General features: G+C 46.3%; 1 protein-coding gene across 1 annotated transcript; it reads right to left on the reverse strand.

Moving 5' to 3' along the window:
* Window positions 1–5,088: 5,088 nt before the first annotated feature.
* On the reverse strand, window positions 5,089–31,699 carry PSMD11 (proteasome 26S subunit, non-ATPase 11). The gene is made up of 14 exons (XM_073582314.1): window positions 31,494–31,699; window positions 26,948–27,049; window positions 24,260–24,384; window positions 23,757–23,828; window positions 23,511–23,568; window positions 22,468–22,662; window positions 22,157–22,301; window positions 21,833–21,893; window positions 20,273–20,335; window positions 20,023–20,148; window positions 19,081–19,116; window positions 17,575–17,626; window positions 16,543–16,685; window positions 5,089–5,792 (listed from the first exon to the last, which is right to left on the reverse strand). The coding sequence occupies exons 1-13, from the start codon at window positions 31,582–31,584 to the stop codon at window positions 16,543–16,545; spliced, it is 1,269 nt and encodes a 422-aa protein (XP_073438415.1). The 5' UTR covers window positions 31,585–31,699; the 3' UTR covers window positions 5,089–5,792.
* Between the last annotated feature and the right edge of the window lie 40,390 nt (window positions 31,700–72,089).

The raw sequence follows: 72,089 nt of genomic DNA on the forward strand, positions 1-72,089 counted from the left end.
CCCGTCATGTCTACAGGATTTCCTTAGAATTGCAGTATTATCAAGGCATCAGAACCTGCCACATTCTCACCTGTGCAACACTAAGAAAATCCCGAAACCATGATGTGCTGGGGGCAGCGAGGACGGGGTCAGGGAAACACATGTAAGCAGAGAAGTGTCAATCCACGGTAGCAGGCGGGTAGCCTGTCCCCGACCACTCTTAGGCCGGGATCTCACTAGCTAATGTCACTCGGTTCCTGTTCTGCTGTGAGCGTGATCCGAGTGTCCGTGCGCTGTGCTCCGATCCTTTGGCATGAGAGGATCACAGCACAGTTAATTAATTTCTCCATCTCCTCTGTCGCAGGGAATCGCACTGCACTTGGGTGACATCCAAGTGCAGCGCGATATTTCAAATGCCTTATATGGGTGCGTGCGATCTGAATTAACATGTAATCACAGCACGCTGCGCTTTTTTCCCTGTCGGATCGCAATCCAGTCGGAGCAGGGAAAAAAAATGCCATTGAGAACAGAAGCATTAACTTAGTACAAATGAAACCCGATTCTTAATCAGATTGCATTCCTCCGATTTAATCACAAGCGGGAGCGAGCCCTTAAAGTAGGTTTTTCTCAAATGCCTCAGCATTTCAGGCTCAAGCACACCTGGCCAAGATGATGCAGACAGTGCCCAATCCGTGGGCAGCATGTATCAGCTGTCTGGTTTAATATATATCTATACAGTCATGGCCAAAAGTTTTGAGAATGACACAAATATTATATTTTCACATGATCTGCTGGCCTCTGGTTTTTATGTGTTTGTCAGATTTTTTATCACATACAGAAATATAATTGCAATCATGAGTAACAAAAGGTTATATTGACAGTTAGAATGAGTTAATGCAGCAAGTCAATATTTGCAGTGTTGACCCTTTTTCTTCAGAGCCTCTGCAATTCTCCCTGGCATGCTCTCAATCAACTTCTGGATCAAATCCTGACTGATAGCAGTCCATTCTTGCAAAATCAATGCTTTTATTTTGTCTGAATTTGAAGGTTTTTGTTTGTCCACCCGTCTCTTGATGATTGACCACAAGTTCTCAATGGGATTAAGATCTGGGGAGTTTCCAGGCCATGGTCCCAAAATCTCTATGTTTTGTTCCCTGAGCCATTTAGTTATCACCTTTGCTTTATGGCAAGGTGCTCCATCATGTTGAAAAAGGCTTTGTTGCTCGTCAAACTGCTCTTGGACGGTTGGGAGAAGTTGCTCTTGGAGGACATTCTGGTACAATTCTTTATTCATGGCTGTTTTTAGGCAAGACTGAGAGAGAGCCCATTCCCTTGGCTGAGAAGCAACCCCACACATGAATGGTTTCAGGATGCTTGACAGTTGGCATGAGACAAGACTGGTGGTAGCGCTCACCTGGTCTTCTCCGAATAAGCAGTTTTCCAGATGTCCCAATCGAAAAGGGGATTCATCAGAGAAAATTACTTTACCCCAGTCCTCAGCAGTCCACTCCCTGTACCTCTTGCAGAATATCAGTCTGTCCATGATGTTTTTCCTGGAGAGAAGTGGCTTCTTTGCTGCCCTCTTTGAGACCAGGCCTTGCTCCAAGAGTCTCCGTCTCACAGTGCGTGCAGATGCACTCACACCTGCCTGCTGCCATTCCTGAGCAAGCTCTGCACTGCTGGTGGCTGATCCCGCAGCTGAAACACTTTTAAGAGACGGTCCTGGCGCTTGCTGGTCTTTTTGGGCGCCCTGGAGCCTTTTTGGCAACAAGGAAACCTCTCTCCTTGAAGTTCTTGATGATGCGATAGATTGTTGACTGAGGTGCAATCTTTCTAGCTGTGATACTCTTCCCTGTTAGGCCATTTTTGTGCAGTACAATGATGACTGCACGTGTTTCTTTAGAGATAACCATGGTTAACAGAAGAGAAACAATGATGCCAAGCACCAGCCTCCTTTTAAAGTGTCCAGTGGTGTCATTCTTACTTAATCATGACAGATTGATCTCCAGCCCTGTCCTCATCAACACCCACACCTGTGTTAATGGAGCAATCACTGAAACGATGTTAGCTGGTCCTTTTAAGGCAGGGCTGCAATGATGTTGAAATGTGTTTTGGGGGATAAAGTTCATTTTCTAGGCAAATATTGACTTTGCAAGTAATTGCTGTTAAGCTGATCACTCTTTATAACATTCTGGAGTATATGCAAATTGCCATTAGAAAAAAATGAAGCAGTAGACTTTGTAAAAATTAATATTTGTGTCATTCTCTAAACTTTTGGCCATGACTGTAGACCAAAAAAACTATTTAAAGCCATATAGCGAATAAGACACAAATACTAAAGTCACAAAAAAGGAGTAAATGAATCCAGAAACAGCATAGATGAATGGGGAGCAGTAGCATCTAATGCTATTTTGTGCCCGTCTCTTTTTTTTTCAATTTGGACAGTGAAAACATTTGAGTTTTTCCCACAGCAAAAACATGGCTGCAACATGTGAACACAGCCTAAAGCCAGCCATATGAAGTAAGGAGCATAGTGGCTTTCAGATAATTTGCCATCAAAGATGTCCGATGGGAGCTTCATATGCCCCTTTTCTAAGGCCGAGTATCTTCTTAAGAGCGCCTAATCACTGGGCCACATTTTTCACAGATAGATTATAATAGGTATGTGTTCTATGTGGCAGTTCACATGTCCGTGTTTGATCAGAGAGTAAAATCATCCATACAATCCTAATGGATTCTTGAATATCACACATAGCACACGAGTGACATCTTTGTGAAATCAATGTTTTTTTTTTTGAGAGGGGGGATATTAGAAAATCACTGATTGTAAAAAAAAAAAAAAAAAAAAATACTCTTACTCAAATAGGTTCATTGTCCCCCCTAGGTATGAGAAAAATACAAGATACATCTGAAGCCAAAAAAATGTCAGCAATCACATTTTCATTGGCCAAAAACATCATATACACAGGAAAAAGAAATAAAAGTATACAGCTGGCACTTGTGTTGTGTGCGGCTACCTTTTGTTACATCTGTTCCTAGCAAAGCTAAAGGGGAACTGCACCAAAGCCTTTCACATCGATTACCTACCAAACATCAATACATCGCCCTATGGCAAATACTAGGAGATATCATCAAACTGGTTGTCACTCAGCTGTCCCAAAGAGAGAATACATTCCCTAAGGACGTGACGTGGCCGGATAGCTTTTGGAGATGTTCTTCACCCTTCTCTTCAGCATCAGCCCATGTACGAGGTTTCCTATAGTCAGTCAGCGCGTCTTCCCACAACAGATTAGATCACAACATTAGAATATGCTAGGGCAACGCTGATGACTAGTGAGGAGTGATAAGGTGTTATCTGAGCATGCTCATGTGCTAGACGGGTGTCTTCGGTGTGCTCGAATAATATGTTCCCGTCCCCACACATCTTGCGGCTGTTTGACAGCCGTAACACATGCAGGGATTACCTAATAGGCACACAAGCTTGCTCTAATATCACCTCATCCGAGCATGTTCGCTCATCACTACTGAAGACGGCATGTGAAACGCAGATACAAAAATTCCCTATTTTATTATGCAGGATCTACCTGACAAACGGGGAGACTCTGACGTGTGCGCACCTGCCACCTGCACAGACTTGTGTGCACCTGTGTAAAGAAGGAGAATTTGCATATACATCTCCTGCCGTCTGAAGCTTTATCATCAGACATAATGGTCAGTAAGAGGAAGAGTTTACAACTCACAGGTAGATAAGGAGCATGAATAAAGACTGGAATAGCTCATTATTAGTGACTGGAGTTCTCCGCTGGGTGTACTGCCAACGGTGTGGAAGAGGCGGAACTTCGGCCCATGAAGGAACGCCGCCTCCATAAAGTGTTCAATGGAAGATACACAATTGTGGAAACATTGGTAAGAGGCATATAGCTGAGCTGGACTAGAAATGACCAATGCAAGTTGTATTACCCTTTTCTGGTGGCCAGTCCGGTCGGTCTGCCATAGCAGCGGATCACCACTTTTGTAGCCACCGCCTCTGCCACTCATTAGGCGTCACATGACGTATATTAAGGAGCCTAGAAAGTGCCAGCGGTGCCAGGATGCTGGCCAGAAACGTGAAGACCGGCTGCCATAGCGGAACAGATCGGGGCAGATCGAGCTGCTTATTTATATCCTGTAGTGTTACAGCTTTCTGGAGTCACACTACATGAAGTGCCTATGGGACGGTAGCACCATACAGTGCAATACTATGGAATCAGGTGAAAAAAAAGGTTTCAAATCAGAATCAAGCAGAATACACCCCTGTGGACGTGTGCTGAATTATTGAGTTGGCACGTCTTCTATCATTTCTCATAATATGTCTACTTCACTATAACAACTCTGGAGCATGGTATAATTCTGGGTTGAGCGGTTCCTCTGCTCCAGGTGCTGTGTGTCCCTCCATAGTGTTGTACTACCCAGTGCATATAGTTCAGACTTTAGAGGAACTCCCTTCTGGAGAGTGAAATGGTGACACCTAGTTGTCAATTCAGTTTTCCAGGAGGGCTAACAGAGGAATGTCACAATAGAGAGTTTGAAGATGCCAGGAAAGTAGTGATGAGCGAACAAGCTCGGATGAAGTCTTATCTGAGCAAGCTCGGCTGTTATCAGAGTATCTCGGGTGTGCTCGATTAATATGTTCGAGTCGCCGCGCCTGCATGTCTTGGAAGTCGTTTGACCGCCACAACACATGCAGGGATTACCTAACAGCCAAGAGACATGCGGCCACGGAGACTCAGACGTTTTACTCGAGCACCCCCAAGATACTCGGACAGCACCCTAACATGCTCAGATAACACGTTTGCTCATCACTACAGAAAAATGCTATATAAAAGTTTACTAAAACAGACATATTAGTAGGGCTGATGGGTCCTTTAAGATGACCAAACAGAGTAAAATAATGAAATAAGATTAAAAAAAACAAAGCAGCATCCATGTTGCATAAAGCCAACTAAACTTTACAGACGTCCTTAGGATGAATACAAAGTTCTCCAGCTTATTCACCTGGGGAGCATCTGTCTCCTCAACTCTGCAGAACGCTTTAAACACACCAAAGACCAGAAAAAGAAGAAAAAGAAAAAAAAAAAAAAAAAGATCTTTATTGGAACACATCTGAACATCAGATATACTCTGGTTTCAGCTGGGTGGAAATTGTGCACCTCTTATGGGATATCGAAACCCAAAAGGACATCAGAAGGGACGAGGGGGCATGTCTTAAAGGACTGGTAACAGGAGCGGCAATGGCAATTTTTTGTTTCGTTAAATCCCTGCAAGCAGCAAACCTGTTTAATTTATGAAAAGTGAGGGTTCCCCGCCAGAGCTAAACCGTGAGCCCAAATGAGTCTTTTCCCTAGCAAGCCTCTGTGGCACATACAGTATATGTCATGTGTGCGCTCACGGAACAAAGGCTCTGGGGACCATGGGTAAGCTCAAAGAGACCCCACCCAACAAGCACTGCTTCAGGTAAGTACACAGAAAAACCTATAAAACAAGCAAGTGTTCTGACCCCAGCCCCCCGGACGTGGGATGGAAGAGTGGAAATAGTCAGAGCATGGATTTAACCCAGAACCTAAGAGGCCTGTGCCAAGGATGCGCCCATTAATTGAGATTTTAAAGAAAATCATTCAAAATAAAAGATGTTCCTGGGAGAAAAATGGAAAAAAAAAAGAAGAAAGAATTCCCTTCAGCACCCCCCTGCCCCTTTTCCACCATCCCACACGAGGACGACAGGTGTCCGCTGCTCCTGCCGCTCTGATTTCTCCATGGCTGATGATTTCAATGGTCTGAAAGAGAACATGAAACACATTAGGATCAGTGTGACATTGAGTTAAACACATTAGAAATTGCAAATGTGTGTACATGGCCTTAAAAAGGGGTTGTTCAGGATTTAAAAACAAATAAAAATACTACTAAATTGATTGACATAAAAATTTATGCTATTAGTATGTTAAAATTAGAAATAATGCAGGGAGAGCCCTAAAATAAAAAAAATCCGTTGCTGTCTCTCTGTGGTCCCTCCCAGTCTTTATGACAAAATACAGTGCATAAACATGTGCTCACTGCAACCAATCACAGGCCTCGGGTGATGGCGGCATGTACGGCACGTGACATTAGAGGCCAGTGATTGGCTGCCGGGGGCAAATGTACAGCACTTCATCACTACAGGACAACTGAAGGACTGCAGGGACAACCTGAGCAGCAAGGGAAGAAATGGTTAATTTTTTTTCAATTTATAGGATTCCAAGATTTTTTTCTCTTTTAAACCTTGAACAACCCATTTGACGTGAGATTATTAAAAGATATATTCCAAAATATGTTATACCTGTACTATTGATTTATGGAAAGTTTTTAGTTTTTTTTTTTTTTTTAGACGACAACAACTGCTAAAGTCCTTTTATAAAATAAAGTTCCAGGTGTTCTTAAAGTTAACATGTCAGCAGTTTTTTGCTACCTCATCTGACAGCAGGCAAAGAGAAGCTGAATCCAACGTTGTATCATTTAGATTACTGGGTGCAACCGTTCTCACACAAGAGTTTTCAGATTTAGCAATGAAGCAGAGCTGAGAAAGCTAAACCCGCCCACACCAGACTCTGTATGTACAATGTCCATAGACAGTGAGCTGCTCATCAAAGGAGGGGGTGGAGTCGGACTACCAGGCACGTGCTGCTCTAGTCCAGCAATGATTAAAGGGGATGTCCGGGCTTTTCACATAATCTCAGTACATATCTGGGCTGCAGAATTATAACAATAATGAGACAGCTCTGTGTCACTGATGTCTTCACACAGCAGCAGATTTGGTGCAGTGTATGTGTGAGCACTGTTTCTCTAATGACACAAATACTGATGGGAGCAGCCTGTCCAATCAGCAGCTGTAATAGTGTGAAGTGTTGGGGGGTGTATGTATGTACTGTGCTGCTTTCACAAATACAGGATCACTGCTGTGTTCTTTCCAAAGCTGGAATGATGATAAAGATGAATGCTGGTGCAGTTTACTGCCAGCCAATGAGTGGGCAGTGGGTGGTGCTGGTCACTGGAGCTTGCTGGGAGTTTGGTGGAGCTTCGCACATACACTGCACCAAATCTGCTTCTGTGTGAAGATATCAGTGACACAGAGCTGTCTCATTCACACAGGCTTTGTCACACAACAGATTACATCAGTGACTGCCATCCCCTGTGCAGATTAGAAGCTGCAGACCCCCATCACTGGCCATCACACAGTCTGTTCTCACTGCTGCCAGCAGCCTGGGACATTGAGGGAAGAAATTACTGATAATGAGTTATGTATTGTAATCATGGAGTGGCCCAGAATGCAGGACGATTTTCCCTCCTCCTCACTACTTTCACTTTCCATAGATAACTGTTCAGTATGTGCCTGGGGGAGGAGCAGCTCTCTGCACTGAGGCTGCTGGAGGGGAAGAATTCCTTACTGTGTGATGAGGGCTGCTTCATGTGGACGGGGAGGGCCTCTATCTATGGAGGGTGGGGTTGTTGCTATAGAGGGCATGTTTGGAGTAGAGTAGGAGGTTACAACTAGTTCTCACTTCAATGCCATAACACCCTTGGACATTCTGTTCAGAATATCTAGAAAACCGTGCAAACTAGTGACAGAAAGTAAATTACTTATTGTCATAATTCTGCAGCCCAGATAAGTACTGAGATTATGTGAAAAGCCCGGACAACCCCTTTAAGATCCTGCTGCTAAAATAGGGATTTTTGCGTACTCACCGTAAAATCCTTTTCTCCGAGCCATTCATTGGGGGACACAGAGACAGTGGGTGTTATGCTGCTTGCCACTAGGAGGACAGTAAGTAAACCAGAAAAAAAGTTAACTCCTCCCCTGCAGTATACACCCTTTCGCTGGATGAGATTTCTCCAGTTCGGTGAAAAAGGCAGTAGGAGCTTAAACAGTCAACAATAACCATAACTATGCCACAACCTAAGAATGCTACAATGAGCCAGTAGGCTAAACAGGGTGGATGCTGTGTCCCCCAATGAATGGCTCGGAGAAAAGGATTTTACGGTGAGTACACAAAAATCCCTATTTCTCATACGCCTCACAGGGGGACACAGACAGTGGGACGTCCTGAAGCAGTCCATGGGTGGGGAGCATACATCTGCTAATACCCCATGTACCACTGAGTCAACACTGAGGTACTGCCGATTGCATGATGCGTCTGCCGAGAGCTGCATCCGCAGAGGCCTGAGAATGAATTTGGTAATGTTTTGTAAAAGTATGCAGACTTGACCAAGTCGCAGCCTTGCAGACCTGTTCTGCTGAGGCCTGGAGCCGAATGGCCCAAGAGGCGCCCACTGACCGGGTAGAGTGCGCCTTAATCCCCGCTGGGACAGGCACGTTCCTGACACGGTAGGATTCCTGAATCGCTAAGTGAATCCACCTGGCTAGCGTTGCTTTTGACGCGGCTAGACCCTTCCTATGCCCCTCTGGAAGTATGAACAGGGCATCTGACTTGCAGAAGGGAGCCGTCCGCGAGATGTACCGTCTCAGCGCCCTAACCACATCCACGGTGTGGAGGGCCTTCTCAATGCGATGGACCGGCGTCGGACAAAAGGAAGACAAAACAATTTCCTCGTTGAGATGGAAAGAGGAGACGACCTTGGGCAGGAAGGACGGGGACGTCCTGAGAACTACCTTGTCCTGATGAAAATTCAGGAATGGAGTACAGCAGGACAGGGCTGCCAATTCCGAAACTCGTCTGACTGACGTAATTGCCACTAGAAAGACCACCTTCCAAGAGAGGACAGTCAGTGACACGTCCTGCAGCGGTTCGAAAGGAGCCTCCTGTAAGGCCCTATGATTCCAATGGCCTTCTAGAAGGAGGCGCCACATGGGAAACTCCCTGAATGAACGTCTTGACCTGAAGTTTGGTGGCAATTTTGCGTAGGAAAAGCACTGACAAGGCCGAAATTTGGCCCTTGAGCGAGCTAAGCGCAAGGCCTGATATTAATCTGGATTGAAGGAACTCCAATATGGCCAGAATGGAAAACACCAGAGGGGATCGACCATGATCCTTGCACCACGAAAAAAAGGTTTTCCAGGTGCAGTGATAGATGCGCATGGACACAGGCTTCCTAGCACTAATCATGGTGGAAATCACGTCATGAGAGAACCCAGCCTGTGCTAAAATCCAGGATTCAACGGCCACGCCGTCAAAGACAGGGCCCCGGAGTTCTGGTGGTAAATCGGGCCCTGTGATAGTAGATCCAAGCGATCTGGAAGTCGCCAGGGGACGTCAGCGACTAGTATTAGTTCTGTATACCATGCTCGGCGCGGCCAATCTGGCGCGACTAGGATCACTGGTACTCCCTCCGCTCTGATCTTCTTGATGACCCTCGGAAGCAAGGGAAGAGGGGGAAAGATGTATGGGAGCCGGAACCGGTGCCATGGCAGAACTAGGGCGTCCGCTCCGATGGCACATGGCTCGGGCAATGAACCGAGGAACCTTGTTGTCTAGTCTTGAGGCCATGAGATCCACATCCGGAGTCCCTCAACGATGACAAATCTGCTGAAAGACTTCCGGATGAACAGACCACTCTCCCGAGGAAATGCCTTGGCGACTGAGAAAATCTGCCGCCCAATTTTCTACGCCCGGGATGTGGATTGCTGAGATGGGCAAATGGTTGGTCTCGGCCTAATGGAGGATGTGACTCACTTCGTGCATGGCCATCCTGCTCCGGGTACCTCCCCGGCGGTTGATATACGCTACAGCCGTGGCGTTGTCGGATTGGATCCTGATGGGGTGACCTGCGAGATGGTGAAAACGCCGTAGAGCTAATCTGATCGCTCGTATCTCGAAATGTTGATGGGGAGATGTGACTCTCGGATTGACCAACGACCCTGTGCCGTGTGGTGACGAAAGACCGCACCCCAGCCGAGAAGACTTAAGTCGGTGGTTACTACCAACCATCTTACTGGGAGAAAAGACCTCCCTTGATTCAAGGAGTACCTCAGTGTCCACAACCTGAGGGCTTGTCTGACCCGCAGGGACAGAAGGATCCGACGGTCCAGGGAGAACGGGTTCTTGTCCCAAGCTAACAGCAACACATGTTGTAAGGGACAGAGATGGAACTGTGCAAATGGAACTGCTTCCATCGCAGCCACCATCTTTCCGAGAACTCTCATGCTGAAACGAATGGAGTGAGAAACTGGTCGGGAAAGAGTCCGCGCTGCCTGTTGTAAGGCTTGGGTCTTTTCTGGAGGGAGAATGACCAACCCGCGTGAAGTGTCCAAGATCATTCCTAAAAAGGAAATCTGCTGAGCCGGTTTTGGGACTTTTCGAAATGTATCTTCCACCCCAGGCGAGAAAGTGTATTTACTGTTATATCCAAGGATTCCTCGCAGGCTGGAAGAGACGGACCCTTGATGAGCAGGTCGTCCAGATACGGTAACACCACTACTCCCCGAGAATGGAGAATGGCCATGACAGCCTCCATGACCTTGGTAAAGACCCTGGAGGCGGTGGGCAAGGCAACAAACTGGAAATGTTCCTTGTGAATTGCAAAACGCAGGAACTGCTGGTGGGACGGGCAGATCGGAATGTGAAGGTAAGCGTCCTTGATGTCGATGGATGCTAGGAACTCTCCTTTTTCCATGGAAGCGACAACTGATCGGAGAGATTCCATTCGGAATCGCCGTACCTTGACAAACTGATTTAACAGTTTGAGATCCAGAATGGGTCGCATCGTCCCGTCCTCCTTTGGAACCATAAAAAGGTTTGAATAAAATCCTCTGAACCTTTCGTGATGAGGGACCGGAATGATGACTCCATCCCTTAGCAGAGCCTGAACAGCCCGAAGGAAGGCTCTTGTCTTTTTCTTGGGGGGAGAGGAAGGGAAAAACCGAGTTGGAGGGGGAGAAGAAAATTCTATCTTGTATCCGGATGACACCAGCTCCCTGACCCACTTGTCGTGGACGACTGCGAGCCAGGTGTGGCTGAAGGAAATTAGGCGACCGCCTACTTTGTTGGTGTCCACCGGATACCGCAACAAGTCATTGGGTAGATCTATGAGATCTGGCTCCCCTAGATCCAGAAGCCCTAGGCCTGGGTTTCCAAGAGCGGTTAGGTCTGTATGAGACCTGGGAGCCTCTGTCTCCGCGCGGGGCCCGACCTGATCCAGAAGAGAAGGTAGAGGAGGACCAACCGGAATTGTTGCGAAAAGATTGAAAACACGTTGGCTGTTGGTTGCGAAACGGCCGAACAGCCTTTTGTTGAGGAAGGAATTTACTTTTTCCCCCGGTAGTATCAGAAATGAGCTGGTCCAGTTTCTCTCCAAAAAGACGACCCATTTGAAAGGGGAGAGAAGTCAATGATCTTTTAGATGTGGCATCCGCCCGCCAGTCGCGGAGCCATAGAGCTCTTCTAATGGAGATGGCATTAGTGGCAGTTTGAGCAGCGCAATTGGCAGCATCAAAAGAAGAGTCCACTACAAAGTCCGCTGCATGAATTGTCTGCCTGGCAACAGTGGTTGCCTCCGGAGGAAGATTGGTGCCCTGGAAGGAAGTAATCAAGACTTCTGCCCAAGCGGCCATTGCCTTAGTGACCCAAATTGCCACGAAAGATGGAAAAAGCGCTGCTCCTGAAGCTTCAAAACCTGAAAGGGCAAGGTAGTCAATTTGACGATCGGAGGGGTTTCTGACTGAGGAACCCTCAAAAACGGATAGGAGCGTTTTAGAAGCAAGATGCAATACAGGAGGGTCCACCGGTCGGGACTGTAACCAATCCTTCATTAGGTCTGGATCAAAAGAGTATTTCGCCTGAGTAGACTTTTGCCCTGTGAACCGCTTATGTGGCCGATCCCTATGTTTCTGGATAATTTCCTTAAACTCCGGAAGGCTGGTAAATAACCTGCACACACGCTTGGTTCTCTTAAATGAGACAGCGTGTGCTGGAGCGGGAATATTTTCCTCATCCAACTTCAGAATCCAGTTGACTGATTCTATAAGAGAATCAAGCGACTCTTGATCAGTTGGGGGATTCTGAGGGGCTGACGTGTCAGATTCGAATTCAGAGTCGTGTTCGCTGTGAACCTCAGGAGAGGGAAAGCGAGAAACAGGAGTCGCCGAGGAACGAACGGGCCTAGGGGACGCGTCATGGGTCCGCTTTCTAGAGACCTGAACGAGTACGGCCCCTGCTGGTGGATGGTTCCCGGCCGATGCCAGAGCCCTCCTCGGGAGGTTAGGACGCTTTCTGACTTAAAGAGTCCTCCCGTAGGGAGAATATAGCCTGGGTCAGAGACTCCACCGACCGTGACAGGGACGCAGCCCACTCAGGGGTACTAAACGCAGGAGGCCCGTCACCAGCGGCGGCGAGGGGCGTATGAGCACAGGCCGGGTCACAGTCCATGCATAATGGATTAGCCTGTGCACTGTGTAAGGCAGACTTGCAAGTGGTACACACGGTAAAAAATGCACTGTGCTTCTTAGCAGCCCATTTAGCCTTAGATTGAGACATAGCGCTCCTGAAAGGGTTAACGGCAGAGTCTGTCTGCAGCTGCAGGGAATGTGCCGGGAAGGGGTTAAGCTTAAATCTGAGGGCAGATGCAGCTTACCCACAGTCCTGTACTGTGTCCCTCGGGAGGAATAGCGGTGGCCCTGTGGTATCCGGCAGAGTGCGCGCCTCACAGCTCGTGTCCAGAGCAGGCAGAGGTAAAAGACATGGCCCCCGAGATTAGGATTGCGCGTCTCGTAAGGAAACAGGCGCCAAGAAGAGGGGGCAGCGCTAGCGTGGGCGGCGCTATTCAAATTGCGGCCTAGCAGGCCGGAAAAGCCGGGGACTAAATTTTTGGCATACCCTGCTGACAGATTTCATTCAAGTTTTGTTAATCATAAAATAAAAGCATACATACATGTCGAACCCCATTGTAATAAACTTAGGTCACATTTTATAGGAGTCTAAGGCTCTATTTACATGTCCGTGTTTCATGATCTGTACCGGCCACAGGTCTCCTACCCTGCACAATATGAGGCTGTGTTTGTGCGGCGGTCCATCATAGTCTCTACTAGGTCTGTGAAAACATAGATGTGTGAATCTGCTCTTTTCACACATCAGATATTCAAGGCCTGAGTATGATGGGTGGTGAGTTAGGGTCAAGAAACCTTTAGCTAGTCAGGAGATCGGTTCTTACCCGGACCATTAATATGGGAAGTGTGAAACGAGCTCCATCGCCATAGTCAATGTCAGAATCGATATGACTTTTCTAATTGAATTAACAAAATATAAAAAAAAAATGCTAAATACTAGAAATGATCAAAAAGACTCACAGGACCCAGGTCCAATGGCCATGATGATAGTCTGTGCATGTGAACCTCCACTTACCTGCTGGAATCCCTGACCCTTCTCTTCAGTAGGCCCAGAGTAATTTCATAAGTGCTCCGGGCATACAAATAAGAAGAGATTGCCAGGGATCCCAGCAGGCTCTGATCTGGTGGCCACTGGACCAGAATCCCGTGAATCTTTTTGATCACCTCCAATGAGTAGTATAAAGAGAGGGCTGCTTACTTCTAGAATCAATGTCATAAGGCTGAGCTTCAACACCACATTCATAGGTAAGAATGGAGTCATTTTAGGAAGAAAGCAGCCATAGTACTGTAATCTTAACTCCCCCATTAAAATCTCTGAAGTCAGACAGCCTAAATAAAATGTATGAATAGAAGATATTCTGAAGATATGTATGAATAGAAATATTTCCTACATGTGGCGGTACACAGAGCTCTGAGAATAGCGACCTTATCCAGGCTGCAGCCCAAGAAGAACAAACAGCAGTTGTGTAAACCCCGTAGTAATGAAATAACTGAGCACATCCTGTCTGCATGGTGTGGAAAGCAGAAGCAGCTGGCTACATTGTTCCACAGATGGCACGGAGGCTGTTCCTGCCCATTGTAATGTGTCATTATCAGTAGGAGCCGTCATCACCACAGCTCATATTGTGCAATGCCCAATTACCAAAGATCTTTGTGTCCTAGACATCGATGTGGTTCTAACCTCAGAATACGGATCTTGTTCTAAACATCTGCTGGGCAATGAACGCTGGTAAAGCTGATGCATGTATGATAAGAGGGAGGAAGGAACGGATGCAATAGGACTGAAGCCGATTCAGCCTCTAAATAGCAGCAGAGGCCGGCCGCGGCCCGTCCTGTGCGCTGCCATCGCCTACACCACTTGTCTTCTAGTCTGTGATCCAGCAATGAATGGCGACTTCCCATAGCAGTGTTTTCCAAGATTATTAGCACTGGTGAAAAACAAGTCTCGATGAACCCTTAAAGAACAATTTTTTTTTTTTTTTTTTAATTGTGCATGGCTGACTTGCAAAAATGTACCATACACCGAAAAAAATTAACTTGAGTACGAATAGTGCATATAAATAACATGGAGTACGTAGTAAACGGTTTTTGATTTAAAAAAAAAAAAAAAAAAAAAAAAAAAAAAAAAAAAAAAAAAGCATGAAAGTTATCCCACCAGCATCAAAGTGCACCCAAATCGGGATGGTCCTAGGGGGCATCATGATTTGGATACACCTTGTCGCTGGTGGGATGGCTTTTATATATATTTTTTTTAATCAAAAACGGTGTTTTTCATGTTATTTTTATGTACTATTGCTTTTACTTATTTACTTATAGCAGGGTATATGTTCATTATGATTATGTAGAAAAGTGACAGCGCTTTACTGAGCTTCAAGGGTTAATGCCTTCAGTATCTCCTTTTTGGTACTTATTTTGCACTCGTCTATCACAAAAGGGCACTAAAGAGACAACTGGGCAGAACTTATGCCATAAGGACAATAATAGAATAAATGGCAAATAGACAGCATTAAGAGCCTCCTTAGTGCCCATTGGCCATTCAATGCCACTTTAGAGCTTTTTTGTTCAGGGCATACTGCAAGCCAATTTCCCATTCATTGCTTCTTTAGCACCTTCTATCCCAGGAGGCACAAATACAGGCAAGAACCTGATAGCGGACACCTGTGGCCTAATCCACAGCCACTGTATGATTTCAGCCATAAATGTTTGACCCTGATTCACTGTGGTGTTTCAGAAGAAAATATACTTTTAGGCTATGTGCCCACGTAGCGTTTTTAAAACGCTCAGGAAACGGGTTCTCCTTCCCAGAAAACGCGCGTATTTTTCCCCGCACAGTTTTGCCGCGATTTTTGTGCATAAAACGCGCGTTTTTGATGCGTTTTTTTCTGCGCGTCTTTTGGACTATAGGAAATAGCCAAAATCGCGGACCTAAGCGGAAGTTAATGAACATGCTGCGTTTTTTACCGCTAAGCGTTTCCTTAGCGGTAAAAACGCATCCATTGGCACAAAAAGGCCAAAATGCATTTAAATGAATGGGATGCTTCTTTTAAGCATTTTTGATGCGGTTTGACCACGAAAAACGCATCAAACGCATAAAAAAACGCTACGTGGGCACACAGCCTAAAATTGGACTATTAGAAGAGGTGGGTCCCTGGCCAGCTTACCCCACTCACTGCCAGTGACTGACAGATCTCCACCTATACATGCACACAAGACCCGCCACCCAAGTGGAGTGGGCTGGGAGAAGCCGCTGGGGATCCACCTGTTCGACTTGTCTCCCGTGTGGCTTGTTACCTGGTGGCTTTTAAGGCATATCTTCCTCTGAAACATCCCAGTGTTTTCGAGTCAAACATACATTGCTGAGATCAAACAGACAGTGCCTGATGCATGTCTACAGAGTCAGGTCCCCTATCATGGGGATTGAGAACTAGTGAAGGACTGGACAGAATGGCATTGAAAGGACGATAAAGGGCAAATGATCACAAGACATTGACTTCTGTGCGCATTTGTCCATTATTGTCCAATTTAGCTTTGCTTAGTGCTAAAGTGACCTTAGTAAGTTTTAGAAAGGGGTAGGACCAAGATCCATGGGTGCTTTACCAGGAAACATAGGCGTAGTGTGGTACTATACCGCAGAGGCTGGGGTCACTGTGCAATACTCCAGCTAGATTAGAAACCCTCTGAGAGGTTCACCGTGAGGTGTCTGGGGGCTCACACATTCTGATGAAAATGTCAAGTAAAAACCTCATCTTCAGTTTTGATCATTTTGCTCAGCCGCTGTAGATCAATGTATAATATTGGCATGTGCGGTTCAGGTCTTTTTTCTACAGTTATGGCCCATTTAGTCCACAATGAACATCTGACCTTCTGGGCAGTGATTACTCCCGACACAGAATGGTACCACTGGGCCAATCTGGATCACAGTTTAAGAGACGAGGAGCTCTTCTCTAGGGGTAAGCGTGGCCTTCCTATAAATGTCTACCATTTGATCATCTCTCTCTTCGGTTTGATCAATAGAGAAACCCAGTTGAGAGACACTGTCCTGCAGTTCTAGCTTTCATAGTGGGTCACAATATGGTGAGGTTAGAGCTGCCGATAGACATCTCCGATCTTAGTATGTCCCTGCTCTGCTGATCATACAGTTTTCTCCATCCTTTGTCATCTCTCCCACCTTATGGTCAAACCTGAGATAGCCATCACTTGCCCCTACTACTCACCTATGTGAGCTTCTTGGCCTTGTTATACAGAGAATCCACCACTTTGCTCATATTCTGAATGGTTTCCAGAGCAGCTTCGTACGTCTTATCTACAGGCGGTTCATCGAATATGATCAAGACTCCCTCTCCCTGATCTAGGATCCCTGTTCAGGAAGAAGAAAAAAAGATTACACACCTCCATTGTCACCACTGAGAGATTGCTTCAATTGCACCCAAGATCAAGAGAGCTTTTGGCTTTCTGCTCCATGGCCTTCTTGAGCTCGGCTACGGACACCACATGGTCTTACCAGGATTTAGAAAAACCCTTTCAAGGATTGTACAAGATTAGACATGGCCGCTTTCTTCCAGGAACAGCGTCGTACCAGAACACAGGTTGCTCGTGGTATTGCAGATCAGCCCCGATCACTTCAGTTTTACCGAGTTGCAATACCAGGACCGGTATGGTGCTGTTCATGGATGGAAGCAGCCATGTTTTTCTAAACCTGTACACCCCATTTAAGGGCATCTTGTGTGATTCTACCACTCCTGTCACAGCCATTGATGACAGATCTACCTATCCAGAGGATATTTTAGTATGCAATAAGGACATATCTGCCCTTGGTCAAGTCACGTAGGTGTTGATGACAGTGAGGATTGGATAACCACAGACATGCTGTAAATTCAACTCTGACATTGTAAAATATACTGCAGTTAAACTACTTTTTTTTTTCTTTACCAGAAGAGTAACCCAACAATTAGGAAACGGCTAAGCTCCTTACATAACACGTATTTAAATGGCCTCCAGGGAGCGCTCATCTCCTTGATCCCTTATCTGTAGACTGCAGGCTCCTCTCTGAGCCTCCGCTAATCCTCCGCACGGATGTGCTAATAAATTCTGCCCAGATGGCTGTGAACATCTTATTTAGACTAAATGTACCAACATATTAAACCCTTCCTCGGCAGGCACGGCCTGGCACTCTGGAAAACAAGTGAATGTCATACGTACAGCTGGAAGTCATTTTTAAGCATTCTGGGTGTATATCGAAGTCTCACCATGAAATTTCTTGTCTAGGATCATCTGGGAGAGTTTTCGTTCTACCTCCGGCTACAGGGACAAAAGAGAAAGGGTTTACAGGTGTGACCTGTGACGTTTTGACAAAGTGTAGGGTGGCATAACCTAGGATGGGCTCCTAAATAAAGAGTGAACCTGTATATATTGGTCAGTGAACGATTTGGATTTAGATCTGTAAATCCATCTGCAAAATTTCAGGGTGACCTATGAGTTCCTGGTTGTGGAGCAGCTGGAAGGGCACACATGGGGGCGTGCTTTCAGCTACTAAAGAGTATGGAGTCTGAAAATCCTGAAAAAAATAAAGTGCCCCAGTCTCAAGTTGCATGCAAAGGAGACCCTTCCAATCTGTCTCAAATGTCTTAGCGTGTATGTTAATACAGAGGAGTCCATTAGACATGTATCATAAGTCAGGCATTTTACATGGGAATTGCAGGTAACCGCACCTTCGCTCACCCGATGAACAGCTGGCCCCTGCACACTACAGATTAAATCCCATCCTTGCGTGTTCAGTGTACTATTTTGTGCATGCGCTAAACGGCATCCTCAACTCCCCACATTTTTCCTGTTAAATGACGCATACTTAAGGGGACAATTACAGTCTGGAAGGCCGGGTCAGAGGACAGTCCTAATTGCCCTTTTACAGTTAAATTCCATTCCATAGGAGGTGGCGGGAATATGTCATTAATTTTGCAACGACAACTATTAATGAAATCTACTGGTGTTTTATGGTGTAAATGCTCATGACAGGTTAAGGTGAAGCCTGAATTTGGCCATTTCTGTGGTATTTCATGTCCTGCACAGCGGCATCATACACTGCCCTCACCTTCATCTGAATATAGCCTATTCTGTTTCCATTATAGTATTTGGGAGAAACAAAAGGTGCATCCACCAGTTCTCTGCACGGCACGTCCTGCTCACTACTTATCACAAATGTACTCTCAAAGTGAACTGGCTCCTTTGCACTCCCATTGATATATCATCTGGATGCATCTATTAGGAGGCACGGGCAAATGTAATCTCCAATTGTAGTTTATGGACTGGAAAATCTGTGAAACTGCTGGTTTCTAGCTGATGACTAGCCATAGTACCTCAACAACAAATTGGATGAAAATCTGGCAAATGTTGCATGCTTGGGCAGCATGAATACAGTCATGCTCCCACACTACATAGAGCTAGCTTTTACTCTGAAACACTGTAGGGCACCATGAACTAGAGAAAAGGAAAAGGAGTCAGATAAGCGTCTCCATTAGGACTGTCCCCACACTGCTTGACTTGATTGACATGCGAAAATAGGGAAACTCCTGTCAATTAAGCCAAGATTGCTGAAGAAAGATTCTCCTCCTTTGCCTGGGTGGTTTCTAGCCTTCGGTAATGAAGGAGATGGTCTCGATTTCACAAGTCTTCTTACTTGGGCAGTATGATCAACAGTAATAACTGACTGAGATGGAGCAAACAAAGCGGATCAGGGTTCGGCAAATAATTCTTACTTTTGACAATTTGATGAGACTGGATATGTGATCAATCTGCAAGGAGAAGCAGAGAAAAAAATTACAACGAATAGCTCAGGTAGCAACAAATCATATAGTGATGCTCTATGAAAAAACTATCCCTTTTTGTTAGAAGGGCAACCTGAAAATAAGCCGATTGCATGAGATGTCCCTCAATGATCGCTGTGTTGGTGGAGCGACTGGATGTTTATAACTTTGTTTTTAACTTATGTGAATGGTACATGTGCCATCAGACCTTGGTATAGGCGCTGTGCATGCGCCATCAGACCCTGGTATGGGCACAATGCAACGCGCATCAGACCTTGCTTCGGGAACAATGCAACTCGCCTTCAGACCTTAATACGGGCACAGTGCAACGCTCCATCATACCTTACAACAGGCACAGTGCAACGCACCATCAGACCTTACTACAGGCACAATGCAACACGCCATCAGACCTTGCTACAGGGATCGTGCAACACACCCATCAGACCTTGCTGCCGACACAAGGCATCGCGCCATCAGACCTTGCTACGGCCATAGTGCAACGTGCCATCAGACTTTCCCATGGGCACTTGGTTAAAGAAGCGACAAATAGTGATAATGATGCTAAGTAGCAAGAAAACAGACACATTATAACCCGCAAGTTAAAAAGTAACTGATATATGCAACGTGTCCATATACTGAAAGTCTAAACAGAAGGCACAATATGGCTGGCTTTAGACCCCGTTATACACACATTACTGTTGCAGAACCCAGAACTGAAGCGATATCTCTATAGAACAATATGGTGTCAGTTGAATAAACCACACGTGGTCTGGGTTTTGTGTCCATAATATAATTAATGTTAATTCCATTTGTATGATGGACATATGTGTTCACGCCGATATCATGGAAGACTCCTTCGGTAAACACACCCAACTTTACCATCCCAGAACTTACCTGTACCCTAGAGAAAGGCTCAATGACTCGAATAAGGTTCTGTTCCAACAGGTTGTCATAGAGTTTAGCCAGGTGAGTGGTAATAATGGGGTCCTCCCGCAACTCTGCCTTGTAGTCTGTCAGAGCCTGTAGGATTTATAACATGTATCTGTATTGTGCAGTCACTAATGTCACAGAGAAGGGAGATCTTATAGAGAACATTACTGATGACAAGTCTTATACCCGGCTCTACACACAATGCAGCCATTACCTTCTCAAAATTGGCAAGGGAGCGGTTCTTACTGGCCTGGGCCACACACTTCAGTGCTTCTGTCTGCAAGGTAAATGCATATCATTATTACTTAGTTTCAAGACAGCGATTGAGCATAGTGGTATACAGATGACATTTTTGTCATGTACATGGTGATATTACCATTGAGACTAAGCCAGATTGGTAGTACAGGAGGTTGTGTCCGTAAAGATGCACACTATGGCATAGTCTTTGACGACTCAAATCTATGAAGGATGGGGAGATACTCCATAGATGTTATTCCTTAAAGTAGAGTTATAGGAGGCATCCCTACCAGGACAATCATTAAGGATGTTCTCCAGCTTGGGATCCCCCTAATGTGACAGACTGTAGAGTCGGACCAGCAGTGTCCATGCATTACATGCAAAGTCATTTGACTAGCTCTTTTGGTGTTTAGTTTGAAGGACCCAATTTTATACGGTCTCTTAAAAAGCACAAGTTGCTTATTCTGCAGGAAGCGTTCACATTCAGCTCTTGGTTGCAGGGATCCTCTAAGTATAATTTTTCTTGCACTATAGGGAGCTGTTGAAATTAATGTGTCACTACTGTTTCAGTGGTCCCATAAAGATAACATAATGTTGTGTATTAGGTAGACTGGAGCTCATAGACAGAGGGTGTAGTATAAAACGGCAACTTTTTTAAATGTGAAGGATTATTAGCTTATATTGGTTTAAGTGTTACCTCAAGAACAACATTTGCCACCAATCTCCAGAATAGATAAATGTATGATCACTGGGGGTGGGTCTGAGTGTGAGGACCCTCACTGATCACTTAGCCCCAAAGTTCCTTGCATGACTGGAGTGATAGTGTGAATGTGTAATCATCAATGTCTAGACGACAAGCAGTCACACGTTCACGACCAATCTGGACACTCAAACACAATTGTTTCATATCACCCCTTAAGAGTAATAGGGATAAAGCAGATCATTTTGCAGACTTCTGGTCCATAGTCCAGGTCAGTGCTCACTGGTAGTGATGAGCAAAAGTATTTGGATGAGGCATTATCTAAGCACGCTGGGGTGCTAACCGAGTGTCTTTGGCGTGCTTCAATAATATATTTGAGTCCCCATGTCTGCATGTCTCGTGGCAGTTCGACAGCCACAACACATGCAGGCAATCCCTACATGTGTTGTGGCTGTTGGACAGCCACGAGACATGCAGGCGTGGGGACTCGAACATACTTTTCAACAATGCCGAAGACACTCTGTTAAGCACACGTTCGCTCATCACTACTCTTTGGTCATGAATTTCCAGTGCTTCTGTTTTCCCTGGAGCGGCATTTGTTTCGCCAGTCATGAAAAACATCATCTGCGCGTCAAACAGGTGAAGTCTCACCTGCCCGTCCAAATTATTAGCGGAGACTGGAATCCCTAAGGGTAAGGAAATTTGTGCAGCTTCTATCCATGGCCGGAGAGCACTGATCTGCATCGTGGTTGTGCAAAGTGGTCCCCTCATCAATAAACAGTAAATGACTGAAGGATCCCTCACAGTAGAAACATGGTAAAGTGGCAGATTACTAACCTGTCGTCCAGCGTAACGGAGTGCCAGCTTCCCGCTAACCAAAGCCTGCACGTCTTCTGGTCTGTAAGCGAAAGAAAAAAAAATTAATCTGAAGACACTTTCTAAGCAGAAAAACATCAGTTCTAAAGTGTACTGCCCTAATGATGTCAAATGAATAATTACCTAATCATCCCCAAATTATGATTATTACAGGAATGTTTCCCCAAAACAGCACCAATGCTATCCATGCTCTGCATCTGTTACTGTATCCACAGGCTATGGACAAGTGTGGCACTGTTTCTGGGGGAAAAATGATCTTTCTATTTTTTTTAAAGAGATACTTACGTGTTCAACATGATTTTGCAGAGCAGCATGTACTTCAGGGCTGTAATAGCTCTGGGACTGTCAATGGAATCATAGCCCTCAAATGCCTCATAGAAATAGGAGTAGGCCGTTTTCCAGTCCTTCTCCTCCGCTGCATGGATTATACCTGAAATTGATGCAAGGTGCAGTAAATTGTTTGTTAGTTACAGAAGAGTAAAAGGCTTTAGCATTAGTAATGTCAATGCTTCTAAACGTATGCTAGTAGGAAAAATATACAAAAAATTTGTATAGAGCACCAAAATCACTAGTGTTAATTAAAAGTAATGACAGACCTGACTGCATGTCCAGTGCAGCTTGGAGCTTGGGTGGGCAATAGATGGCATTGGCTGTAGTACGGGCAGACGTCAGGGCGGCTCTGGCTTTGGGTAAGTTGCTAAGGGCATGGTAGGTTTTGCTCTCCAGGAGTTGAACCTCCACCAGTAGGGCTTTGTCATCCATCTTTTTCAGTTCTCGTAGAAGCTGTGAACCTAGCAGAAGAGATAGTTGGATTAAATTACGATTACAGAGGCTGCTCAGGACTAATAGGTAAACATTAGGGAAACACAGACCCAGGTTCATCACTCCGATCTTGATGAGGGAGGCAGGGTGGAGAGAGAGGCTTTCGATTCATTAACAAGTATACGCATCTTAAATGATCAGACAAAGTGGAGTGCTTTGACATATGAATCTCGCCAGAAATAATACTCCAGTCAGGGACTGGAGTAAGATTTGTTGCATAAATAACGCTCAACCAGCTCGGCCCACTTTGTCAGAGCTGGGTAAGAATAGCATGAATATGCAGAAATTTACAAACTTTTAGGGCAGCCTTGTACAAAAAAATTGCAACTTTTCAAAGTTTTATAAAAAAAAAATAAATAAATAAAAAAAAAAATGTTTTGATGAATCCGGAGCCAGAGTGCATTCATGTGAGGTATCAAAGTAAAAACTGAAGATTCATATAAAGAGGTTTTCCCATTTCCAGATATTCCTTAAGGGATGCATACATGTAGGTCCCAAACCCATCTTAAGAATAGAGCCCATCATGTATTGAGGTGGGACATGCAGGTATCAGACATTTATGGTATCTTCTATGGAGAAAAAAAAATTCATAAAATGTCTGACGCAGGCAATTGCCAAAATTCTGGAACCTCACTCCAAAGCAAAGACACATTAGAATTATTTTGATAAACTAACAAAGTCGTCATTTACACAATGTAAATGTTCCATTGCATCCTCATTTCTAACCACATTCACTGAGCACTGAAGGCTTCAGTGCCTGAAAGATGCATTGTAACCGGATAAGAGGAGAAATGCTGCCACCTGCTGGCGGACGTACCTAATTGCAATGCCTCTTGGTAACGTTTAGTGTCAAAGTAGAGCGACACGAGCCGAGCCTAGTAGAAAAACCAAGAGATAGTGAGCGGTTGCAAGAATGGAAGACGGTAGTATTACTCAAGCTACTGAGTGAGTCTAATGTGAGAATTGCTGATAAGCTGCAGACACCTAAGGCTTGCACAGTAAGCACATTAACATTTATATACTCACATACCATATAAAGGGATCAGACCCATGTTCCGCTTACCTCCAGTGCCTGGCGCAGAAAAGTTCTCTTCTCAGCCTTGGCCCATTCAATGCATTCCAAGCACAGCTCCACCTGAAGGACATGACAACCAGATGAAAAGCTAGAAGAACAAGGGTGATGGTTCCAATTTCAGTTTATCACTAACATATGACAGGAGAACATATGATGGCGGTCACTTATTTTGATGGCTGACATGTAATACTAATTTCCTCTTACAGAAACTAATGTATAGCCAGCAGGATTTTGCTCTTGGTGTTGGGAGTTTTCTGAACCAGACTTGTTCGGTATGATCAGGACTGATTATGAGGAGTATGGCGGCAGCAGGTCCGTTTAGAATCTCACATGCATGAGCCTTTTTCTCACCAGATCCTGTTGTACTTGGTGGCCGCTTATCTCTTGTCTGTAGCATTGAACTAGCACATTTGGCTATCACAAGCAACATTATTTACCCACAGCTTGCTATAACGTTTTCAGGAAATCCTAAATCACCCCTGTGCTCTCACCTCCTGTCCAGTTGCAGCTTCCATGTCCAAGAACAGGTCCAGGAGAGATCTCACAAGACGGGCTGCTTTGGCCTTACTAATGGAGTTCAGGAAGGGGCGCACATACTTCAGAAGACCACCGAGCTCTGAAACAAAATGAAAATGAATTTAGAAGGGTAGAGGATGGGTTCTTGTCCATCCTCCTTACACAGACAGTTGTATAGTAAGTGTCAGGCATCTTAGCCGCTTGAGTTTTGTGGAAGCTCGGAGGACAAAAGGTTCTTTGTGATTTAATACTTTAAACGAGATGTAACATCCCCAGTTCTCCCAGGTCCAAACTGATTGACAGCTTTCCAATAATACACTGTATGCTAAGAAAGCTACCAACAGACACTGGACTAACCATGGGAAGTCCAAGCAGCAATAACTAGGCTATGCCTCCAGAGCTCAGTGCCCCCTCCATCCTGTGCTGCCTACAATTATAGCAACATGGGTTTCCCATGTCACAGAACCAGCACTGATACTGAGAATAAGGGGCTGCCGGTGTAGGGCTGAATCCCCCCCCCTGCATAGTGATGCCTAGCATAGCCCCCATTTACTTAAATAGGTCCACCTGAATGGAGCACTGTGAAAGAAAAAAATGGGAAACCAGCACTATGTTCCCATCCTTATCAGAATCTGTGGGGGTCCCAGAGGATGGACCCCAACAATAATAAAGTGATGGCTTATAATAGATATGACACATTACTTTATGAAAGGAGAAAACACCTTTAGGAAGACGATGTCTCATCACAAGACATTTATGCTTAATTCATAGTACCAGCACCTCCTTCCAGAACGGAGGAGTGTCCAGGCCGATTCTGTTACTGCTGTGACGGCAGAGGTATCTGGACATGTGCACCTCTCTCCAGTCACTTCCATGGGCTTCACAAAAAAACACTATGGATATGCCATGACTGTCTGCGGAGACTCCGTGCAGGCCATGTGGAAGGCGCAAGACATTTCAATTCAGCTATGAATAACTGACTAATGGATTGGATGAAGTACCTCACCATTATCGGATAATTCAGCTCTCGTATCAGACACAGCCACGTTTGGGAAAATGAGATACCACACAGCTTATTATGAGCCACTAATGTGACATGTACTTCATTCTATGCTGTGTTAGGATTGTCCAATAACCCAGAGAATTTGATAATCCGGCAGCAGGTCCTTGTTTTTCCATTCACTTCATGAAAGTCTCATGAGATCTATATTACATGACCATAGCACTGACAGGCAGTACAACGACTCATCAGGTGACTCCATGAAGAAGACTGCCAGTCTGTGATGTCATCTCTGCAGGAGGCCGGGATGAGCCACCACCCACTGCTATTTATATGTGGATGATGGGAATAATGACACTAGATAGGATGAGATTGTACCCAGCACATCATAAAAGTTACAAAACTCAAAAGGGACAGACCTTAAAGGTACTGTCACACTTAGCGATGTACCAGCGATCCCGACCAGCGATATGACCCGGTCAGGATCGCTAGTGCATTGCTAAGTGGTCGCTAGTGAGCTGCCACACAGGCAGATCTCACCAGCGACATCGCTGGGGACGGGGGTCGCTACTTACCTGTCACACCAGGCAATCCTGCGTCCTCCCGCCCGCGTCCACGCATCGCTCGTCTCCACAGCAGGAAGCGCCAGCAGGAAGGTGACGACGAGAAACAGTCCTGGACGTTCTCGCGCGATCAGCAATAACCAGCGGGGGAGCGGTCGGAGGTAAGTATCAGACACAGCGATATCACTAGCAATATCGCTATAACTTCACAAAACCAGTGACGTTACAGCGATAATGCTAGCGATATCGCTTAGTGTGACAGGCCCTTAAGAGTTCATCAGCAGGTCTAGCCATCACCATCCCTCCATCACTGCCCTGTTCCCCCATTGCTGAGATGCCAACTATTTACCTACACTAGGCTGTGGCATAAATCTGGCGTATCATGCGATTGTCTTCCACGTAGACCTGAGGTCTATATGGAAAATAGCTTGTGTGCAGCAGCACATAGGCCAACATTGGTCTGAAAACACGCCTGTGTGAACTCAGCCTTTCCCACAAGACATATGCCACCAACTAAATCTGTCACTGACCACCAGAATAGGTAATAAATGTATGACTGGCAGAAGTCCTGTGTCTCCCGTGTGAATGGAGGGGTAATGTGCATTCATCCACTGTCTAAAGGAGCTGGGATCCCTCATGTGCACTACCCTCCACAGACCCACAGAAGTGGTTGGAGAGGTGGTAATACACACACACATTTTCAATCCATTCATAAGACTGCTGTTACTGTGATTTTTGGGGATCCCTAAGGTCAGACCATTGGTGTGGTGAAACAAGGCATAACCTTTTTAATTTCCTGTAGCGGGGCTGTGGCCATATCCTCCAAGAACATATTAGTTCTCATTCATCAGGACTACTAGAAAATTGTCTGTTGCTCACAGCAACCAATCAGAGCTCAGCTTTCTTGTATAAAACCACTTTGGTAAAATGGAACCTGTGTTGCAATTGGTTCCTATGGGCAACAAAATGTTTATTTGAGACAGATTCCATAAATGAGCCCCTAGCATACTATACATGGAGAGGATCGGGGTCTGCAAATGAGAATATGTGCAAGAAATGCTAGAAAGTGACCACATCGCATCGTCTTCATCTGAACTCACCTGCCGCTTGTCCAGTCTTGGCCAGGAGCCCACCCAACTCCAAGATGCTCTGCTCCTTGACACGTACGGCTTCCTCATCGCTTTCCTGAATGTCACGCTTCACTGCAAACAAAGAAAGTGTGAAGACTCAGCGTCCGACTGACATATGGCCAACATATACAGTACAGCAGATATAAGCACTACCACATGCGCACGACTAGCGATACATGGGGTATATGGATAAGAACTGGGGCAGGGAAACCAAAACAGCCAGCTTCAGACTTTTTAGGCCTTTTCTTAAATGAATGCTGTAATTTGATTGGTTGCTATTGGAAGCTTCACTTTTCCATTCACCATCTATCCGTCAGATCCTAACAGTTCTGCATGTGCAGAAGAGGAGTATATACGAGAAGCTGTTGCAAATTAAAGGCGTATTCCAGCATCACAAGTTATTATCTGGATGTTGTTCAGATGGAAATAGAACGTATTATTGCATTGCAATAATTACAGTAAATCTACACTAGGGTCCTGATGTCCACACAGGTCTAATGGTCCCAGATGCACCTGCTCTGCATTCGTTCTGACACACACAGGGGCTACTTCCATCAGTAAAGTGGTGGAAGGGGTCTGGTTATCAGGTTCAGTTAATTAGCTAAGCTCTGTATCAACAGCAGCCATGACAGAAGGGGGCTGGTCAGCTAATGTCCTAGGTCTGTCAGCCAGCCTCCTTCCCATGAGTATGGGGATGACTGTCAGGCACTGTTATTATCCAACTTAGCTTCCTTCCCTGTCATGGGCTGCTGTGGATACAGAGAAGGGTTCGGCTTAACTGATGAACTTGAACCTGACCTCCAGCCCCCTTCTTTGTATCTGCAGCAGCCATGACAGAGCTTTATATAATGAAGTGAGCCTGAAAGCCAGTCCCTGACATCACTAACATGGAAGGACTTCCCGGTACTGCAAAAGGAGGTATAAACTTGTGATCTCAGTGCCAATTTCAGAATTAAAGTGTATTAGTAAGTGCAAATAATTTTCACTTTCAAAATAACTACTCTATATACTCGAGTATAAGCCGACCCGAGTATAAGCCGAGGCACCTAATTTTGCCAAGGAAAACTGGGTAAGATAATTGACTTGAGTATAAGCCAGGTATACATTGTCCCCTCATCCCTGTCCTGGTATGTGTGGCTGCCCCATCCTAGGATGTGTGCCTCCCCTGGTCCCCTCGTTGTATGCATGGCTCGGCTCCCCACAACCCATCCTTGTAGGCATGGCTGGGCTCCCCCATCCTATCCTTGTATGCATGGCTGGGCTCCCCCCGTCGCTGCACATCCCTGCATCTTCGTTGTCCCGGCTTCCTGCAGCTCTCCTGTGCTGAGCGGTCACGTGGTACTGCTCATTAAGGGAATGAATATGCGCTCCACGCCTATGGGAGTGGAGAAGCGTGCATATTCATTACCTTAATGAGAGTGGTACCAAGTGACCGCTGAGCACAGGAAGAGCTGCCGCGCCAAGAAAACGAAGATGCAGGGACGTGCAGCGACTGCACGAGGAGGGTGAGTATGATGTCACAGCCGCCAGCTCCTGCCGCTGCTCCCCGGACAATGACTCGTGTATAAGCCGAGGGGGGCGTTTTCAGCACAAAAAAATGTGCTGAAAAACTCGGCTTATACACGAGTATATACGGTATATGTCCTGGGACGAAACTTAGGATTTGGGGTGTTATAAAAACTACCCCTCTATTAGGCCTCGATCAGACATCTGTGATGCATATACATGTTCTGGTTATTCACAGATACAATAAGTACCCATAATCTATAGTGCTATTCACATGTCACCACAGATGACAAGGGCCAAAACAAGTCTATGGGTCCATGAAAAGCACGTTGAGCACGCACACACACACGGGCAGCAGCAGTGTACAGTTTATACGGTCTGTATTTAACATTAAAAAGTATGGAAGAAGCTTTGTCATTTATTTCCTTTACCCATCCGTGACAAACACTGATGACAGAGATGGTAAAGACAGACCGAACATTGATGACACACAGATGGATAACACTATCGACAACAGTAGCATTTTTTCACGTACGTATTTAAATACAAACATGTAAATGAGGCCTTACAGAGGGTCCCAAACCAGCGACCCCCTGCTATCATCTCCAATATGAGCTCACAAGGTAGACAATGCAGTAACGCCCAATTGGATCACTTATGCATTTGCAGACAACAACCAATTGGGTAACAGGCAGGCTTCTTCCTCTGGGATCGGCCATATAATAGGGTCCAGATTATGACACTTGTAGATATGAGGGCAGTTTCCCTCTTTATATGTAGTAAACAACTGTACAGATTTTTATATTAATATAATTATTGTGTTAAGTTTTATTTTAACCTGAAAAAATAATAAAAAGTTGTGTGATTTATATATAAATCTTTCAGTTGCTCATCATTGCCAAGAACTCTGCTTGCCGTCAATAAAATTAAACATTATCGCTTATCTAGAGGCAGGTAACCAGCACAGATGTAAAACTTCTTAGGCCACAGTCACAATGATATTTATTACAGGTGGTGGCGGTGGGGGGGATATCCAGGAACTTACCATATTTTCCAGTAAAATGACAGGCAACAGGGCTACGTGGTTAATCGTGTTGTCCACTACTAGGACAACCCCTTCTTGATCAAAATGTTTGGCCCTCATAAAATAATAAAGCCTATGCTCACCTCCAGTGCCGACACCGTTCCTGACGTGTCAGCACTCGCTGTCCCGAGTCTTTCATCCAGTTTTTGTGACACGTGGTGCCCGGTCTCCAATCAGTGCCGCGTCACTATCCCCACCTTGGAACTGATCTGATTTCTCTTCCTGATCAATTCAACAGTAGGTGGGGACAGCAACTCCAACACTGATTGCGTGTCGGCATGACAACAGCATGGGAGCCACGGGAGATGGAGTGCCAACACCGTGGAAACGGCGCCAGCACGGGAAGAGAGTATAAACTTAACTATTTTATGAGGGCAAAGCATGGGGTATGACAAGAAGTTGTCCAAGTAGTGGACAACTTATTTAAGTTTGAGTCATTTTTAGTCTTCTGGCACCACTGGTAACAAGTGATCCGATATGGACGATCAAATATTCAAGAGAGTAGTCAGACTCATCAATAATCATATCCGGTGGGAGTCAGTCATCTTGAAGCCCCACCAGTCATTCATGCAGGGAGGTCACCAAGAAGCAGAGCGGCAGTAGGTGAGTATAGTAATACACCACTCACACTACATTACATACACATTTAAGGAAAACCGTCCACAGGAGGGCTGCTTCAATGATTATATCGCGTGCGGGAGGAGCTATCAACAGCTAATACTGAGGGTGCCAGACCCACACCGATCTGATATCCATGACCTACTGATAAGGTCTCGGTATCCTGCGCCAGGAAACCCTCAGAACTATGAGACTTATTCAACCTGGAGCAGTTTTTTAACCTCTGAGTGTAAACAGGAAAGTCATTATTTCCTGACAGCAAGCAGAGATCTTGGCACCGAACTGAAACACAAAATGAAGACAAAGTTTGATTATACAATTACTACAAGTTATCTGCAGGAAATCTCACTTGTTTATAGGGATCCCATTCACACTTGTATAAGTATATAAGGGGACAATAAAAATATCTCTCCGAGGATCTGTTTATACCAAGGAAAGTGACGGTCACAAGGGGGCATTCTCTGCGTCTGGAGGAGAAAAGGTTTTTCCACCAACATAGAAGAGGATTCTTTACTGGTAGGGCAGTGAGAATCTGGAATTCCCTGCCTGAGGAGGTGGTGATGGCGAACTCAGTCGAAGGGTTCAGGAGAGGCCTGGATGTCTTCCTGGAGCGTAACAATATTGTATCTTAGTTATTGTTAGGTTCTTTAGAAGGACGTAGATCTGGGGATTTATTCTGACAGAATTTTATAGGCTGAACTGGATGGACTAATGTCTTTTCAGCCTATGTTACTTCTCAGTTATAGCTGATATATAACTCAGACTGTAAGCTTGCGAGCAGGGCCCTCTTTCCTCTTGGTATTTGTTATAATCTACTGTATGTGATTATTGTTATGCTGTAATGTCTATTGTCTGTACAAATCCCCTCTGAAATGTAAAGTGCTGCGGAATATGTCGGCGCTATAAAAATAAAATTTATTATTATTATTATATGGCCACCACTATATAGCTTCCTAGTGGGTTGTCACCCAGCTGATCTCTCTAGTGACACATACATATAGGGATAGGGTCACCCAGCTCTCCTGGGGATGGATACAAGAGGCTGAATACAAGTAGACCCTGGAACCTGTATATATGTATAGACACACACATATATATATACACACACACACAGAGGTGCATACACACTGCCCACCCCACCACATGTACACGTGCAGTGCCCCTGTGATGCCCTGTGCCCCGGCTCCTCTCCATCCCATACACGAGCTGCCCCCATCTATAACAATGGCAGACTGTCAGCACTGTGGGCTCCATGCTCCCCACACACACTGGCGGCCTGCCCCCGTCTCCCTGGCCGGCCCCGCTCACCTATAGACTGCAGGATGTCTATACTCGCCGCCCGGTCCGACACCAGCATTTCCTGGGCTCTCTGGAACTCGATCACAGCCGCTGTCGCCATCTTGCCCTATTCCTGCACCCTGACACAGCTCTTCCGGGCCGGAAGTAGCGGTACCGGAAGTTCACCCCCTCAGTGAGAGCTTGTTCCGGGGAACCCCGAGGGCTTCTGGGAAGTGTAGTTTTTTCATCAGAAGTGAAGGCTCTATGAGTATGTGCGGGAGTGGTGGCTCCAGCCTCCAGCAGTCCGGGAGGCTCGGGGTCAGTGCGGGCGGTAGAGCAGTGCTGGGGCTGCCGGGACACAGTGATAACAGGAGGGGGCAGTCTAGTTGCGGTATGTTCACACGTCTAAGTCAGCTGCTTTTGAGTTCTGAAAAAACGCCAAGGAAACGCTTGAAAGAGTCTTCCTAGTCATTTCTCTTCAGCCTTTCACGCGTCTTGTATAACTTCTTCAGATTTCTAGGAACGCCAAGTGGTTTGAAGAAGCGTCGTCCATTCTTGTGGCGTTTTCCGCTGTGAAGCCGCCTCGCGCTTTGTGAGTGTAGTGAATGGTGAGGTGAAAAAAGAGCCCAGAAGATCCCTGGCGTCGTTTTCAGATTTTTGTGTCTCCTCTAGTGATGAGCGAGCGTGCTCATCGTCACTCTCTCGTCTATCTTATGCTCGTTAGTCAGCGAGTATTTTTTGAATGTTCGAGTGGGAGCTAGAGCCTCCGCCCTGCATGTTTGGTGCTTTGTAGCCAGTCTCCAGATCTCAACAACATAGAAAACCTTTGGAGGGATTTGAAAGTCCGTGTTGCCCAGCGACAGGCCCAAAACATCACTGCTCTAGAGGAGATCTGCATGGAGGAATGGGCCAACATACCAACAACAGTATGTGCCAACCTTGTGAAGACTTACAGAAAACATTTGACCTCTGTCATCGCCAACAAAGGCTAGATAACAAAATATTCAGATTTTCCACCATAATTTGCAAAATAAATCTTGCCAAATCAGACAAGGTGATTCTCTGGATTTGTTTTCTCATTTTGACTCTCATAGTTGTGGGCTACCTATGATGTCAATTACAGGCCTCTCTCATCTTTTCAAGTGGGAGAACTTGCACAATTGGTGACTGACTAAATACTTTTTTCCCCACTGTATGTCTATCTGAATGAGGCAAATTTTCCTGGTGTAAGACTGCAATTTTTTTTCCACAGTGACGTTTTATACGGCATTTATTGTGCTAGACTTGAACCTCAAAACACAAAAAAACACCTTTGGTTAAAAATCTCATTGCTTTAGTGATACTGCAGTCTTATACGTCCATATGTAGTGGGCACATTTTGCTGGCATTGTAATCTTTTAATAATATTTAATGAAGAATCATTTTTTAACAATCAATATTTTCTCTCATTTTCACTTTTTTTCCCACATGATATACCTTCTTGTGGAATATATTGAGCTCAGTATTGAAGTGGCTTTGCCTTTCTAAAAAAGGACTATGAGATTCATTGTAATACTGCAACATTTTCTCAACATGGTTATATCATACGTTATTTAAAATTGGCAAAACGCGAGGTAAGGGACAGGGAGGTGGACATGATGCTGATGGAGAGTGCAGAGACCATGGGCAAGGTGAAACTGCCTGCAGTGGGAGCACAACAAGCACACATCATGTTGATCTGGCCTCTTATCCCACTTTGTAGGGGGGTGCGGAACACCACTCTTGAAGCCAGATTAGTATGAAAAGGTTGTTGGATGTATAGCACATAATGCTTCCAGTCACTTCACCAGCACCATCCTGTCTACCACATGGTCCAGTCTCGGTAGCCGTGATTCTGGACCACATGATCCTTAAACTGATCTTCCTTCCTCCCACCATGCAGAGTGAGCGGAGACAAGTGATCCCACACTTGGACATTCCAAAATGCTGGTCACATTTCCATTTATAGATTCTGGCCTCTCACGCTGCCCATTTCAAGTGGGACATGAGATTGCTTGTAGTGACGCCCAAATATGTGAGCAGCTCGCTCACAAGAAGGCGACGGTGGTAAAATACAATTACTGTGGCAAGAGCTGCATGATAATGAGACACAATTGTCAGCAAGTCAGGAGGCGGGCCAGGGTGCAGAAGTAGAAGACAAAGTGGTGGACGATGAAGTTACTGACCGAACCTGGGAAGGTGACATGCAGACTGATGACAGCAGCGCATGGGGGGGGGGGGGATCTGCAGGGCCACAACAGGCAGGGAGAGGCAGTGAAACATAGCGAGCAACTGATCCCCAGAGCACCAACACGGGTGAAGTTGCCAAACCAAGAATTAGGTGTTCCCGAGTCTGGCACTTTTTTAAAGACAGTCCAGTTAACCCAAAAAAGACCATTTGAAACATCTGCCATGCCAGCATCAGCAGGGGTAGTACAACTAACAGCCTGACCATCACTAGCATGTTCAGGGACATGTAAGCAAAGAAACCAACTACTTGGGCCGAACACTAGTGTCCAAAAACTGCAGGTGAAACCACCAGTACTGTGCAATCGGTAAGCCAAACCACTGCTGAGTAGTTGAAAGGTCTAACGGACCAGACTGATCTGTGGCTCTTTTCCCTGAGCCTACAACCAGGCATGGTCTTCCCTGACAATGGCCATAACCTGGTGGCAGCTTTGAAGCTTGGCAACCTCGCATACGTACCATGCCTGGTCCATTTGCTCAGCTTAGTGGTTCAGTGGTTTCTCGAAACCTACCCAGACCTGCCTGAGCCACTTGTGAAAGTATGCCTCGTGTGCCTATTTCCGCAAGTCAGCTACTGCTGCCCCTCCATGGCAGTGCTGGAGCAGCGCTTTCAACTTCCATCTCACTGAATGGTGTGCAATGTCAACACGCGTTGGAACTCAACGTTACATATGTTGGCAAGGCTTTGTGAGCAGCAGAGGGCAGTAGTTGAATACCAGCTACACCATGCACGTCGGTATTCCGGTCAGCCCACACACAAGAGGTGATGAGAGGGCATGAATGTCTGACATCTATGTGGGTCTCCATAACTTTGAGGACTCGACCAAGATGGTGAGCGTCAATGACGCAATAATTGGCGTCATGATCCCGCTTCTCTATCTACTCAAACACTGAGTTTTCTCAGACCCTTCCCTCGCCCAGGCCCTGATGTATGCACTACTCTGACAAGGAGGGAAAAGTTTTGGAAGATGCTGAAGGAGTACCTGTTAGGGTTTGCGGATCGCACTAAATATAAATATAAGAAAGTATGATCACAACCCGTCCACCGTGTAGAGATGGTAAACTGCTGCTCGGTAATGGCAGAGTAATAACAAAACACCGGCGGGTTACGCCGGTGTGTACGGGAGCGAACTCTGTTACTTCACCGCCGCTGTAACAAATGCCGGTGCCTGTTAACATCACAGCACTCGGTGGAGTGAGCGCTAGTATACAGTCTCAGGACTCAGCCCCAAAGACGCTGGGTTAGAGTCCTAGACCACTAGCACTCGGCGCCGCAACTGCGGTGCCAGGAAGAAACCGCACTGAGGCCGGTTTCACATTAGCGCTCTTTAAGCGCACGCACGGCCGGGGGTAGCTCCGCCCCCGAGCCGGCTCTCTGCCCGGCGTGCCCGCCCCTTGCTTATAGCGCCGCCTCCTAGCGGACAGCGGCGCCTGCGATCGGCGCACCCTATCTTTAGCATAGGGTGCGCCGATCGTGCGCAGGCCGTGCGCTAGTTGCGCTTTGACCTGCGCTGCGCACTTTTGACGGTGCGCCGTGCGCGCCAAAATCGAACTTTTCGGATTTTGGCGCGCACGGCGCACCGTCAGAAGTGCGCAGCGCAGGTCAAAGCGCAACTAGCGCACGGCCTGCGCACGATCTGCGCACCCTATGCTAAAGATAGGGTGCGCCGATCGCAGGCGCCGCTGTCCGCTAGGAGGCGGCGCTATAAGCAAGGGGCGGGCACGCCGGGCAGAGAGCCGGCTCGGGGGCGGAGCTACCCCCGGCCGTGCGTGCGCTTAAAAAGCGCTAATGTGAAACCAGCCTAAAGTGCATATAGTGCTGTACTGGTTAACGCCACTAACCAGCCTAGACTCAGGACTGGAAAGTGCACTCTAATACTGCAGGAGTGCGCATGGCGCCGCTCTGACAGGCGCTGCAGTAGATGCGGTACAGTGGTGCCTTATAGCTTGGTGCACACTGGCACTAACATGTGAGAGGAGCTGGGAGCACTGTGGCGCTAAACCCTACTAACATGCGTATCAAAGGGAAGGAGTTTCATAATGAGTCAGCCAGCGGTTAACAAGCCTCCATTATCACACACACTACTACAAATTACTGTCTATATTAGCGCATGCCGAGTGGCCATGCGAACCTTTTATAGCAGCGTCCTTCCGGGACCTTCCTGATGGCCCAATCTGAGCTGCTTGAGGACCTCCAATGAGAGGTCGTCCCATGGGCATGCTCAGTAGGCTGCAAAAAGGACAGCCTCTGGAGCTGCTCGCTGCTGAACCAGAGGTGGCAGCAGCAACCAACCTGACCACACTAGCTTGAGCAAGACACCGGGAACAATGTTTTTGCTGAGCAGCCTCCTCGGCGGTCGGGACTGAATGGGAGACCACAGAGGGCAAGGCTGGGGATTCCTCCTGTGCAGAGTTCGGAACCCGACGCCTAACAGTACCTTGGCGGCTGTACCAACGTTCTCAGTGCATTATAACTATTTGGTATCCAAGCTAGACACATAGCATGAACTGTCTGTATGCCCTGGAGGTCCTGGGTTGCCCTGCCACTAGTGTTTTGTCAGAGTGGATTTTTAGTGCCGCCGGGGGTATTATAACCGATAGGCGCATCCGCCTGTCAACTGAAAATGCTGACAGGCTGACACTTATCAAAATGAACAAGGGCTGGATTGGACAAGACATCTGTACACCACCGGATTACAGCAGCAGAACATAAACTCAAATCCATTTTTTTTGTTTTTTATTCTGGTCTATTATGCACCCCTTTACATCCAAACATGGGTACACATTTCAGGATTTCATCTTTTTGTGTTGTCCTCCACCACCATATCAACAGGGTGATCATGCAACCCTCGTGTTATAAATTTTTTAAGGGTGTTTATGATTCTCGCATTGACAATTTTAAGAGGCCTACCTCGAACATTCTTTTATATATATGTATACATATGTATACCCCCCAGGGGTTTATGTTTTTCAGTCCACGAACTTAGTCCATGGGCATTACCAGTGTAGGAGACCCAATCCATAGTAATGGGAAAAATGCTGTTTTGTGGATCCACCTTCTAGTTGAGGTAAGAAAATTTAAACCAAAAGAGCCGATGGGTTCTATTAGTATGTGATCCAGTGCCTTGTTATGGCCTGTCAGGTGGTCGTCCCATAAGGAGTTCTCACACTTTATACAGGATCCTGGTATCCTCCATATCAGGCTGAGTAGATGTGAACTGCTCCACTATATTCCACAGCATGGTTGATGAAATAACATTCCTTGATGCTGCTACATTAAACTATTTGCTTTTTTCAGGGCTAATTCAAATAGATTCTATTCTGTTAGAATACTATCGCTCTTATCTTACTTGCGTTCCTCCATGTTTTGTTGCTGCCACAGTCAAAATCTTTTCAGGGCCGGTTCAAATCCCTTCTACATTCTACAATAATACCGCTCTTATGTGCAGTTTGTGTACTGTGCTGTGTGGCAGTAGATATAGCGTATGGAAGGCACCTAGTCAGGGATTATTGCCTTATAAATTTAAAGCCCTCCTGATACTGCTTTCTTCATGGACTGATTGAAAGGATTCTGAAGGATTACGACGGATGGCCTTCCGTTTCGTCCGTCGTGTGACGGATCCATCGGAAAATCAGTGTCCATCACCCGGGAAAAACGTCCATAGGAATGTTTTTTGTCTCCGTCGAAAAGGCGGACAGCGACGGATCTGTCGCCATCCGTCGTCTGCTAGAATGCACGCCTATGGGTGGCGGATCCGTTGCAGTCCGTCATATGATGGAATCCAGCGACGGATTCCGTTTTTTTCTACTGAGCATGCTCAGAAGAATTTGAATTCCTTTAATTTAACCCCAAAAGCCGTTCTGGCACTGAAAATCTCTCTCTCTCTCCAGAATCCTGTTCCTTTAAATTACAAAAGCTGCAGCTTTGACGGATCCGTCAAAAAACGGATCCGGTCCATCAGTTTTTTGGTAATCTTCACTGGATCCGTTTTTTCACACTTTGACGGATTTTGACTGACGCCAAAAGACTGAAGTGTGTAGCAGACCTAATAGAATGGTATTTCACAGGGAGAAGTGCAAGTTTCAACATCTGGGTAAGAAAAACAAAAATTAAATTCATAGATTAGGAGGAATAGAACTAAGCAACAGCACGTGTAAAAAAAGACTTGGGTATACCAATAGATAACAGACTGGAAAGATCTTTGAACAAATTATTAAACAGCATGTATGTAAGTACTTGAATAAGAATACAGTAATCAGTTAAAGAACAAGAGACAGCATGGGTTTAAAGCAAACAAGTCATGCCAGACTAATTTAATTTCCTGCTATGGTGGAATCACTGACTGGGTGGATCAGGGAAATGCGGTAGATATAGTATATCTTAACTTCAGCAAAGCATTTGATAAAGTATCTCATACTATCCTTATTGAAAAAATGACCAAGTATGGGATTTACATTACTGGCCCAGTGATTGTACTCAAAGAGTGGTAATAAATGGTTGCACATCCAAATGGAAGAGTGTTTCAATTAGGGTTCTACAAGTCTCTGTTCTGGACCCAGTGTTGTTCAACATTATTATAAATGATCTAGATAAGGTAACTGAAGGTAAACTGATCAAATTTGCAGATGATGCAAAACTAGTAGGGTTAGCTAACAGTAGAGCAGACAAAGGATTCAGAAGGATCTAGATAAGCTTGAACAATGGGCAGCAACTGATAGAATGGTATTTAATAGGGAGAAGTGCAAGATTCTACATCTGGGCAAGAAAAACAAAAATGACATCCATAGAATGGGAGTTATAGAACTAAGCAACAGCACGTGAAAAAAGACCGGTATACTAATAGATCATAGACTGCAAATGTGATGCAGCATCAAAAAAGCAAACACAGTTCTAGGATGTGTTAAGAGAAGCATAGAGTCTAGATCACGTGAAGTAATTATCCCCCTACTCCTCCTTGATCAGGCGTCATCTGGAATACTGTGTAAAGTACTGGGCACCACATTTTAAAAAAAACATTGAAAAACTGGAGCAAGTTCAGAGAAGAGCTACCAGGATGGTAAGTGGACTGCAAAGTATGTCCTATGAGGAATGGTTAAAGGATCTGAGAATGTTTAGCTGGCAAAAAGAGGCTAAGAGGAGACTTAATAGCAGTCTGCAAATATCTGAAGGGAATTTACAATGTAGAGGGATCATCATTTTCCGTTTGCACATGGAAACACGAGAAGCAATGGAATGAAACTGAAAGGGAGAAGATACAGATTAGATATTAGAAAAAAAATTTGACAGTGAGGGCGATTAATGAGTGATACAGGCTGACATGAGGTGGTGAGTTATGGAGGTCTTCAAACAGAGGCTGGACAGACATCTGTTCATCCATTATAAGTTTATGCTTAAAACATACAACACTGCCCTTCACCTCTTAAAACAAACCTATTTCAACACATTCATCACCTCACTATCCAATAACCGGAAACGTCTCTGACACTTTTCATTCACCACTTAACCCAAGAGTGCAGGCCCCAAACACGGATCTCCACGCTGACGATCTGGCTAATTATTTAAAAAAAAATTGACCATATCCGACAGGAAATTATCTCCCAATCCTCTCATACCATGCACTGTCCTCCCTCCCCCACTGCATCTAGCTCACTCTGATTTTGAACCAGTAACAGAAGAAGAAGTTATCAGGCTCCTTGCATCTTCTCGCCTACCACTTGCACCCCATTGCATCACATCTCCTCCAGTCCCTTTTCCCTGCTGTCACCACTCACCTAACAAAAGTATTTATTAACCTCTCTTCCGGTATCTTTCCTTCCTCATTTAAGCATGCCATCATACAGCCATTACTTAAAAAACCATCCCTCGACCAAAACTGTGCCGCTAACTATAGACCTTTCTCTAATCTTCCCTTCATCTCTGAACTCCTAGAAAGCCTGGTTCACGCCCGACTTATCCGCTATCTCTCAGATAACTCTCTTCTCAACCCTCTACAATCCGATTTCCGCTCTCTACACTTCTGAAACTGCCTCCACATCTCTAATGATCTTCTAACAGCTAATTCTAATGGTCACTACTCTATGCTAATTCTTTTGGATCTCTCCGCAGCATTTGACACTGTGGATCATCAGCTCCTCCTCACTATGCTCTGCTCCATCGGCCTCAAGGACACCGCTCTCTTCTGGTTCTCCTATCTCTCTGACCTCTCCTTTACTGTATCTTTTGCTGGCTCCTCCTCTCATCTTCCCCTTACTGTTGGAGTTCCTCAAGGATCGGTTCTAGGCCCCTATTGGTCAAGCAATCAGTAGATTTGGGTTCCAGTACCATCTCTATGCTGATGACACCCAATTATACACTTCTCCTGATAACACGCCTGCCTTTTTGGAAAACACCAATGATTGTCTTACCGCTGTCTCTAACATCAGGTCCTCCCTCTATTTGAAACTGAATCTGTCAAAAACTGAACTCCTAGTGTTCCCTCCCTCTACTAACCTATGTATGCCTGACATTGTCATTTCCGTGTGTGGTTCCACCATTACGCCCCAGCAACATGCCCACTGTCTTGGGGTTATTCTTGTTTCCAAGCTTTCATTCATCCCCCACATCTGGTCACTGGCTCGCTCTTGTTATCTGCACCTCAAAAACATTTCTAGAATTTGACCCTTTCTTACTTTTGACTCTGCAAAAACTTTTACTGTTTCTCTTATTCATTCTCATCTGGAGTATTGTAACTCTCTACTAATCGGTCTCCCTCTTACCAAACTCTCCCATCTCCAATCTGTCCTGAATGCTGCAGCTAGGATCATATTCCTCACCAATCGTTATACTGATGCCTCTACCTTGTGCCAGTCCTTACACTGGTTACCCATCCACTCCAGAATTCAGTATAAACTTATTACCCTCACCCACAAAGCACTCCATGGCTCAGTACCACCCTACATCTCAGCCTACCACCCTACCCGTGCCCACTGTTCTGCTAATGACCTGAGGTTGACATCCTCAATAATCAGAACCTACCACTCCCGTCTCCAAGACTTTTCATGTGCTTCGCCAATTCTTTGGAATGCTCTACCCAGGTTAATACGATTAATCCTCAATCCCCACAGTTTTAAGCGTGCCCTAGAGACGCATTTGTTCTGACTGGCCTATCGCCTCAAAGCATTAACCTAAATATCCCTGTGTGGCTCATTCAAAATTTTTTTACCATAATCAGGTTCCTTGCATCATGTTCTCACATGCTTTATGCATTTAATAGCCCTCTGTGTCTGTACTGTTAAATATTTACACTGTTAACTGGTTCATGCAGCAACAGGAACACCCGATTCTTGCACTATGGCTGGTCCAAACAATAAAAGCAATTATTACCATCCACCTTTCGTGTCTCACCTTTTTCCTTATAGATTGTAAGCTTGCGAGCAGGGCCCTTATTCCTCTTGGTATCTGTTTTGATTTATGTGTTTATTGGTATGCTGTAATGTCTATTGTCTGTACAAGTCTCCTCTATAATGTAAAGTGCTGGCGCTATAGAAATAAAATTATTATTATTATTATTATCTGTCTGAGATGGTTTAGTGAATCCTGCACTGAGCAGGGGGTCAGGGGGTTGGACACAATGACCCTTATGGTCCCTTCCAATTCTAACATTCTATGATTCTATGAATAAAATATTCCACACTATCTATAATCAGAGAAAAGGTGAGGGAACACTTAGCTAATTTAAATCTCCTGGTGCAGATGAATGATATCCTAAGGTACTGAAAGAGTTAGCAGAAGAAATTCCTGAACCACTAGCCAGAATGTATGAAAATTCCTGGAGAACAGGAGAAGTTCCAGAAGATTGGAGAAGGGTGAATGTTGTCCCAATTTTCAAAAAAGGAAAGAAGGATGGAAACAGGAAATTACAGGCCAGTGAACCTTACTTCTATACCAGGAAAGATCTTTGAACAAATTATTAAACAGCAGCAACAATGAGGGAAATAAGTATTTGATCCCTTGCTGATTTTGTAAGTTTGCCCACTGACAAAGACATGAGCAGTCTGTAATTTTAAGGGTAGGTTAATTTTAACATTGAGAAATACAATAGAATATCAAAAATAAAATCCAGAAAATCACATTGTATAAATTATATAAATTTATTTGCATTTTGCAGTGAGAAATAAGTATTTAATCCCCTACCAACCATTAACAGTTCTGGCTCCACAGACCAGTTAGATGCTAGTAAACAACTTTTTACCTGCATTAAAGACAGCAGTCTTACATAGTCACCTTTATAAAAGACTCCTGTTCACAGATTCAATCAGTCAGACTCTAACCTCTACAACATGGGCAAGACCAAAGAGCTTTATAAGGATGTTAGGGACAAGATCATAGACCTGCACAAAGCTAGAATAGGATGCAAAACCATAAGTAAGATGCTGGGTGAGAAAGAGACAACTGTTAGTGCAATAGTAAGAAAATTAAAGAAATGCAAAATGGCTCAATCGACATCGATCTGGGGCACCATGCAAAATCTCACCTCGTGAGGTATCCTAGATCATGAGGAAGGTGAAAGATCAGCCTAAAACTACAAGGGGGAACTTGTTAATGATCTCAAGGTAGCTGGGACCACAGTCACCAAGAAAACCATTGGTTACACATTCCGCCGTAAAGGTTTAAAATCCTGCAGCACCAGCGAGGTCCCCCTGCTCAAGAAGCACATGTGCAGGCCCATCTGAAGTTTGCCAATGAACACCTGGATGATTCTGTGAGTGATTGGGAGAAGGTGCTGTGGTCAGATGAGACTAAAACTGAGCTCTTTGGCATTAACTCAACTTCCCGTGTATGGAAGAAGAGAAATGCTTCCTATGACCCAAAGAACACTGTCCCCACTGTCAAGCATGGAGATGGAAACATGTTTTGGGATGTTTCCCTGTTGAGGGCACAAGACTACTTCATCGCATCAATAGGAGAATGGATGGAGCCATGTACCATAAAATCCTGAGTGACAACCACCTTCCATCTGCCAGGACATTAAAAATGTGCTGTGGCTGGCTCTTCCAGCAAGACAATGACCCAAAACATACAGCTAAGACAACAAAGGAGTGGCTCAAAAAGAAGCACATTACGGTCATAGTGTGGCGTAGCCAGTCTCCAGACCTTAAGCTCATAGAAAAATTATAGAGGGAGTTGAAGCTCCAAGTTGCCAAGCGACAGCCTCAAATCTTAAAGATTTAGAGATGATTTGCAAAGAGTAGTGGACTAAAATTCCTCATGACATGTGCGCAAACCTCATCATCAACTACAAAAAATGTCTGACTGTTGTGCTTGCCAACAAGGGTTTTGCCACTAAGTCTTGTTTGCCAGAGGGATCAAATACTTATTTCTCACTGCAAAATGCAAATACATTTATATAATTTATACATTGTGATTTACTGGATTTTATTTTTGATATTCTATCTCTTAATGTTAAAATTAACTTACCTTTAAAAATTTTGGACTGTTCATGTCTTTGGCAGTGGGCAAACTTACAAAATCAGCAAGGGATCAAATACTTATGTCCCCAACTGTGCTTAAGTACTTGAATAAGAATAGCGTAATTAACCAGAGCCAGAATTGGTTTGAAGCAAACAAGTTATGCCAGACTAATCTAATTTCCTTCTATGGTGGAATCACCGATTTGGGTGGATCAAGGAAATGCGGTAGATATACTATAGCTCAACTTCAGGAAAGCATTTGATAAAGTACCTCATACTATCCTTATTGAAAAAATGACCTACAGTAGTATGGGATATACAAGGCTACAATTTGATGGATTCATTACTGGCCCAGTGATCGTAGTCAAAGCGTGGTAATAAATGGCTGCACATCCAATTGGAAGAGTGTTTCAAGTAGGATACCACAAAAGGCTCTGTTCTGGCCCCAGTGTAACATTTTTATAAATGATCTAGATAAAGGAACTGAAGGTAAACTAATCAGAGTTACAGACAATGCAAAGCTAGGAGGGATAACTAAGGGTACCGTTACACCTAGCGATGCACCAGCGATCCCGACTAGCGATATGATGCGGTCAGGATCGCTGGTGCATCGCTAGGTGGTCGCTAGTGAGCTGCCACACAGGCAGATCTCACCAGCGACATCGCTGGGGACGGGGATCGCTACTTACCTGTCAGACGCGGCGATCCTGCGTCCTCCCGCCCGGCTCCACGCGTCGCTTGTCGGCGCCACAGGAAGTGGCCGACGAGGAATGGTCCAGGAGCTTCTCGCGCGATCAGCGATAACCAGCGGGGGAGCCGGTCGGAGGTAAGTATCACAAGAAGCGATATCGCTAGCAATATCGCTGCAACGTCACAAAATCGGTGACTTTACAGCGATATTGCTAGCGATATCGCAGTGTGTAACGGGGGCTTAATACTAGAGAAGAGAGAGAAAGGATTTATAAGGATATAGATAAGCTTGAACAATGTGCAGTGACTAAAGCCCTCATTACATACTGCGATATCGCTAGCAATATCGCTGTAAAGTCACCGATTTTGTGACGTAGCAGCGATATACCTAGCGATATCGCTGCATGTGATACTTACCTCCGACCCGCTCCCCCGCTGCTCATCGTTGGTCGCGCGAGAACTCCCTGGACCATTCCTCGTCGGCCACTTTCTGCTGGGCTTCCTGTGGCGCCGACGAGCGAGGCGTGGACGCCGGCGGGAGGACGTCAGGATCGTCTCGTCTGACAGGTAAGTAGCGACCCCCGACCCCCGCTATGTCGCTGGTGAGATCTGCCTGTGTAGCAGCTCACTAGCGACCACTTAGCGATGCACCAGCGATCCATATCGTTGTCGGGATCGCTGGTGCATCGCTACGTGTAACTGTACCCTAATAGAATAGTATTTAGCTTTTCCCTCCCACTCCCCAAGGTTATTTACCCATTACTGATCAGGCTAATTTTTACAATTCTGACCACTGTCACTTTATGAGGTAATAACTCTGGAACATTTCAACGGATCCCACTGATTCTTAGATTGTTTTTTGGCGACAATTTTGAAAATTTCTCAATTTTCATGCCCTTAAATCACAGAGATATGTCACACAAAATAGTTAATAAGTAGCATTTCCCACATGGCTACTTTACATCAGCACAATTTTGGAACAACTTTTTTTTTCATCGGAAGTTATAAGGGTTAAAAGTTGAGTTGACCAGTGATTTCTCATTTTTGCAACAAAATTTACAAAACCGTTTTTTCTAGGGACAACATCACATTTGAAGTCACTTTGAGAGGTCTATATGATAGAAAATACCCAAAAGAGGCACCATTCTAAAAACTGGACCCCTCAAGGTGCTCAAAACAACATTCAAGAAGTTTATTAACCTTTCAGGTGCTTCATAGAAATTTTTGGATTGTGGAAGCAAAAAATAAACATTTACTTTTTTTCACAAAAAATTTACTTCAGATCCATTTTTTTTTATTTTGACAAAGGTAACAGGAGGAAAAAATAGACTCCAAAATTTGTTGTGTAATTTCTCCTGAGCATGCCGATACCCCATATGAGGGAGAAAAACACTATTTGGGCGCACGGCAGAGATAGGAAGGGAAGAAGTGCCATTTGACTCTTTGAATGTAAAATTTCCTGGAATATTTGGTGGACGTCATGTTGCATTTGGAGAGCCTCTGATGTGCCTAAACAGTGAAAATCTCCCACAAGTGACACCATGTTGGAAACTATACCCATCAGGGAACTGATCTAGATGTATGGTGAGCACATTGAACTTTCTGTTGCTTCACAGAAGTTTATGACATTGAGCCATAAAAAAAAAAAAAAAAAAAACATTTTGCCCACAAATATGTTTTTATTTTATCACAAAATATTGCATTTTCATAAGGGTAACATGAGAACTGGCACCTTACAATTTGTTGTGCAATTTCTCCTGAGTACGCTGATATCCCACATGATGGAGAAAACTACTGTTTGGGCACACGGCACGGCTTGGAAGGGACGGAGCATCATTTGACTTTTTAAATGAAATATTTCCTGGAATCATTCTTGGACATCATTTCCCATTTGGAAAGCCCCTGATATGCCTAAACAGTGGAAACCTCCCACAAGTGACCCCATTTTGGAAACTAGACCCCTCAAGGAATGTATTTAAATGTGTGGTGAGCGCCTTGAATCCCCAGGTGCTTCACAGAAGTTTATATTGTTGAGACGTGAAAATAAAATCACATTTTCCTCACAAAAATGTTAGTTTTGCCCCAAATTTTGCATTTCCTTTAGGAGAAATTGCACCAAACAGTTTGTTGTAAAATTTATCCTGAGTACGCCGATACCCCATATGACGGAGAAAACTATTGTTTGGACGCACGGCAGGGCTCGAAAGGAAAGGAGCGTCATTTGACTTTTTGAATGTAAAATTTTATGGAATCGTTAGTGGATACCATGTCCCATTTGCAGAGCCCGTGATGTTCCTAAACAATAAAAAACCCCCACAAGATACTGGGTTGCCCTCACACCCAGGGCTGTGGGGTACTCGGTACCGGGCCCGATGAGCCTCAATGGGAGATGTCACGGCAGCTGTGGCCCGGCCCGTGGCCCTGGGCGCCCATTATAAAAGGGGGTTGTTTCAGTGTGCTTGTGGTAGTGAAAGTTTATCAGTGATTCGTGACGCCACCTGTGGTGTTCGACAATGGGGATGCAAGCAGACGCTGCAGACAGATCCTCTGGGACAGATGGTGTGGTGCAGCAATGATGTTATAACCCTCCACAGGCAGGGCTGTAATCCCAGGGCAGTGTAGGTGAGGTGACACACAGATGGTGTAGTGTCAGGCGCAGAGGATGCAGCAGTGCTGGGCAGGTTCTCGCAGGAATAAGTGGAGGACACCAGAGTATGCAGTTCCAAAGCTTTACTCACAGTCTGTTGTACAAACAGGTGCCTGCCTCCGTGCCGTGTCCTCCGGGTCAGGGACTCAGTCAACCTCCCGGTCAGATGGAATACTCCTTTCCAACACTCCGCCAATATGTGCCTTTCTGAACGTCTCCTCTTATAGCGCCTTTAAGTGAAGTACTCCTAGTACTGAGTTACACTGGAGTTCCTCCTATCTGATGTTCCTATGAACTCTACTTGTACAGCAGACAGCTGTAGCCTGCTTCGGGGACTCCTTGCTACTAAGTTCCGGCTCACTATCCAGTTGCTGTTGTGCCCCCAAGTCTTGTGTGGGAGTAAAGTGGTCACTACTTCTATTCCTCCGGTGTCTGCTGCAGGACCATTAGTATCCATACAACCTCGGGGACCGGACCCCGGCCTTGCGCTTAGAACTTCTAGGAAGGGTGCTCTTTTAACCCACGTCCTCTGTTCTCTCTTACTCCTCACGTTCCGTACTAATCTTTCCTTCTATGGAGAATCAGGCTTCAGGCTGCGTTGCTCTTTCTCTTCCTCTCCAGCAGACCTAGGTCACTGGGATCCGCTGCAGCACCTCCATCCATCCATCCCTCTCTCCAGGGATCTTCTCCTCTCCAACTCTCTAACCAACTGACCTCTAATCCTAAACTCTTCCTGCGCCTTGTAATGTAAAACTAACTCCACCCACCTCCCAGCACGTTTCGTGTTCCAAGCAGGGAGCCACCAATGGGTGCTTTGACACACTACTTTGTGGTGTGGGGTGCAGGTGTTGGAGTGTGGTCAGGAGTCTCCACCTTACCTGGATGGTGAGATACTACACCTCAGGAGGAGGTGCAGTACCTCTGTGGCGACTGAGCCTCAGGAGCGCCACAATACCCTATTTTGGAAACGAAACCCCTCAAGGAATGTATTTAGATGTATGTTGTGCACGTTGAACCCCCAGGTGCTTCACAGAAGATTATAACGTTGAGCCATGAAAATAAGAAAATCATATTTTCCATACAAAAATATTTTAGCCCCATTTTTTATTTTCATAAGGGTAACATGAGATATTGCACCATAAAATTTGTTGTGCAATTTTTCCTGAGTACGTCAATACCCCATATTGTGGTATAATAAGTTTGAGGCACAGTGCAAAGCTCAGAAGGGAAGAAGCGCCATATTGGAGTTCAGATTTGCTGGAATGGTTTGAGGGTGCCATGTCATGCTGGCAGAGCCCCTAAGGTGCCAGAGCACCAAAAAAAACCCCCACATGTGAATTCATCTAGGGGTGCAGTGATCATATTGACACCAAATGTGCCTCATATAATTTTATACCACTGAGTGGTGAAGAAAGAATAAATTACATTTTTACCACTAAAATGTTGTTTTAGCCCCAAATTTTACATTTTTCTAAGGGCTAATTTTTTTGCCACAAACAGGTCCATTTTTTTCTGAGCGCACCATTTACATGTAAATGGGAAAAAATTTTCAGGCACACTGCAAAGCTCAGAAGGGAAGGAGTGCAGATTTACTGTTTTGGCTTGTGGGCCATGACCCACTGGGAGAGCCCCTGAATTGCTGGAACAGCAGAAACCTTCATAAGTAACCCCATTTTACAAACTACAGGTGTGTCACAGAATTTTATACCATTGGGCAGTGAAGAATAAATAATTACATTTTTACCACCAACCTTTTGTTTTAGCCCCAGATCTTACATTACAATACCCCATATGTGGCTGTACAGCACTGCTTAGCCATACAGAGAGACTTTGGAGGGGCGGAGTGCTATTTGCCTCCTGGAGTTATACCAACAAAACAAATAGGAGTACCACATATTTCTCAACCTACCAATTCTAGAGCAAGGCCCCCATCCCTTATGGAAAATATGTAAAATATGCAAAACACATTCTTGTATTTTGCAAGTTTTTACATATTTCCCATAAGGGATGGGGCCTTGCTCCAGAATCACTGCGTTGAGAAACATGTGATGGTGTCTCCGCAGTGTTGGATGTTGATTTCCTGAGTTCATTCATCCTCATTTTTCATAGTCTTCCACTAGCCATTGCTCCTACGGCCAGTTTCCTACTCCACACTGATGAGGGGCAATACCCCGAAACAGCTGTCTGTGGATGGATACCATGTTTTGGCATAGGTGGTTTCCTTCATTGGAGACTGCCCTTTCCGTGGTTATTCCTTCCCGGGGAAAGACCTGGCTAGTCATTGCTTGCGTTGAGAAACATGTGATGTGTTTCTGCGGCTTGTGTTTTGCATATTTTACATATTTCCCACTGAGGGTGCAATGACTAAAGTTGAGCGAATAAGTTACAACGGGAATCCGGCTTCCTGGATCGCGCCAGCTGATCGCCGCCTTAGCTGCGTGTGTCGCGGCTGTGTCACAGCACATGTGGGTCGCCCTCCCAGGGCTGTAGGGTACTCGGTACTGGGCCGGTCTCTCAGAGGGAGGTGTCACAGCAGCGGTGACCCGGTCCGTGGCCCTGGGCGCCCATGTAAAAGGGGTTGAGTGGTGGAATAAAGTTTATGAGTGATTCGTGACGCCACCTGTGGTGTTCGGCAAGGGAGGTGTTAAGCCGACGCTGCAGACAGATCCTCTGGGACAGATGGTGGGGTGCAGCAGTGATGTTATAGCCCTCCACAGGTAGGGCTGTAGTCCCAGGGCAGAGTAGATGAAGAGAATAGGGGTTGAGGAAGAGGGTGCAGTGTCTGGCACAGAGATGTAGCACTGCTGGAGAAGTTGCAGAAAGAAGGCAAGGACACAGCGGAATGTAGTTTCTTTACCTTTACTTTGTAAGTGCAGTCCAGGGTCCAGATTACAGGTGGCACAGGAGCTAATTAGCCTGGAAGCAAGTTAGGAATCTCTCTGTCAGACGGGTTGCGTGGTCTCCTCTCTAGCGCTTATTTTTAGGTACTTGCAGTACGGTATTACACTTAAGTTCCACTTGCTTATTCTGTTTAGAACTCCCTCGTGTGGCAGACAGCTGTAGCCTTCTATCTCCTTTGGCTCACACGTCGCTGTGGTGCCTCCGAGTCTTAGATGGGAATAGAGTATTTACAGCTTCCTATTCCTCTGGTTTCTGTTGCAGGACTGTCAGTATCCATACAACCTTGGAGACCAGGCTTCAGATCATGCGCTTTAGCTGGGAGTGAGCCTCAACTCTCTGCTGAATCTCCCAGCTCCTCTCCTTACGTCCTCACAGAACTAACTACTTTTTCCCCTTCCTGGCCCCCAGAGAGCAGCTCTTGCCCCAGTTTTGGTTCAGAGCTCACTCTGCTGGCCTGGAGTGGGAACTGTGTTGTGTGTATTGATTAACTGCTAGAGAGACCCTTCATTGCTTCCAGGCATGACATCACGCTCCCTAGGAGGAAGGTAATGCCACTCTGGCGACCATACTCCTGGGGGTGCCACACTCCCCCCTAATGCAATTCAGTACTTCCGGACTGAAGAAAAAAACAAGTAAAACATATAAACAATTAAACAATTATGAATGTACAAGATTTAGGAAAAAAAATGAAAAATACAAAAACCACAGCTCAAAAAGAGTCCTATGACGATTAGTCCATGCGTCATTGTCCATGGTGCAATTCCTGAGCAAGTTGGTAAACTATTTACAAGTAGAGATTTGACCACACATAGTCCTGTGGTCCAGCTGTCCATTGAAACAAAAATAAGATTGTTCAAAAAGGGTTCTTACAGAGTCTCTGTAGGCACAAAACTTAAAACGTTATATATTGACAGGTTAACACTTACATTAGTTATTTAGATATGAAACCTGAGGGGTGGTACAACTTGGGTACTACGGACAGCCATGCGTAGCACTGGTGTGGTTGGGGACCTCACTGATTGCGTGGTGCTAACTACTGGTGTAGTGTGTGTGTTGTACTGGATACACTACTGGTGGTTCTGCGTAACACAGGGATACTAGACTTCCTAGGACCACTTCTATTCACTGTAGGTAAACTGGGTAGTAGCTGTTTGCGAACTCTTAGACTCACCAAGGGCATGACAGATTCACCACTGACAGGGCGAGGATTCTCTGGCTCCACTGTTGGTGTGGCATCTGCTGCCTGAATTTCCTGATTTTCAGAATTTTCTTGAGTCACTTCTTCTTGCACTACCAGTTGGGGAAAGGTCAAAACTGGCACCACTATGGCTTGATTCACTCTAGTCCAATTTGCAGGGAATTCTCCGAGTACAGTGCTGACCTTTTCTTCCTTCTCTATGGGTTGGATGTTGTTTTGCTCTTCCATTCTGTCCTTTAGTTGGTCAGGGCACAATTTCAGATGATCCCTCGACACTGCTGATGAGGTTTCTCCTCCATCCTTACTGATAAGGCACACTTTGGCGTTGTCAAAGTTTGATGGTAGGACTGTGTAGGGTTCAGCTTCCCATTGGTCATCCAATTTATGCATCCTTCTTTTCCTCTTTAGGACTTGTTCTCCTGGTGACAAGGGAACTGCAGGTGCATGTTGATTGTAGTTCTTCTCCTGTTTTTGTCTCGCCTGAGCTAGACTCTTTTCTACGCACTCTTTTACTCTACGGTACTGCTGCTGCCGCTCTGTATCCCAGTCAGCATCTAGTGATGTCACCTCAGGTGTAAGGACTCCCATATCCAAATCAATAGGTAACTTGCCAGGCCTCGCTCTCATTAGGTAGGCTGGAGTGCAGTTGGTGGAATTCACAGGAATGTGATTGTAGAGGTCGACCAGATCTGGCAACTTCTCTGGCCACAGATTCCTCTCTTCCAAAGGCAAGGTCTTCAGTAGGTCGATCACCACCTGGTTCTTCTTTTCACACATGCCATTGGTCTGTGGATGGTTCGGTGTTGTCCTGATCTTCTTGCAACCGTACAAGTTACAGAATTCCTGGAACACTTCTGCCTCAAAGACTGGACCTTGATCTGTAAGCACTCGCTCGGGATACCCGTGTGGTCTACAAAAGTGCTGTTGGAATGCTCTGGCTGATGTCCTGGCTGTTTGATCATTGACAGGCACGACTACCAGGAACCTCGAGTAGTGGTCAACGATGGTAAGAGCATAAACGTAGCCTGAACGGCTTGGGACCAGCTTCACATGGTCCAGGGCGACCAACTCAAGTGGCTGTTTGGTTATTATTGGCTGCAAAGGAGCTCGCTGGCTGTTACGGTCCTTTCTGCGCAGGTTGCATTGTCCACACTCCCGGCACCAATTTTCAATGGCCTTCCTCATTCCAGCCCAGTAGAATCTCTCCCGGAGCAAGGCTTCCAACTTCTTCCATCCGAAGTGTCCAGCTCCATTGTGATAGGCTTCTAAGACTATTGATGCCTCCCTCTTTGGGACTACCACTTGCCAGACCAACTCATGAGTGCGGCCATTGATACTCCTCCGACACAGCTTTCCTTCATAAATGAACAGCCTGCCTCTTTCCTTCCACAACTGCTGGGTTTCTTCAGGAGCATCAGACTCTGGGCGTGAGTCAGCTTGTCACAGTAGCTCCTTCACAAGGCGGACTGAGGCGTCGTTATCTTGGGTTTCTGCCCAGTCATGATGAGGCAATGGATTTAGGGTGGCCTGCTTCATGATAGACCGTCTGTTTCTCACTCCTTGGGCACGTTGGGCCGCAATTGGCCAGTGGAAGGCAGGTACCTCTATTTCTTCGAGTGCCTCAGGGTCTTCTCCTGCATCTGGCAGATTGGGCATTCTGGACAGTGCATCAGCATTGGCATTCTTGTCCCCCGCTCGGTACTTGATGGTGAATTCATAGTTAGACAGCCGGGCCATCCATCGCTGCTCCAGTGCACCCAGTTTTGCAGTTTCCAAGTGAGTAAACGGGTTGTTGTCCGTGAAGATGGTAAACTTGGCTGAAGCTAGGTAATGCTTGAATCGTTCAGTCACAGCCCAGACTATGGCGAGGAACTCCAGTTTGAAGGAACTGTAGTTGTCAGGGTTCCTTTCAGGCTTCCTGCTGGCGTAGGAGATTACTCTTTCTTTGCCATTCTGTACCTGTGACAGTACTGCTCCCAGTCCCACGTTGCTGGCATCAGTATACAACACAAATGGTTGGTCATAATCTGGGTAGGCCAGAACTTCAACTCCTGTGAGAGTCACCTTCAGTCGAGTGTAGGACCTCTCCAGTTCCTCATTCCATTCAAATGTAGGACTCTTCTTCCTTGCTTTCTTGGGCTGGCCCACCAGAAGATTTTGCATAGGGTTGGCTATCTCGGTGAAGCCTTTCATGAACCTTCGGTAGTAGCCTACCAACCCGAGGAATTGACGTACTTCATGGAGGTTGCTGGGCTTCTGCCAGTCCCGGATGACGGTGACTTTGTCAGGATCCGGTGCCACACCTTCTGCACTCACCACATGACCGAGGTACTGTACCTTGGGCTTCAGGAGGTGGCATTTGGATGGCTTCACTTTCAGGCAAAAGTTGGACAAGGCTTCAAACACCTCAGTCAGGTGCTTCAGATGGTCTTCATAAGTCTTGGAGAAAGCAATGACATCATCAAGGTACAACAGGACTGTCTCGAAGTTCTTGTGTCCAAGACAGCACTCCATTAGCCGTTGAAATGTCCCAGGGGCGGTGCAGAGCCCGAATGGCATATAGTTGAATGCGCAGAGACCCATTGGGGTGATAAACGCTGTTTTCTCCTTGTCTGCCTCTGCCACGGGAACCTGCCAATACCCACTAGTGAGATCTAAGGTGGAAAAATAGTTAGCAGTTTTAAGTGTGGCTAATGACTCTTCAATTCTGGGTAATGGGTAGGCATCCTTATGTGTAATGCTGTTAATTTTTCTGTAATCAACACACATTCTCATGGTACCATCTTTCTTTTTCACAAAGACTATTGGGGCTGCCCAGGGGCTACAACTGTCTCTGATCACCCCAGCCTCCCTCATTTCCCGCAACATACTTTTGGCACATTGGTATTGTGTTAGGGGTATAGGCCGGTACCTTTCTTTAATGGGTGGATGATCTCCAGTGGGGATATGGTGTTGAACCCCTTTTGCCTTCCCAAAATCTAGGGGGTGTTTACTGAATACCCGCTCATACTCCTGGGTCACTCGGTAAACCCTACTCTTTTGGTATGAAGGAGTGGAGTCAGTTCCCACCTGCAGCTGCTGACACCACTCCTCCAGCTGCTTTACAGAGCCATTGTCGGGTGAGACCAAGGGCTCTGCTGCCCGTATTACATTGTTACTGACAGTAAGCAGCTTAACAACTGTGGCATACCGAGGTATTGTGGCCTCCTCCTCCCCACAATTCAAGAGGCTGTGATAGAACACTCCGGGATCGCCTTTGCTGGGGTCAAAGGTCACGTGTGTTCAGCATGAAACTCAGGCGCACAGCCGGGGTCCGGGTATAACTGACACTGGGTCAGGTTTATTAAAGGTGAAAGCAATGCATAAAGGAAATAAAAACATAAAACAAATCCTTGCCTGTCCAGCACTAACTAAACAAGGTACAACCTAACTACCAACTGGCGGGCTTCTCCCGTCCAGCCAAACCACAGTTACCATGGGCACTGCTTTCATTCACGTGTGTCTCTCACACAGACAGGCTCTCTGTGTCCCCAGGCTGAGACACACACACAACCACCTGGCATCCTTTTATATCCGCCTCCCATTATTCATTAGTAACCAGGTGAGATACTGACCAGACTAGGCCACATAGGAAAGGTATCTGGGCGAGATATACCTGCCCTCATCCACTATTCCCACATGATTCTCACATATCCCCCCCTCTGCTCAGACCACTCCGGTCGAGCAATGACACCCGCCAAACAGTGCACTCGGGACAGGGCATCTGCATTCCCCATCTGTACCCCTGGGCGGTGCTCCACCGTAAAAGTGTAGGCCTGCAGGGCAAGGAACCACCGGGTTACCCGGCTATTCCGTTCCTTGTGCAAGTGCATCCACTTGAGAGGGGCACGGTCAGTGATCATGTTAGGAGTGGCGGAAGGCACTAAATAAAAATATAAATAAAGTGCCTTCGCCACTCGTCCACCGTGCGGAGGATTGAAAACCGCAGCTAAGTGACGACAGGGCAATCTGGCGGTAGTGTGCACGGGGTTAAACTCCACCCAAAGTGCACAGCACAGACTCTGTTAAAGTCACAGAGTCGTATAGACAAATAATAAATATAAGTATGCTGAACCTGTTAGGTGCACAGGAATTCAGCAGCCCACTAATGGTAAATGGTCACCGGAGTGGTTAAAATATGACAGCACTACACCCGCAGAGACCTACCGTGGAGACAAGTGTGCACAGCGTTGCAACCGCAAACGCGCTAATAAGCTGCTACTGCAGCGCGGCGTGGAGTGCCGCCTAGTGACACCGCTGGTAACGCAGGCGCGATGTCAGACACTAAGCTGCTGAGGTAGATGGAGCAAATGCGCGCTGGCGCTAGCGCTGCTACTGGCAGAACTCAAACACTCACACAGGGGTTTCAATTGAGTCATTCACCAGTCCAAGCATCCATTAACAAACATACAGCAGCAAGTATAAAAATGCTAGCGCATGGTGGAACAGCCATGCACGCTTTTTATAGCGAACGGGACCTTCCGGAAATCTCCCAGGCTCCAGAAAGAGCCAATGGGATTCGACACAGGACCTGAGCACCTGACTCCCGAACTCTAATGGGAGTTCGTCCCATGAGCATGCTCAGATGAGGGAACAAAGGACTTAGCCTCTGGAGAGAGTTGCCACAGGGCAATCTCCTCTACAGCAGGAAAGGCGCAGGAGTCTGCAGCATGTGAGGATCTAGATTTCAGCAAGGGAGAGGCAGAAATCTGACTCCTAACAGATCAGCCTGATCTTTCGGCCCACGAGGTAATATTTGAGGGCCTCTAGAGCCCACTTAATGGCTAGGCACTCTTTCTACGACTGCATACTTTTGCTCATGTTTATTCAGCTTCCTGCTGAGATAGAGGACTGGGTGTTCCACTCCGTCCCTCACTTGTGACAGTACGGCCCCGATACCGGTACCAGAGGCATCCATTTGTACCACAAACTCGCTGCAGAAGTCCGGAGTCAACAGTACGGGTTGAGAGCAAAGGGCCCGTTTTAGGCTATGGAAGGCTTCTTCAGCCGCTAAATTCCATTTAATCATGACGGAGTCTTTCCCTTTGGTAAGATCCGTCAGGGGGGTAGCGATGGCTGCAAAATTGGGTATGAACCGGCGATAATAGCCGGCGATCCCCAGAAAGGCTTGCACCTGCTTCTTGTTGACAGGTTGCGGCCAGTCCTGAACTGCTTGAATCTTATCGACCTGGGGTTTAACAATACGCCTCTCAATTACATACCCCAAATACCGGGCTTCTTCTTGCCCGATGTGACATTTCTTGGGGTTCGCGGTTAGACCTGCCTCCCACAGGTCGTCAATCACAGCTTGTACTTTCTGGAGATGAGTCTCCTAGTCCAAGCTGTAAATGACAATGTCATCCAAATAGGCCGAAGCGTACTGCCTATGTGGCCTCAGGACTGGATCCATTAGTCTCTGGAAGGTCGCCGGTGCTCCGTGCAGTCCAAACGGCATATACACATACTGAAATAAACCTTCCGGCGTAGCAAATGCCGTCTTTTCTCTGGCCACCTCCGCCAGAGGGATCTGCCAATACCTCTTTGTTAGGTCTAGGGTCGTAATATACCTGGCTTTTCCTAACCGATCTATTAACTCGTCGACCCAGGGCATAGGGTAGGCATCAAATTTTGAGACCGCATTCAGTTTCCTGAAGTCATTGCAGAACCGGATGGTGCCGTCCGGTTTAGGAATTAACACAATCGGGCTGGACGAAGCACTGTACGATTCCTCAATGACACCTAATTCTAACATTGCCTTCACTTCTAGGGAAACGGCTTCACGGCGTGCTTCCGGAATTCTGTAGGGTTTCACGTGAACTGTGACACCAGGTTCAGTTGCGATGTCAAGTTTCATTAGAGTAGTCTGCCCGGGTTTTTATGAGAAAAACTTTTGGTTGTGAAGTAGAAACTGTCTGACCTCAGTCTTTTGCCATTCCGAGAGAGTCTCTGCAACCCGTACCTCCGGTACGGTATGCGAGCAGACGGGACGGGCCAGCTCCGCTGACAAGGCAGACTGATCTTTCCAGGGTTTTATCAGATTTACATGATAGACCTGTTCTGGTTTCCGTTTACCTGCCTGGTATACTTTGTAGTTTACTTCACCAACTCTTTCCTTAATCTCAAAGGGACCCTGCCACTTTGCTAGGAACTTACTGCCCACCGTGGGGACCAGGATCAACACCCTATCTCTGGGTGCAAACGTACGGATCTTGGCGCCCCTATCATATTCTTTTTTGGGCTACTTGAGCCTGCATCATGTGTTCTTTGACGATAGGCATAAAGGCCGCAATACGGTCCTGCATTTGGGATACGTGATCTATCACCGTTTTAAACGGAGTGACCTGACCCTCCCAGGTTTCTTTGGCGACGTCTAACAGTGCGCGAGGACGTCGGGCGTACAATAACTCGAAAGGCGAGAATGCCGTGGAAGACTGGGGCACTTCCCTGATGGAAAAAAGCAAATACGGAAGTAAATAGTCCCAGTTCTTCCCATCCTTGTCTATCGCCTTTCTCAGCATCTGCTTCAGAGTTTTATTGAACCTTTTGACCAACCCGTCTGTTTGAGCGTGATACACGGATGTGCGTAACGGTTCGATTTGTAACAACCGGCAGAGCTCCTTCATTACCCTGGACATAAAGGGAGTCCCCTGGTCGGTGAGTATCTGTTTTGGTATACCGACCCGACTAAACACATGCACCAGTTCCTTGGCAATCGTCTTGGTAGCCGTGTTACGCAAAGGGATGGCTTCCGGGTAACGAGTGGCATAATCCAAGAGGACCAGGATATGTTGGTGTCCACGTGCAGACCGTGGAAGGGGCCCAACTAAATCCATCCCAATCCTCTCAAACGGGACCTCAATAATAGGTAGGGGTACCAAAGGGCTACAGAACCGGGGCTTAGGCGCAGAGGCTTGGCAGTCAGGACAAGACTCACAGTATACACGAATATCGTGATGCATGCCTGGCCAAACAAAACAGTGCAATATCCTTTCGGTGGTTTTCTGGACTCCCAGGTGACCTCCCATCACATGTCCGTGGGCCAGGTCCAGCACCTGCCGCCGGTAGAGTTTTGGCACGACTAATAGTTGCACCGTGTCTTCCCCTTTTTCTCTATCTGATACAGTAAATCATTCTTCAGGACCATGTAAGGATATGCCAGCCTAGAGCCAGGTTCTTTGGGTACCCCATTTATCACTTTTACATTTGTCCTAGCCTGAGAAAGGGTAGGATCCTTCATTTGCTCGCTTTGAAAGTCATCTTTCTGAGCTTCCAAATCCGGCAAACGGAGAGGTGGACGGCTGTCGGCCTCCTCCTCTTCCCTGGTCTCCTCCGTATCACCCGCCATGACTGAAAACGGGAACTGCAGGTCATTTCCAGCAGACTCTTCCCCCGAGTCTTCCGGGGGGGACCTCATCCAGGGGTTCGGGACCCACACGCGCCCTGGGAGAAGAACCATGTACACTATTACCCTGGGGCATCAACTGATTCTCCCACAATTGCCAGAAGTGGGCAAAGTCCCGGCCCAAGAGAACATCATGCAATAACGCAGGGACGAGTCCCACTTTATGTTGCACAGACCCATAGGAAGTAGTAATGCATATGACCGTGGTGTGGTACGAACAGGTGTCTCCATGCACACACGTTACAGAAAATTTGTCTGATGGTCCAGTCGGGGCTGACACCAGACTGGCCTTCACCAGAGTCACCACACTTCCTGAGTCTAACAATGCCACCACATTTTTGCCATCAACAGTTAAATCACACAAGTGTTTTTCCACATCCTTTTGACCGGCATTCACACTCACTACCCGTGCAACCATGCGGTTTTTAGAGTCTGTGACGTCGCACTGCATGGGTTCAGCAGTGACCGGACAGTTCGCAGCAATGTGGCCCATCTCTTGGCAGCGGAAACACCTAACGGGCCCCTTGCTTAGGCCATAGTTCGTTACTCTCGGCCTCGCAGTGCGGGCAGTCCCGTTTTCCTCCCCGACTGTCTTAGGGATTTTTCCTTCTTCCCTACTCCCTGGAACAGTCTTACCGGTTTCACGTGGAGATGATGAAGAGCGAGGTGGGGTAGCGTCGTCTCGGAGTCCTTCCGCCACGGAGTAACGTTCAACCAGATCCACCAGTTGATCTGCCGTCGTAGGATTTCCATGGCTTACCCACTTCCTCAGGGCTGGCGGTAGAGCTCTCAGGTACTTGTCCATGACGACTCTCTGGATTATCTCTGGCGCTCTCAGCACCTCAGGTTGTAGCCACTTGTTCATCGTGTGGATCAGGTCGAACATCTGTGACCACGGTGGTTTATCCGGCTGATAAGTCCATTGATGCACTCTCTGTGCACGGACAGCGGTCGTCACTCCCAGCCGGGCCAAGATCTCGGCTATCAGTTTGTCAAAGTCCTGCGCGGCTTCAGGTCCTTTTGGGCCTCACCGGAAAGAAACGGGGCAATCAGGCCGGCCCATCGTGCCTTCGGCCATTTTTCTCGCACCGCCGTCCGTTCAAACGTGGTCAGGTATGCCTCGACGTCATCTTCGGTCGTCATCTTCTGCCAGTACCGACTCACGTGAATCACTCTCGACTCGGCTTCCAGGTTAACCTCAGGTAAGCTTGCCAGGCGCTGCGACACCTGCTGGAGAAGCGAACGATCGGTAGCTGTCATGTCCACCAACTTCTTCAGCTGGGCCATCATCACCCGATTAGCTTCTTGCTGGATGGCGGTGGACTGTACCAGCGCTTTCACCACGTCCTCCATGCTCATGCTTCCAACGTGTTGCCCGCGTTCTCCACCACAATGTGATAAAACACTCCGGGTTCGCCTTTGCTGGGGTCAAAGGTCACGTGCGTTCAGCATGAAACTCAGGCGCACAGCCGGGGTCCGGGTATAACTGACACTGGGTCAGGTTTATTAAAGGTGAAAGCAATGCATAAAGGAAATAAAAACATAAAACAAATCCTTGCCTGTCCGGCACTAACTAAACAAGGTACAACCTAACTACCAACTGGCGGGCTTCTCCCGTCCAGCCAAACCACAGTTACCGTGGGCACTGCTTTCATTCACGTGTGTCTCTCACACAGACAGGCTCTCTGTGTCCCCAGGCTGAGACACTCACACAACCACCTGGCATCCTTTTATATCCACCTCCCATTATTCATTAGTAACCAGGTGAGATACTGACCAGACTAGGCCACATAGGAAAGGTATCTGGGCGAGATATACCTGCCCTCATCCACTATTCCTACATGATTCTCACAAGGCGTACAGGTACTCTCCCTTTGCGAACATCAACTACCCCTCTGGCTGTCAGGACAGTGGGCTGGCTATCAGAGTACACTAGCTCTACCAATGCTTGGTAATCTTTTCCTCTGAGGCCTATAGCTGCCCGACACCAAATTAACATTTCACATCTGGTGGGTATCGCAATGGGGAAAGAATCACTCACTCTGACGCTGCCAATCTCTCCGCCAGACAGTTCTACCTGCTGTCTTTGCATCAGGGCCTTGATCTCCTTCTGCAGGACTCGTTGTTCACTGGAACCAGCAGTCTCGGCTACCTGTTGCAACAAAACAATAACCTCGGAAAGACAATTTTCAATCACATTGGTACCTTGAGTCATCATTGGGTTACATTCTCGTTGATCAATATCTACAACTATCAGACCTTGAGACTTTAACTCTACTCTCCCCACTTTAATAGTAATCTCTTTACATACTACTTGCGGTAAAGACTGACCATTACTGGCAACTACTGTGAGTTCATCACTTGGGCCACGGGTAAGTTCAGAGTCAGTCCAATACCGCTTGTAAAGGATATATGGCATAGTTGTCACCTGAGAGCCTGTGTCCAGCAAAGCGTTCATGGGGATGCCATCAATCACCACTGGGAGGACCGGTCGTCCTCCAACATACTTGGCTCGCCAGTTCTTTGGGCCTTGTGGTCCTACTCCTGGGGGTTGGCCCTCTGCCCCAGGGGTTGCTCGTTTAAATAACAGAATCTTGCAATGTGGCCTGCCTTGTGGCAGTGACGGCAGATGGGACGTCCGTCCTGGTCATAGCGATCGTTGTTTCTCCCTCGGAGTGGCGGGATCCTCTTCTTCCGTAGCCACGGGACATCCACTGGACTGGAAGCAAGCTGGATCTTCTCCTTTGAGGACACCTGCATTGACTGCACAGTTTTAGCAAGTGCAGCCATACCTTTGGTCAACTCCTGGACCTGAAGACGCAGCTCTTCAGACAGATCTTTATCCAGAGTCTGTGCATCAGCCTCCATAGGGCTGAGAGGGAAAGATGCTGCCTCCTGATGGTATGTGATCGCTGGGCGCCTAGGGGGCGCTGGATGGCTAGAAGTTGGTTCATGCAGCACCCGAATAGCCCGGTCTTTGAAGTCTGCTAAGTCCAGATCAGGGTTCTGTAGGGCTATGATGCGCAGCTGTGCTCTGTGGGTGCTGGATAAGAGTCCTTCAATAAACTACTCTTTTAACAGTCCGTCTCCATCTTTCACACTGTCTGGGTCAATTTGCTTTATGGCTCGCAGCGCCTCATGCAGGTACCTTTCACTTGCTTCCTTTTCCTGTTTGACGTCCCTAGCAGCTCTTTCACTGTGGCTGCCCTAGGTCTACCACCACAGCGCTTCACCCGTCTGAGTCCGTCCGTTTGTGGTACCCCAGGCTGTCTCTGTTCTGTGGCTCCTCCTGTCAGGGCCACCCCCCTGACTGTCTTCCTCCTCAGTCCCTGCTGGAGCTTGTTCTCTGTCCGTCTCCTCCTTCCATCTCTTCTTCCTCTAAGCTCCTCTCCCTGGACCGACTGTTTCTGGAACTCTCTACAACTATTTATTCCCCTCCCTGGGAATTCCCCCTCTAGAGCTCCTATAACCCCACCCCCCATGACTGTGTGGCTTCGTAGCCTTAAGCTGCTGTTAAGCCCGGTCCTCACGGCTTCCTGCTCGCATCTTGTGGCCAAACTGCAGTACTACACCTTCTTCTGTTTCTGCTGTCCTTGGTCTCCCCCTAGTGGCAAAACCCAGTACTTCACCATCCTTCTCTGTCTAGCTGTCTCCCATCTTCATATACAGCAGTCCATGTCCAGCACATTGTGCATTAACCCTCCTGCTGCAGACAGGTCAATAGGTTGGTTCACTTCCCCTACACATGCTGCGAGTGTCTCCGATATTCCGATCATGCCCAAACAAATATATGTTTGTGTTTGAAACATCAGACTACATTGGGATATCAGACATTGGAGAAAGAGAAATTACATTCTCCATCTCCTCTGCACCTGTGTTGCGATTCTGGATCACCCCCAGGGCTGTGGGATACTCGGTACTGGGCCGGTGTCTCAAAGGGATGTGTCACAGCGGTGGCGGTGACCCGGTCCGTGGCCCTGGGTGTCCATGTAAAATGGAGATGAATAAAGTTTATAGGTAGATAATTCGTGACGCCACCTGTGGTACTCAGCAATGAAGGTGTTAAGCCAACGCTGCGGTGCAGATCCTCTGGGACAGATGGTGTAAGGCAGCAAAGATGGAATAACTCTCCACAGCTAGAGCTGTAGATCCTGGGCAGTAGTAGTAGGTGTTGAGGTAGATGGTGTAGTGTTAGGCACAGAGATGTAGCAGTGCTGAGTGGGTTGCAGGAAGGATTCAAAGAACACAGCAGAGTGCAGTTTCTTTTACCTTTACTGAAGGTACAGTCCAGGATTCATATCACAGATGGTACAGGAGTCGATCAGCCTGGAAGCAACTTAGGAATCTCTCTATGCAGATGAGTTGTGTAGTCTCCTTTCTAGCGCTAATCTGGAGTGCTTGTAGTTCTGAATTACACACAAGTTCTTCTTGCTTGCTCTCACTTAGAACTCCACTCGTATGGCAGGCAGCTGTAGCCGTCTCCTTCTCTGGCTCACACACGTTGCTGCTGTGACTTTGAGTCTTAGGTGGGAACAGAGCATTTACAGCCTCTTGTTCCTCCGGTTTCTACTGTGAAACCTTTAGTATCCACACAACCTCGGACGCCGGGGCCCGGATGATGCGCTTCAGCTAGGGGTGAGCCTGACTTCAGCTCAATCCTCCCCTTGCTCGTCTCTCCACGTCCACACTCTTCCCTCACTCATCTTATGGGGCCACCATTAACCTTTCTGCAGCATTACATAGGGCATACTGTATATTAATATGGAGCATCTTATGGGGGCACCATTTTACTTTAATTAGTATCTACTTTTATTTTTAAAATTTACCTATAGCTGCTGCATTTCCCACCCTTGGCTTATATTCGAGTCAATAAGTGTTCCCATTTTTTTGTGGCAAAATTAAGGGCCTCGGCTCATACTCGGGTCGGCTTATACTCGAGTATATACGGTATATGCTTTATCATATCTCTTAGAAAAACACCGTGCCTATACATAAACACAATACAAACATTGGAAAAAAGTGCTCACCCACACGGGATGGGAGGGAATGAACGGGTGCTGTCATGGGATCTGAGAAATCCCATTACCGGTAAGTAACTTTGTTTTTCTCTATCCCCATGACAGCACCACAGAGAGAATTACAGAGATTTGTAACTTAGGAAGGGACCACAGCCTGAAGAACCCTTCTCCCGAAGGTCAGGTCAGAAGAAGAGGCTAGATCCACACGCCTAAAAAAGGTTGAAGGTGATGACCAGGTGGCCGCCTTACATATTTGTTCTATTGATACCTCTGACCTTTCTGCCCAGGAGGTTGCCATTGCTCTTGTGGAATGATCTTTCAGCCCCTCTGGGACGACATTTCCACTGGATGAGTAGGCCAAGGCTATAGCATCTCTTATCCTTCTTGCCAGGGTACTCTTCTAGGTTTTGAGTCCCTTTCTAGGTCCCTGGAAACACACAAAGAGAGATCCTTCCTTCCTATACCTCTGGGTGGACTCTAGGTACTGAACTAAACATCTCCTGACATCTATAGTATGGAATCTTTCTTCTTCCCTATTCCTAGGGTTAGAACAGAAGGAAGGACTACCTCCTGGGACCTATGGAAACAAGATGCGACCTTTGGTAAGTAGGCTGCTGGTAAACAGGTGGAAAGGGAACCTAGTAGCCACATGACCTTCCTCAAGGTCAGAGGGGTTCAGAGAGGCTCTTGACACTAGATATATGATCTTCCCCTTTTTCTTAGTTGGAAAACAGCATCCTGCTTAAGGGAGTCCAATGTTAACCCCAGGAATTCCTCCTGTACCATGTTTGACTCTAGCCTTGATTTTTTTAGGTTTAGAAACCAGCCCAGGTTTGTCAGGGTACTCATTACTCTGTCCATCTGCTCTCTGCTGTGTTGAACTGAGTCACTCGCTATCAAAAAATCGTCCAAGTAGGGAACTATGAAAATGTCCTGTTCTCTGAGGTGAGCCATCATTTCTGCAACTAATTTGGTAAATATCCGAGGGGCTACTGCTAGCCTGAAGGGAAGGGCTCTGTATTGAAATTCCTTTAACCCCCCCATGTGAACTGCTAACCTGAGGAATCTCTGGGACTCTTTGTGAATTGGGACATGATAGTATGCATCGCTGAGATCTAGGACAGCCATAAAACAGTTCGGAAATAGTACTTTGATGCTTGATTTTATTGATTCCATTTTGAATTTCTGAGTCTTCACATAACCAGTTTCCGCAGGTTTATTATTGTCCGATAGGACCCGTCTGGCTTGGTCACTAGGAACAACGTGGAGTAGAATCCCTTCCCCCTTTCCTGAGGTGGGACTTCTTGTAGGACAGATTTTCTCACAAGGTCCCTGATCTCGCATTCGAAGGCCTCTTGTTCTTGTGGAAATGATCTCAGGGGAGTTACCACAAATCTCTGGGGAGGGAGGGAGTGGAAGCTTATTAGAAGACCTGCCCTGACCAGATTCAGTAACCAGGCACTGTTTGAGATTTTCTCCCAGGCCGGAAGGAAATGGGATAATCTTCCCCCACCCTGGGAAAACCGTCACATTGAGGCCTTTTTATCTCAGGAAGAGTTTCCAAAGAGGAAGACCCTGTCCTTCCTTTTCCCATCTTCCCATCTATTCTGCTCCCTCGGGAGCCTTCTGTGGAAGAACTTATTTTGTCCGAAAGGACCGTTTAAGCGACGGGACTCCCAGATTAGGGAAGCCCTTCTTATCACCTGCTTTCTGAAGGATATCGTCCAGTTTCCCTGAACAAAAATTGACCCTCACATGGGATTGAGCACAGCTTAAGTTTTGTCTGCAAGTCTCCTGGCCAACACTTGAGGCCTAGGGCCCTATGGGCTGCATTTGAGAGGGCTGCAGACATAGATATGTTTCTTTTGGCCTAACCCCCCAAACATTATATCCTGAATCATCTTATCAGGACAGAGGTCTATTACTCCCATGGTTGACCTTACTGCTTTTACTAGGGTATCAACCTCATCTAGAGGAAAGCAGTGGCAGCCCCCAGATTCATTGTCCGAGGATGAGGAGGGATCTGGTACGTCTGAGGCGATTTCCCCAGAACTAGGGGAATCCGACTGGGAGTATACGGCAGCTTCCTTTCTTTGGACCTTATCTTCCTGTTTAAAGGACTTTAAGGCACTTTCAACCTCTGATCTGATAGCTGATCTCAACTTGGAGGCGAAGTCTGGGGTTTCTTCAAATATTACTTGTCCTTTGCAAGAACTGCAAAGCTTCTTGTCCCAGGATACCGGCAATATTTAGTTTTTCCCCATCTCTTTTTTCCCTAAAAGGAGCAGAGAAGGGGACCCCAATTACATAGTGCACTTTCACGAAGATCACTCACCCCTATGGCGTAGCCACAGGTACCAGTTCAGGAGGAGGGATAGGATCTGAAAAGGGCTCTTTCAATGATGATTTCTCCTTCATGCCCCTGCTGCGTTGTGTGGAGTGACTGCGGGATCTCCGCTTGTCTGCAGAAGGACATCTCTCCTGTGAGTCTGGCAGCTGCTGTTGGCTTGGTTACTGGTGCTGCTGATCGCTGTCCTCCATGATTCTGCAGGACTGCATGCAGCAGGGAGCCCTTGTACACTCCGACTTTTGAATTTTCCGCCCAGCTTCGTCACTTAAGGTCCCACTCCTGCGGCCACGTCACTAGGGCACCTCTCACTGCGCATGCGCCCGCCGGGAACCCGGAAGTCCCGTTTTTACTTCCGGAGCGGCGGCCATATTGCTTCTGCTTGCAGGACATGCAATCTCTGCGTCCTCTCTGGAGCGGCGGCGCATACCCCTACTCACACTGCAAGACCCGGCGGTCCCAGCAGTGGCAGCCTCAGGCATTGCAACAGTTGTGATAGGGGCCTCCCCGCATCCGGAACTCGGACTGGCCAACTCTGGATCCGGAATCTTCAGTATCTTCCTGCAGGTACCACACACTGAAGGTTCCCCGTCAGGGACAGGAAACCAACTGATGCAAGGGAGAGGTACCACCCTTTTATCTGTAGGTTCCCTGTCCCTGAAGGGCGGATCCTCTCTCCATGGTGCTTGTCACAAAAACCGCCTTGGCTGGCACACGGCTATCACATTCGTAGGGGGGCTTATCTTAGTTATCCCACCGCTGCCACCAAATGTGATGAATACAGCAAACAAATCTATTGACCTATCAATTTACTGCAGGGGCTTATTTTAGTTATCCCACTGCTGCCAACAATATGTCACGAACTGCAGGGATTTATGTACAGCCCACTTTTCGGTTCCACTTTGGAACTCGCAGCTCTCTGGTGCCTCCCTTACCCTCAGGTCAGTCAGGGAACTGCACCTAGGGTAATTAGTTGCCGGTCGGGCCTCTTGGACGTGTACTGGCTATTAGGCATGCTGCAGCAAGGGAATTGTAACTGTTCTTAGCGCAGCTAGACAATAAGCTTATATAACCATTCCGTCACTGCCAGCTTTACCCACCTAGCCCAGAACACACTTCGCTGCCACCAGCTCCGATTCCTCAATAGAGGGGTCCGAAGCCTACCCAAATTAGTAGCGTAATTCACTTCAGGGTACGTACAGATCCGATATAGAGCAAGGAGAAACAAAACTAGTAATTTTATATTTTACTCCAAAAAGGTAGGCAGTGTTTACAGAGGGTATAAAAAGATTTTACAATATGAGACAATTAAAGTATGTACAAGGCAATTACAAAATAACAAGGATTAAAAAAGAAACACTCACATTTTGCTTAGATCATTTCAGGCTGATCATGCTGTACGGGGGATGGGCTGTTATGATTGAGTCACCGTAGGAGGCAAAAACAGAAATGCTATCTAAGTCCAGAAAACCAGAGAGGTTGGCAGCTATCGGATTGCAGACCCCTGATCCTATCCACAACAACTAACAGTAGCCGTGGGGGGTTCCTACGATGCCCTAGACCCCTCGATCACAGCCGGAGAATTAAATAGGCCTAAAGAAAGAAAGGGGAAATCTAAACTGCCCCAGAGCAGACAACAAAGCAATAGGCAGCCCCCAACATATAATGACGGTGAAGCAAGATGAAAACACTAACACAGACAGAAAGATAGACTGAGCAAAGACGGGGCCCAAGCTAACCAGATAGGAAAGGACAGGAAGGCTGCTGTCTGCAATCCGTGAAAAACCCTATGAAAATAAGAGCCAACAGACTGACACTGAAAAAGGCCCTGAAGACGCTAGGCTTCAAAAAAGCCATGTCAGTACTCAGGAATATTCTGAAGACAGAGCAACCGGCAAAAGGAGATTCAGCTCACCCCAGCAGGGAATGGCAGAATCCAGAAAAGCAAGGAAAACAGAAACAAAACACAAATGCTAACAGGCAAAGCAGAAAACTTAGCTTTAGAGGAGCAGGGATCAGACTGGTGTCCTAGAAGTCCACAGAGAAATCACCCGCAGGGCAGAAGGGCGTCGGCAGCCTTATATCCAGTCCGTGACTCCACTCAGCCAGTCATCCTCATTAGGCTCAGGTGCCTGATAATCAGGCTCATTACCTTCCTTTACCAGAATAGGGAGTTCACCAGACCTCAGTGACGAAGGGGAAAATGAACTCACAACAATGGGCGATACGTCATAATGCATCAGACTCTCTGCATCTCTGGTTTCCCAGGCAGGAACTGGCTCCAGACTGAGTGACGGTAACTTGTACTTCTAGCCTCTGACATCACTAAAAAGGGCTGAGTTACGGGTGCCCTCCCCTTCTCTCAGAGTTGCAAACTTGCTAAGAAAACTTTTTAGCTACATAACTCGGCTGGAGAACCTAGCAGAATAACACCAGACCCATCACTCATCTTGCTTTCGAGTTAGCTTCCTATCAACTCTAAACATGGTGCAGCTATTCAACTCGGTTCAGGAGAAATCCATTTCTTGGATGCTGCTGGCGTTAGACCTTAGAAAAAGGGCGCTGGAGCGTAGCTTAAATATTGCAGGTCCCAAATATGTAATTATCATATTCATAACTAACTGGAGTCAAGTTATGTCCTAATGCTTAGATTCTAAATCTATGCTATGGAAGACCCAAAGCACATGTTGGAGACAAAGGGTCGTATTCTGCTAATTACCAGATTCCTTAGGGAGGGGGGAGGAAGTAGTGAGGGAGAAGAGCATGCAGCTGCTGGCAAGGGGGGAAGGGAAGCTGCTCTCTGTGCAGTTCAAATGGATGTAGCAGAGCTCAGTGTGTGAATGGAAGATTCTAGAAGGATGTGATGGTAAAGAAAATCATGCATCACATTTACATTATCGTGACAGTGCTGTCATGGGAGATAGAGAAACGTGGTCTAAGATTAAAAAGATTAGAGGGATTTCTGAATTGACTATATATACTCCTGTTTGGTTGAATGAAAATTTGTGTGAATTTCATAAGTTGGGGGAGCAGAAAGGGATATATTATCTATCGCAATTATTGGTGAACCAGGAGTTGAGGTCATTTGAATCCTTACAAGAGGAATTCCAGGTCCCAGACACGGACTGTTTTTTTTTTATTTAAGGGTTCAACATGCTTATAGGCAGCAGAGGAAGATTAGTGGGCTTATGGTTCAGAAATATATTTTATTAGACTATATTTGTATGGACGGGACCACGAAAAGGGTTATCTCCACGATCTATGAGGACCTGCTGCACTCCTTTTTAATGTGACACCCTATCCGGGCAAGGGATAGATGGGAGCAAAAATTGGGAGTATTGGAAGATGAAGTTTGGGAGTCTATTTAGAATATATTCCAAAATTGTCACTTAGTGAGCCTGGTTGTATGTCACAATTATTTACCATTCATAGAGCTTACAGATCACCTGAGTTTTTATATAGGGTTGGTGTGAGAAGTATTTCTGAATGTCCGAGATGCTGGAACGAGGATGCGGGTATTATGCATATATTATGGGAATGTCCGTGGTTCAGGCTTTTTGGATTGTGTTGATTTGTAAGATTGAGGGAAGGTATGGATGCATAGTGGCGAGGACTCCGTCCGTTTGCGTGTTGGAATATGTTGATGAAATTGTAACTATTTCAAAGAAGGTGGCGGTGGCAAGGATGCGGTTCTTGGCCAGGAAATTGGGTGGTGGGGCGATATAGAAACCAAAATTTTTAAAAATGCCTAATTGTAGGATTATTGGCTTAAGTTGTATTTGTTTTGTTGAATAAAAAATATCTGATTTAAAAAAAAACAAAAACAAATTTTTTGGACCTGTCAATAAAGCTTGTATAACATTGACTAGATGCTTAAAACAATTTCAAACTGAGATCTCCCCTTCTGTATTCGGTTAGTAACATCAAATAAAATCTTTTTAGTGTGGATGAGGCCTGTATAACCTAGAAGATTGGCCGTGGCGTTGGAAGGCCCCTCTTTCCTCCAGTTGCTGCTGGTAAGGTGCAGGGTGTTGGAGGATTTTCAAGTCCTCTTTTTGTGTAAATGCTGTTTAGTGTTAGGGACTCGTAAATATGGGGATCCGTGACAAGGATTACGAGCTTACATATTTTGGCCAAAATATCAACTAATACCTCACATTTTTAAATGTGTTTTTTGCACTTTATTTTTCAGGGTGCAGTTGGGCCCATTTGTCTTGTAAACTGTGGTGTCTGTTTACATGTGATGTATCTGGATAGCGCTGGGCAGCCCGCCTGATCTAATAGAAGGGCGTAACTAATAGGCTGTTAACCTGGATGCTTTGCATTGTCATAGTGTGAACAGCGCCACATACAAGTCTTCATTGTGCATTTATATACCAAGCAGCCGCCCCCTCCATTGATTGGTAGGATGTGAGCGATTGTGTCATCGGTATTCTTGCACCTGTGTTGCCGCCATCTTAACTATATGTGTCCACTACATCCTGATAGTGCATTTGTTTGGAGGCCTTGGCAGGTAAGCATCTCTGCCTTTTTTGCTGTATTTTTGGAGGCTTTTCAAGTCCTCTTTTTGTGCTATTGCTGTTTAGGGTAACGTGCAGGTTGCTGGAGAAATATGGCCGACGTTTCATGAACTGATAAGGAAAAGGGCCATGACGGCGGGAATGGGAATGTAAAACAGGATCAATAACAGGGCGGCTATGGGAAGTATGACATCCAGGATCCAGCCTACAACGATTACTCATTTACCCAACACCAGAAGCGTAGCTAGGGCTTTGGTTCGAAGGGGGGGGCAAAACTTCTGAATGGGCCCCTAACCAGTTAACCTTGACTACAACTGTGTGACGCACCCTAATAGTGGAGAACCTCAGCAGATGACCGCGCTGTGGCCGAAAATAATCTCTAAAGACCAATGTTGATATTACCGCCATATGGTCAGTGGTAGATAACAGTTCTGCAGAACATATGAGATCACAGCAGAGTTACATATAATGACTTACAGCTGACGTTCTTTCTGATGGAATTGTTCACTTTTCCTGTCTTTTCCATCTGTCCCAGACTGACATGACAACTGCTCCAGCCAGGACTCGTCTGCAGATTATAATAAAGACACGTTTCACGTCTCATATTTTCGGCACCGTCTCCATCTATTCCCCACTTGCACAAACTCCTCATCCTACTGATATCCCAGTGCTGAGCCGCTGCTACCGTATGTATCCCCATTACTGCACCTGCTGTGTGGTTCTGTGTGCCCTCTAAATTCTAAAGCAATCGTAGTCTAGAATATAGTAATGCTGGGTGCAAGTGCCTAGAAAACAGTGCCCACATTTTGTCCCCTAAAAAGTAATATTGCCCTGTGTGTGCCCGTTTGGCAGTCAAAGTAACCTGAATTCCCCTATAACAATAAGTGCCCACTTTACATTTAAAAATGTCCTGAATCTCCCCCTGTACAGCTTCCCTATACACAGTATGATGCTCTCTTATACACCGTATAACGCCCCCTCACTGTATATATACTGACCTCTTAATATCCCCCAAACTGTTTAATGGCTCCAACACTGTATGATGGCACCCTAGATAGTCCTCAATATAGTATAATGCACTCTCCATAGGCAGAGTCTATAGTAAAATGCACTCCCCATAGGCAGCCTCTATATTATAATAAACCCCCATAGGCAGATTCTATATTATAATGCACCCCCGTAGGCAGCCTCTATGTTATAATAAACCCTCATGGGCAGATTCTATATTATAATGCACCCCCATAGACAGCCTCTATAGTGTAATGCACCCCCCATAGGCAGCCTCTATATTATAATGCAGCCCCCCTCTCATAGGCAGCCCCATATTATAATGCACCCCCCCTCATGGGCAGCCCCTATATTATAATGCAGCCACCCTCTCAAAGGCAGCCCCTATATTATAATGCAGCCACCCTCTCATAGGCAGCCTTTGTATTATAATACACCCCCATTTAAAAAAATAAATCTAATACTAACCTCTCTTCCTCCCGGCTCCTGCACTGCTCCCTGCTCCCGCTCATCTCCTGACAGCGGACGCCGGGTAGTGACGTCATCGTGCCCGCTGTCAGTGTCTACGTCAGACACGTAGCGCTCCTTCTCTCATCAATGCGGTCAGCTGTATCGGCTAACTGCCGATACAGCTGAACTTGCGATGACAGGCGGGGGGCCCACTGCTGGCATCGGGCCCCCCACCGCCTGCTCAGGGGCCTATAGCGGCTGGGCGGCAGTGCAGGGAGATTGAAATCTCCCTGCACTGCCGCAGAATGTAACTGCATAGGCGTACTGTGCGACCGCCCCCTTTGCCCCCGATAGCTAGCTATGCTACTGCCGAACACCAATTACCAGAGAGCGCTTGATGCTCGCCAGAAGATAGGTCTAACAGATGCGCATCTCAAGCTAGGTCTAAAAGATGCCCGTGAGAAATTGGATGCCAAAGAAGCACATAATCTAGACGTCAGGCTCAAAGCAATTTCAAACTCAGATCTTGGCTGCTGTATCACGTTTGTAAAAAAAAAAAAAAATTAATTAATTTTAATGTGCAACAGCTCTTCACACAGAGCAATTTCAACGCCACTAAATTAAAAGGTTGGATATAAGCGGGCTATATCACGTTTACCAATAGAAAAAAATAAATATTTTAATGTGCTTG

Source organism: Dendrobates tinctorius, unplaced genomic scaffold (assembly GCF_039654945.1).
Source record: "Dendrobates tinctorius isolate UK_male_01 unplaced genomic scaffold, ASM3965494v1 ptg000071l, whole genome shotgun sequence".
NCBI lineage: Eukaryota > Metazoa > Chordata > Amphibia > Anura > Dendrobatidae > Dendrobates > Dendrobates tinctorius.

Coding starts and splice junctions, on each gene's coding strand:
- PSMD11 (XM_073582314.1), bottom strand. CDS start 31,584: ATGGCGACAGCGGCTGTGATCGAGTTCCAGAGAGCCCAGGAAATGCTG. Junction 22,663..23,510: donor CCAAGAGGCATTGCAATTAG/GTACGTCCGCCA, acceptor CTCTTCTGCTAG/GTTCACAGCTTCTACGAGAA. Junction 22,302..22,467: donor TGCACTGGACATGCAGTCAG/GTCTGTCATTAC, acceptor CATCAATTTCAG/GTATAATCCATGCAGCGGAG.